The 62,967-nt window shown below is 47.0% G+C and overlaps 1 protein-coding gene across 1 annotated transcript; it reads left to right on the top strand.

Moving 5' to 3' along the window:
* Window positions 1–22,527: 22,527 nt before the first annotated feature.
* LOC148044267 (retinal guanylyl cyclase 2-like) lies at window positions 22,528–50,622 on the top strand. The gene is made up of 18 exons (XM_087722027.1): window positions 22,528–23,224; window positions 26,653–26,954; window positions 27,518–27,884; window positions 30,337–30,421; window positions 32,832–32,928; window positions 33,349–33,480; window positions 34,547–34,627; window positions 35,694–35,870; window positions 37,026–37,182; window positions 37,820–37,969; window positions 41,566–41,714; window positions 42,663–42,826; window positions 44,727–44,919; window positions 47,836–48,010; window positions 48,127–48,225; window positions 48,745–48,839; window positions 49,402–49,487; window positions 50,529–50,622. The coding sequence occupies exons 1-18, from the start codon at window positions 22,528–22,530 to the stop codon at window positions 50,620–50,622; spliced, it is 3,300 nt and encodes a 1,099-aa protein (XP_087578153.1).
* Window positions 50,623–62,967: the final 12,345 nt, after the last annotated feature.

Consider the following 62,967-nt stretch of genomic DNA (forward strand, 5'->3'; position numbering starts at 1 on the left):
TAGAGGTGGGTTCTTACCGGTTCGCACCAGTTCGGTAGAACCGGTTTGTCAAATCTACCGAACCGGTTAGAAGAGGTTCCACCAGTGGACCCGGAAAGCAGGCCACACCTACAGAAGAGGTTCCAAATTTTTTTGAAACCCACCCACTGGTTTCAAGCCACATTCATACAACATATATAAACTTGGCAACCAAATTTACCTGTTTTACAGATCTGCAGTTTACCTGAAATCAGGTGCTAACCATCCAGGTTGAATTAGCCCCCCCAACACCCACCCCCCCACACACAACGACAAAGCCATACCAAAACAAGCATGGTGTGCATTGCACCCACAGGAGAACCGAGTTAAGTAAGCATCTTGTTCTTTTTCCAGTTCTACGATCCTGAACGGCCTTTTAACAAGGGAGGGAAACTGGACATCGATAAATTTCTGGAACTGTCCGAAGCCAGGACATTCCAGAGTGTCACATTTGCGAAAGGAAGAAAGATAAGGCTGGGCAGTCAGCTGAATACTTGGGAGGAAAAAGCAACAGACATTTTGAGCCTGCCCAGATTTTAAAAAAATACCAAAAAACGTGGGAAAAAGAAGGGTTTAGAATGTATGAACTGTTGTTTTAAAATGTTTTTAGTATTTTAATTGAAACGACAGTTGCCCCTGAAGGACAGCTTAGACAGTCCATCCTTAACCCTGGGGGGCGAAAATTTACGCCCCTCAGAGAGGGTCCGCAATTTGGGGGTCCTCCTAGATACGCAGCTGAAACTGGAACACCATCTATCAGCTGTGATCCGGGGGGGGCTTTGCCCAGGTTCGTCTGGTGCACCAATTGCGGCCCTATTTGGATCAGGAGGCACATCAAACGGTTACTCACACCCTTGTCACCTCAAGGCTGGATTATTGCAACGCGCTCTACATGGGGCTACCCTTGAAAAGCGTTCGGAGACTGCAGTTAGTCCAGAATGCGGCCGCGCGAGTGATATTGGGTGCACCGAGGTACAGCCATGTTACACCTGTCCTCCGCGAGCTGCACTGGCTACCAATTGGTCTCCGGACGCAATTCAAGGTGTTGGTTATTACCTTTAAAGCCCTACATGGCTTAGGGCCAGCGTACCTTTGAGCCCACCTACTGCCACATACCTCCCAGCGGCCAGTAACATCCCACAGATTGGGCCTCCTTCGGATGCCGTCAGCCAGGCAGTGTTGGCTGGCGGGCACCCGGAGGAGAGCCTTCTCTGTGGCTGCTCCGACTCTTTGGAATCAGCTACCCCCGGAGATCCGGACCATACCCACTCTCATGGCCTTCAGGAAAGCTGTAAAAACCTGGCTGTTCCGGCAGGCCTGGGGCTGTTGACCTCACTGTTGAGGTCCAGCCCCGATTAGAATGAATGAATGTGGTGTTGCGATTTTAAACCGTTTTTTTTTCTCATTATGTGTTCGTTATGTGTCTTTCCCCCCTCTCTTTTTTGTAAGCCACCCAGAGTCCTTCGGGATTGGGCGGCATATAAATTAAATAATAAATAAATAAATAAATAAACAAATAAATAAATGTTATGTTATGTTATGTTATGTTATGTTATGTTATGTTATGTTATGTTATGTTATGTTATGTTATGTTATGTTATGTTATGTGTTCTGGCCCTCTTCCGTCCGGTAATGAACGCAGACATAGGCTTAGCTGTTTGCCACTCTTTATTCACAGCAATTATAATCCTGTTGGCACGAATCACTGGCAAGAAGTTGGCAGCGACCCAGACTCCAACAGACACAGGAACACAAGGCAGACCAGACAAGGAGTTCTCCAGATTATTACGAACGGTTGTGTCCTGCAAAAGGACTCCTCCCAAAGTCTCTTCTTATATATACTCTCTTGGGAGGGGCCAAGCCACAACCACCTGGGAATTGATTATCTCTTATGAGTCTGTCTCCGTAACTGCTGCCTCTGTTTCTCCGGCCTCCGTTGCCTGGCGTCAGGGACAAACTCCCTTTGATTTTGCCCACTGCTCCATGCCTCAGGCGCCTCCTGGTGGCCAACCAGCCTTTCTGGTCCCTGCTCGGAGTCTGAACCCTATAATATAATTCACCTTTGCTCCCTGTCAGAGTCTATCTCGGCAGAGCAGTGACCTGACAGTGCCTAGCTGCACCTGTTGAGTTTCTGGCTGTCAGATCAAAACTGTTCCGACCTAGGCTTCCCCAAAAGAGCCGAGGTGGCGCAGTGGTTAGGGTGCAGTACTGCAGGCCACTTCAGCTGACTGCTAACTGCAGTTCGGTGGTTCAAATCTCACCGGCTCAAGGTTGACTCAGCCTTCCATCCTTCCGAGGTGGGTAAAATGAGGACCCGGATTGTTGTTGGGGGCAATATGCTGACTCTGTAAACCACTTAGAGAGGGCTGAAAGCCCTATGAAGCAGTATCTAAGTCTAACTGCTATTGCTATTGCTATAAAAAGCACGAAGCAGATTCCTGGTCCCGACAAAACCTCTTTTATTAGACGAATGTGAATTCTTCTCATTCACATTCAGCAAGGCCTGGAAAACAGTATTTCAAAGGAATATTTATGACTACAGACCTTATCTAGCTTGGAAAGCGGCCATGTAAATATTGTCCCAATGAGGTGCTGTGCAAGGAAAGGCTGGGCACAGAGTCTCTGAGATTCATGGACAGATCTTCACACTCCTGGAACGAATCTAACGACCGAACGAATTGTTTTCTGCAAAAGCCCCCTCCCCTTTCGCTCCTCTTTTATTTCCTATGGGAGGGGCCATTCACCGTCCACCTGTGGCCTTACTCCCAAGTCGACCCTGATTTCTTAGCTGTTCTTTTCTTCTGGCAGTTCTGCACATGCGCACACTGGGAACAGGCTCCAGCTGTTCCTCTGCCTCACTGATGTCTGGCTCCGAAGGCAGCTGATAACTGCCAGACGGCCTCGGCCCCCTCTCTGCCTCCGACGCAGAGCCCTCGTCAGAGCCTTCCCCAGACTCCAGGACTGGCCTAGGTTCCTCCCCAACCTCCTCACTGTCCGAATCTGCCGCCAGCTCCCCTGGCCGCTGGCGGGCCACAATAGAAACCGAAGAGCTTCCAATTCCAATCCCTTCCTTACTATCTTTGACCAGCCCAAACCGTGAGAGCCGAAAGTAACTTAATACCACCCTGTGCTACCGAAACCTTTATTTTTTTTGTCCTGGAAATTTGAGTGCCCCGTTCTCACCTTTTCCTCAGTGGTTACTTCCTTCTCTCCGCTGAGAAAAAGGCAGTAAAAGGAGTTCAGTTTCCGAAACAGGAGAGAAAGATCCAGATTTTTGTTTCTCCACCTTGCGTAATCGGGCAACAATACACGTTCCTGGCAATGGCCGCATTTTCTCCGGCTTTAAGCTCTTGCGCGCTGAGTCACGCCGAGCAAATTCCCACGGCAAAAAAAGACATCGGTTCTTCCTCCCCGTTTTATGACAGCTCATCGCTGCTATTTGATATTCCTCGTTCCGGATCTCTGCAACCACCACGCCCGTGAGTACCTCTCATTGGTAAACAGGGTTAGTCCTCGACGTACGACCACCGCGGAGGCCCAGAGTTATGCCGCCAAGCGAGACAGGCGTTAAGCGAGTTTCGTTCCGCTCTGCGAACTTTCTTCCCGTTGTTGTTAAGGGAATCGCTGCAGTTGATAAGTTCGCAACACGGTTGGTTGTTAAGTGAATCTGACTTCTTCGTTGACTTTGCTTGTCCAAAGGTCGCAAAATGTGACCCCTGGAATGCTGCAACCGTCATAAATACGAGTCACTTGCCAAGCGGCTGAATTTTGATCACATGATCACAGGGAGGTTGCAACGGTGGTTAAGTGTGAAAAACGGGCATCCGTTCCTTTTTTCAGTGCCATCTGAACAGTCACTAAACGAATTGTTGTAAGTCGGGAACTAGCGGCATTGCTAACTGGCCAATGATCTCAGCTGTTATAAGGGAGGGAGGGAGGAAGGAAAGAAGGAAGGAGTGAACTGGGGCGACACAGTGGTTAGAATGCAATATTGCAGACAAACTCTGCCCACTGCCAGCAGTTCAATCTTGATGGGCTCAAGGTTGACTCAGCCTTCCGTCCGTCCGAGGTGGGTAAAATGAGGACCCAGATTGTTGTGGGCAAAAGGCTGACTCTGTAAACCACTTAGAGAGGGCTTGAAAGCACCATGAAGCGGTATATAAGTCTAAGTGCTTTTAGGAAGGAAGGAAGGAGGGAGAGAGGGAGGAAAGAAGGAAGGAAGGAAGGAAGGAAGGAAGGAAGGAAGGAAGGAAGGAAGGAAGGAAGGAAGGAAGGAAGGAAGGAGCGAACGAGCCATGGTGGAACAGTGCTTAGAATGCAGTATTGTAAGCTGACTCTGCTCACTGCCAGCAGTTCAATCCTTAAGGGCTCAAGGTTGACCCATCCTTCCATCCTTCTGAGGTGGGCAAAATGATGGCCCAGATTGTTGGGGGCAAGAGGCTAACTCTGTAATAGCAATAGCAATAGCAGTAGACTTATATACCGCTTCATAGGGCTTTCAGCCCTCTCTAAGCGGTTTACAGAGAGTCAGCATATTGCCCCCAACAATCTGGGTCCTCATTTTACCCACCTCGGAAGGATGGAAGGCTGAGTCAACCCTGAGCCGGTGGGATTTGAACCGCTGAACTGCTGATCTAGCAGTAGCTTGCAGTGCTGCATTTAACCACTCCGCTACCTTGGCTCTAAGTGGTAAACCACTTAGAGAGGGCTGGAAAGCACTGGGAAGTGGTATATAAGTCTAAGTACTATTAGGAAGGAAGGCAGGAGAGAGGAAGGAAGGAAGGAAGGAAGGAAGGAAGGAAGGAAGGAAGGAAGGAAGGAAGGAAGGAAGGAAGGAAGGAAGGAAGGAAGGAAGGAGCAAGCCATGGTGGCACAGTGCTTAGAATGCAATATTGCAGACAAACTCTGCCCACTGCCAGCAGTTCAATCCTGATGGGCTCAAAGTTGTCTCAGCCTTCCGTCCTTCCGAGGTGGGTAAAACGAGGATCCAGATGGTTGGAGGCGGGGGGGGGGAAGGCTGACTCTGTAAACCGCTTAGAGATGAGACATACATGGCCGAAGGATTTGGAGAGAAAGCAGAAGAAACATCTAACCAACATCTGGAATCGGGAGTGGCAGCACATTCTGTCCACATGTCTTAATGATGCTGAACGGCCCCATTCCTCCGGCCTCAAAACAGATAACATCACTGTAAGCAATAACGATAAACATTCATTTTAAAATAAAATAAAATGAAATGAAAGCCAAAGGGGAAAAAAAAATGAATCTTGTAGGATCCAATTTGGCAGGATTACCGGGGACCAAAGATTGATTCTTCTGGGTTTGGGGGCTCAAAAAGGAACGCGGTGGCTCAGTAGCTAAGATGCTGAGCTTGTCGATCGGAAAGGTCGGCAGTTTGGCAGTTCGAATCCCCAGCGCCGCGTAACGGAGGGAGCCTCCCGTGACTTGTCTCAGCTTCTGCCAACCTAGCAGTTCGAAAGCGCGTAAAAAATGCAAGTGGAAAAATAGGAACCACTTTTGGTGGGAAAGGAACAACGTTCCTTGCGTCTTGGGTGTTGAGTCGTGCCGGCCACGTGACCACGGAGACGTCTTCGGACAGCGCTGGCTCTTCGGCTTTGAAACAGAGATGAGCACTGCCCCCTAGAGTCGGGAATGACTAGCACATATGTGGGAGGGGAATCTTTACCTTTACCTGGAGCCCAACCTCAAGGAACTTCTCGCTGTCTCTCCAGAATATGTGCACTGGGCAGTAAGTATAGTGCAGTAATTCACAGAATAACAGAATTGGAAGGGACCTTGGAGGTCTTCTAGTCCATCCCCTTCCTTGCTCAAGCAGGAGACTCTATACAGGCAGTTCCTCAACTTACAATCGAGCCCAACGTTTATGTTGCTAAGTGAGACATCTGTTAAGTGAGTTTTGCCCCACTTTACGACTTTCCTCGCTGTTTAGTGGATGGTTGCAGTTGTTAAGTTACTCACACGGTCGTTAAGTGAATCTGGCTACTACTCCCTTGACTTTGCTTGTTAAAAGGTTGCAAAAAAAAAACCCCTTGACTCCAAGACATTTCAACCGTCGTAAATGTAAGTCACTTGTCAAGCCTGCAAATGTAAATCACATAGCAATAGCAATAGCAATAGCGGTTCGACTTATATACTGCTTCATAGGGCTTTCAGCCCTCTCTAAGCGGTTTACAGAATCAGCATATTGCCCCCAACAACAATCCGGGTCCTCACGGGAATGCTGCCACCGTCGTAAATGTGAAAAAGGGTCATAAGTCGTGTGTTTCAGTGCCGTTGTAACTTTGAATCAGTGGCGGGGTTCCGGTTGCAACATGGCCCGGCGTCCACTACATGAATTTGTGGAGCAAGCGCATGGGTCCTTACCTCTTGTGCCACCTCCGTGTGCCTCTGCAACGCTCCAGCTGCTCGGCGGAGCATCGCGCAAGTGTCGCGCGCTCCACGCACGTGCGCAGAAGCACCGAAGAGCTCAAATACAGGTAAGGAGCTCGGGCGGGCGGGTAGGCCCTCCGGAGCAGCATACCGGAACGGTGCCCCGGTGCGCCAGGCACGCACCGGTACACTCGTACCGGGATGAACCGCCTGCAACCCACCACTGCTCCGAATGGTGCCTAAATGAATTTTTTCAAGTTGAGAACTACCTGTGCAATTTGAGATAAGTGGCTGCCAATCTCTTCTTAAAAACTCCCCGTTTCGGAGCGTTCACAGCTTCATGGTATCGGACCTGGGTATTTGAGAGACCGCCTACTGCCAATTACCTCCACTAGACCGATTAGATCCCACAGATTAGGCCTCCTCCGAATTCCATCCGCCGGCCAGTGTCGACTGGCGACTACCTGGAGGAGGGCCTTCTCGGTGGCCGCTCCGACCCTCTGGAACGAACTCCCCGTGGAGCAGTGGTGGGTTTCAAAAAAATTTTGAACCTACTCTGTGCGTGTGGCCTCCTTTGTGGGAGTGACTTGCTGGCCATGTGACCTGGTGGGAGTGGCTTGCTGGCCATGTGTTCTCTCTCTCTCTCTCTCTCTCTCTCTCTCTCTCTCTCTTTCCTTCCTTTTGTCTCTCTGTCCCTTTTTCCTTTTTTTCTTCCATCTCTCTCTCACTTTTTCTTTCTTTCTTTTTTATTTCTTTCTTCCTTTCTTTCTCTCTCTCTCTGTGAGTTTGTCTGTCTGTCTGTCTGTCTGTCTGTGTGTGTGTGTGTATGTGTGTGTGTGTGTGTGTGTGGTGGGTTTCAAAATTTTTTGGGACCTCTTCTGTAGGTGTGTGGCCTGCTTTCTGGGTCCACTGGTGGAACCTCTTCTAACCGGTTCAGTAGATTTGACGAACCAGTTCTACCGAACTGGTGCGAACTGGTAGGAACCCACCTCTGCCGTGGAGGTTCGTACCCTCACCACCCTCCAGGCCTTCCGCAAAGCCCTTAAAACCTGGCTGTTCCGACAGGCCTGGGGGCTAAAGATTCGCTGCCCCTATCTCGAATGGTATGATTGTTGTGCTTTTTAACTACGTATAGTTTTGTGTTCTTGTTAAACTGTTTGTATCCCCCCCCCTTCCCTTTTTGAGTTGTGAGCCGCCCTGAGTCCCCTTAGGGAAAAGGGCGGCATACAAATGAAATAAAACTCAAACTTCTGTTGGCAAGCTGTGCCACTGGTTAATTGTTCGGACTGCCAGGAAATTTCTCCCGAGTTCCAGGGTCGTTTCTCTCCTTGATGAGTTTCCACCCGTTGCTTCTTGTCCTGCCCTCAGGGTGGGATGAAGCTTTGGTCCCCCCAGGGAACCAGCTCAAATTGGATCCCGGCAACCTCACCCTGGGGTCAGGTATAATTTACTTTTCCCGTTTGCCGAAATAAATCTCAGGTTAGCAGCTCAGGTAACAGGAGAACTTTGGCGAGGAGAAGTGGCGAAGGGAAGGGGATTCTTCTAAGCCGGGGAGCTTAGCTGCAGCGGAGAGCATTGTTCCACTTCTGGCATGTTAAGTCTTTCCAGCTGCAACTGGATCGTCCCGCTGGCTGCCGCCGCCACCACCACAAAGAAGGGAGTTACCTAAGAGGGGTGGGGAGGGATGGAGTAAGATTACCCTTAAACCCTGGCTCCTTTCCCTTCTCCCCCCCCCCACCTCTCTCTCTCTCTCTCCCCCTGTCCCACGGGGCCTATTTTAAGAGGTTTGCAGCTGGAATTTCCAGGAATCGGCCCCTTGACTCACGAAGAAGTTTTGTAATGTGGAAACTGCCTTTAAACCCTATAAAAGATGTTTGTGTGTGTGTGTGTGCGCGCGTGCGCGCAGACTGGCCATAGCCACACACCCTGGAAAAGTTCCTGAACCTCTAGGCGTTGTTGAGCCCGGGTTCAACTGGGTTAAAGAGCTGCAAGTCAGCATCTCCTCCAAATTGCATGCCTGAATTCCTGTTATTTTGAATTAAACTCTGTGGGTCAATTTCCTCTTTCTTTTTTCTTTTCTTTTCTTTCTTCTTTCTGTTTTACTTTTCCTTCTTTTTTCTTCCTTTCTCTCTCTCTCTTCTTTTTCTTTCTCTTTTTCTCTACCTCTGTCTTTTCCTTGCTCTCTTTCTATCTCTTTCTCTCTTTCCCTAACACTTTCTTTCTATCCTTCTTTCTTTCTTTCTTTCTTTCTTTCTTTCTTTCTTTCTCTTTTCTTTCTCATTCTCTCACTCTTTTTCTTTCTCTTTTTCTCTACCTCTGTCTTTTCCTTACTCTCTTTCTATCTCTTTCTCTCTTTCCCTAACACTCTTTCTTTCTTTCTTTCTTTCTCTTTTCTTTCTCATTCTCTCTCGCTCTTTTTCTTTCTCTTTTTCTCTATCTCCCTTTGCTTCCCTCTCTTTCTCCCTCTTACTTTCTTTCTCTCTTTCCCTAACTTTTCTTTCTTTCTTTTCTTTTTGTTTTTCTTTCTTTTCTTCGCTCCATCTGTCCTTCCTTCCACTTTCTTGCTCTTCTTCTTCTTTTTCTGTCTTTCCCTTGCTCTTTCTCTCTTTTACTTTCTTTCTCTCTTTCCCTAATCCTCCTTCCTTCCTTTCCTTTCTTTTGCTCTTTCTTCTCTTTCTGTTTTTCTTTCCTTTCTTCTTTTCACCTGTCCTTCCTTCCATTTTCCCTCTCTCTTCTTTTTCTTTCCTTTTTCTCTCTGTCTTTCCCTTGCTCTCTTTCTCTCTCTTTCTTACTTTATTTTTCTTTGAGAGACTTGAGAGACCACCTGCTGCCAATTACCTCCCACAGACCCGTTAGATCTCACAGGGTTGGCCTCCTCCGGGTTCCGTCTACCAGCCAATGCCATCTGGCTACCACCCGGGGGAGGGCCTTCTCTGTGGCAGCTCCGGCCCTTTGGAATGAACTCCCCGCGGAGATTCGGACCCTCACCCCTCTCCAGGCCTTCCAGAAAGCCGTCAAAACCTGTGCCGGCAGGCCTGGGGTTGATGAGTTCCCCTCCCCTCTCGACTTGTATGGCTGTATGACTCTTGTGTATTTTAATTACGCGTATTGTGTTTGTATCCCCTTTTCCCCTTTTGAGTTGTTCGCCGCCCTGAGTCCCTCCCGGAGAAGGGCGGCATACAAATAAACTAAATCTTAATCTTAATCTTAATCTTAATCTTAATCTTAATCTTAATCTTAATCTTAATCTTAATCTTAATCTTAATCTTAATCTTAATCTTAATCTTAATCTTAATCTTAATCTTAATCTTAATCTTAATCTTAATCTTAATCTTTCCCTAACACTTTTCCTCCCTCCCTCCCTCCCTCCCTCTCTTCTCCTCTCTCCCTCTCTCTCCCTCCCTCTCTCTCCCTCCCTCCCTCCCTCCCTCTCTCTCTCTCCATGTTATGGGAAGCATCACATACCTACATGGCTTTATAGGGTGTATACAGCTTGCCCAAATCCTGCCAAGGAGACCTTATTTACCACTTCTCTTCACTCTCTTTTTCAGCTTATCAGAAGCAACCCACTTGGTCCCTGAGATGACAGAGTAACTCAGCACCCAACCGCTGTATCTGTGTCACATGCAAAAAGAAAGGAAAACTAGCATTATGGAAATTTAATTACAGCCAAGAGGCACTAAACTGCTCCCCCCCCACCTTGGATTTCCTCCTATTCCACTGGGGGGTGGGGGGTCAGCCTGTAAGCCTCCTTTAAGGGGCTTCGTTTAGTCTGGCAGTAAAGGAAACCCCTGGGATGCTGGCTTGGATAAGCCAGAGATTCTCTGTTTGTTTGTTTTGCAACCCACGAAAAAGAGACGGTGCGGAGAGAGAGAGAGCGGCTGTTAAGTGAGAAGCAGAATTGGATTCTGAGCCAGCCGAGAAGACAAAAACTGGACTTGCACTCTTTCCTTCTTTGGCAAGAGTTGTAAAACGGTCAAAAGTTATCCGGCAAAGACATTGGTATAGGAGTACTCATCTCAAGCTCCCTGTAACAGCGTTACCAAAAAGGCATTGTGAATTGTTAACCTGATTTTGCGAAGCTTCTTCTCTGCTAACATTGTACAGCTAACTAGAGCATACAAAACCTTTGCCAGACCAATCCTCCAATACAGCTCGTCTGCCTGGAATCCGCATTGCATATCGGACATTAATACTGATGAAAGACATGTCCTTCTGGGTTCGGCTCCAAGTGGGGGAAAAGACACTGGAGACATGGAGGCTGCTTGGAAAGATGGTTTATTGGTGGACAGGACCACGTGGCTTGAGCCCTGAACAGAAAAGGTGATCACATGCTTCAATGTTGGTGGAGAAGAAGAGAAGGGCTGAGGGAGGGGCTTGCTAGGCTTTTTATACCCTGTTTAGTCCCACCTCTCTGTTTCCTGTTCCTGTGTAAGAAATGTATTCTGATTGGTTGTCAGACTCCCATGGGCCCATGCAGGGACAACTCTCTAGGCTGCGTTTTGAATCCAGGTTTGGTTGAGTTCTCAGATGCCATCTGGGGAGTTGGGTAAAGTGCCAATATTACCATGCCTTAATCCCATCCCCTTGGAGCTGAAGGGGAGAACTCTTTATTATGTAAAGCAGTGGTAGTCAACCTGGTCCCTACCGCCCACTAGTGGGCGTTCCAGATTTCCTGGTGGGCGGTAGGGGTTTGCTATAACTCTGCCTTATAAATTTTATAAAGTAAAGTTACTTTCCTACTTTATAAATCACCATTGCGGTGGAACCGGTGGGCGGTTAGAAAATTTTACCACTAACAGAGATACAAAAGTGGGCGGTAGGTATAAAATGGTTGACTACCACCGCTTTACATAATAAAGAGTTCTCCCCTTCAGCTCCAGGGGGATGGGATTAAGGCATGATAATATTGGCACTTTACCCAACTCCCCACATGATGTAAAGTGGACTAGCTTGGCCTTCTTAATGGCCCATTAACAAAGTGGGGATGGGCAGGAAGCTACAGGGAGCTATTCTGTCTTTTAAAGCGTGTTTCTTCCTTTTCATATCCAGAGAAATATTCTGCTTTTTCAATATTTCCTAAGGATATTTCATTTATTTATTTATTTATCAGCACAAACATAACAAATGTAACAAAAAGGCAACAGTAAAAAATATTGGGTTTCTGTCTGGATGGTCTCTTGTGACGAGCCGAAGGACAGAGAGTGGAAGTAGTGATCTTCCTCCCATATTTGGGCATACCAGGGGTTGTGACTTTAAATATATATATATGTGTATATATATATATATATATGTATGTATGTATGTATGTATGTATGTATATGTATATGTATATGTATATGTATATGTATATGTATATGTATATGTATATGTATATGTATATGTATATGTATATGTATATGTATATGTATATGTATATGTATATGTATATGTATATATGTATATATGTATATATGTATATATGTATATATGTATATATATATATATATGTGTGTGTATATATATATATATATATATATATATATATATATATATATATATATATATACACACACACACACACACACACACAACACACACACACAAACACACACACACACACACACACACACACACACACACACACACACACATATATAAACTTTGGTTAATTTTTATTCAATGCTAGTTTAGAGGGGAAAAAAACTCCACAAACAAAGAAATCTATTTCTTGTTCTGGCTTTTGTTTTCTCGCCACTTATAAATTCTATTCCATCTTGTATAGAAATCCGATTCTTCTCTTTCTTTTAACTCCATGGTCATTTTGTCCATCTCTGCACAATTGAGTATCTTTCCAATTATTTATTTCATCTGGGAATGTGTTGATCTGTTTCCAGTTTTTGTGCGAAAGCAATCCTGGCTGCAGAGCGTATGTGTAGTATTATGTATTGAGATTGTTTGTCTGTTTTATTTGTGCTCACTTCCTGTGTTCCTGTCAAGTAGAAGTTTATACTTATACCTGTTTATTTTGTGCATGTTCGACAAACTCAATAAAATAAAGAAATAAATTTTGTGGGGGGGGGAAGAAGGGAGGAGAACGAATCCTGATCCAACCCACTTAACTCGTCTTTGAACGTGTCCGGACAGAAGGGAAATAAATATCCAAAATCGGGAGCCACTATAATTTAGTGTTGGGTTTGAAGGATTTTTCTTTCAGCTTTCTTGACTCTTGACCAGGGTTATCAACTGCTCGATGGGAAGCCTGGCTTTTGGAAGATTTCAAAGGTCAACCAAGGTCACCATCCATCAATCCAGAGGCTTATAAAAGGGGCACCCAGGATGTCAACAGGGGAATCAGCGACTATTTAAGGCTGGGATTCTCTTTGAAGTTAGGGAGGGGAAATCTGGAATGGGCTTCCTGGCAGGAAAAAACCAATATTTGTGAATGTGGCTTTCCCCCCACCCCCAAAGAAACTACGGCTTCTGTCTTCCAAGCCTGCAACCTCTCATTAATGGAATAACAGAGTTGGAAGGGGCCTTGGAGGTCTTCTAGTCCAGCGGTCACCAACTGGTGGTCCGTGAGAATTTTTTGGTGGTCCGCAGAAAAATTATTTGCATTTTTTAATATTGCACTAAGTCAGGGATCCTCAAACTACGGCCCCTGGGAAGGATACGTGCAATGAACGCTTGTGTTGCTGCAGAGAGTCCCCCCCTTCGGGGTATTTTTGTGGGGGGCTGGAGGGGGGGCAGAAATTCTGACTTGGGCTCTGCTTCAGCCTCCTGGTGGGGGGCTTTGGGTGAAGGCTGGAGGGAAGAGCCGCTGGTGGCGAAGAGCCGGAGGGCCTCGTTCCAGTGGGACTGCATCATGGCCTGGAACTGGCTGACCTTCTCAGCCCGCTGAGCCTCCAGACGCCGGGACCTGGCCTTGCACTCCCGCTTGGAAAGCCTATGCTCCTAGTCCTCAGTGAGGAGCTTCTGCTGAGCCTCCTTCTCGCTCAGATCCAATTTGAACTGAGCTGTTTTGCCATCCCTTTCTCCTGGTGGCTGCTTAGCTCCAGCAACTGCTTCCTGTTGGGGCCATAAGAGCCGAGGTGGCGCAGTGGTTAGGGTGCAGTACTGCAGGCCACTTCAGCTGACTGCTATCTGCAGTTCGGCGGTTCAAATCTCACCGGCTCAAGGTTGACTCAGCCTTCCATCCTTCCGAGGTGGGTGAAATGAGGACCCAGACTGTGGGGGCGATATGCTGACTCTGTAAAGCGCTTAGAGGGGGCTGAAAGCCCTATGAAGCGGTATATAAGTCGAACTGCTATTGCTATTGCTATAAGGAGCCTGGGTGGGCAGGCGAGGGAGGGGCTGGGAGGGGCAAGTAGAGGCTAGTGAGGCGCCCCTCGACATGAATGACATTGAGTTGGTCACGCCCACCTAGTCACATGACCACCTAGCCACGCCCACCCAGCCGGTCATTAGGCAGATCATATTAGGAGTCCGTGGGATTTAAAATTATGAATTTAGCGGTCCCGGAGGTCTGAAAGGTTGGTGACCTCTGCTCTAGTCCAACCCCCTGCGTAGGCAGGAAACCCTATACCGTTTCAGACAAATGGCTCTCCAACATCTTCTTAAAGACTTCCAGTGTTGGGGCATTCACAACCTCTGGAGGCAACTTCTGTTCCACTGATTAATTGTTCTCACTGTCAGGAAATTTCTCCTCCGTTCTAAGTTGCTTCTCTCCTTGATTAGTTTCCACCCATTGCTTCTTGTTCTGCTTTCTCAGGTGCCTTGGAGAATAGTTTGACTCCCTCTTCTTTGTGGCAACCCCTGAGATATTGGAAGACTGCTATCATGTCTCCCCTAGTCCATACAATACAATACAATACAATACAATACAATACAATACAATACAATACAATACAATACAATACAATACAATACAATACAATACAATACAATACAATACAATAGCAGAGTTAGAAGGGACCTTGGAGGCCTTCTAGTCCAACCCCCTGCCTAGGCAGGAAACCCTATACCGTTTCAGACAAATGGCTATCCAACATCTTCTTAAAGACTTCCAGTGTTGGGACATTCACAACTTCTGGAGGCAACTTCTGTTCCACTGATTAATTGTTCTCACTGTCAGGAAATTTCTCCTTAGTTCTAAGTTGCTTCTCTCCTTGATTAATTTCCACCCATTGCTTCTTGTCCTGCCCTCAGGTGCCTTGGAGAATAGCTTGGCTCCCTCTTCTTTGGGGCAACCCCTGAGATATTGGAAGGCTGCTTTCATGTCTCCCCTGGTCCTTCTTTTCATTAAATTAGACATACCCAATTCCTGCAACCGTTCTTCAAACGTTTTAGCCTCCTGCTCCCTTCTTGCTTTGATTTTTACTTCTGTTGCAACAGCAGAAGAATTAAGGAACCTAGACATTTTCATGAAAAGATCTCCAACAGGCTCATATTTTCCTCTCCCTGTATTGTTTGCAGACCCAATCAGACCGCCGTTAAGCGAAACGGGCTTCCTTTGCTTGTCGGAAAGGACACAAATGCAGATTGGACGAACCTAGGGAGGCGGCAAGCAGCAGATGAGAAAAAGAGAAGAGAAACACGGCCAGCCCGTTAAGTAAATATGAGAGACAGCCTGCTTCCCCCTCCTTTCTCCTCTGGTTCACAACTCTAAAGTGCAAACACTCCATGAAATAATTCCCACTAAAATTAAAGTACTTTTCCTGCTGTGCCTGTTTGTTGAGAAGAATTCCCTTATCTTTTTTGTAAAAATTAAGCCAAAATATTATTCTAGGGATAGAGCGCCCTCTGGTGGCCTTAATCAGAAGTAAAATAGGGCAGAGAAATGATTCATAGTACACAATACAATATAATACAATAGCAGAGTTGGAAGGGACCTTGGAGGTCTTCTAGTCCAACCCCCTGCCTAGGCAGGAAACCCTATACCGTTTCAGACAAATGGCTATCCAACTTCTTCTTAAAGACTTCCAGTGTTGGAGCATTCACAACTTCTGGAGGCAACTTCTGTTCCACTGGTTAATTGTTCTAACTGTCAGGAAATTTCACCTCAGTTCTAAGTTGCTTCTCTCCTTGATTAGTTTCCACCTATTGCTGCTTGTTCTACCCTCAGGTGACTTGGAGAATAGTTTGACTCCCTCTTCTTTGTGGCAACTCCTGAGATACTGGAAGACTGCTATCATGTCTCCCCTAGTCCTTACAATACAATACAATACAATACAATACAATACAATACAATACAATACAATACAATACAATACAATACAATACAATACAATACAATACAATACAATACAATACAATACAATACAATACAATACAATAGCAGAGTTGGAAGGGATCTTGGAGGCCTTCTAGTCCAACCCCCTGCCTAGGCAGGAAACCCTATACCGTTTCAGACAAATGGCTATCCAACATCTTCTTAAAGACTTCCAGTGTTGGGGCATTCACAACTTCTGGAGGCAACTTCTGTTCCACTGATTAACTGTTCTAACTGTCAGGAAATTTCTCCTCAGTTCTAAGTTCCTTCTCTCCTTGATTAGTTTCCACCCATTGCTTCTCGTTCTGCCCTCAGGTGCCTTGGAAAATAGTTTGACTCCCCGTTCTTTGGGGCAACCCCATAGATATTGGAAGATTACTATCCTGTCTCCCCTCGTCCTTCTTTTCATTAAACTAGATATACCAGTTCCAATAATTTTGGAAATTCCTGGCCTCGGTTGTAGATGACAGAAATGGGAGCTTTAGGTGTCAACATCACGGGCATCTGGCCTGTGGAGTGCTTAGATCTGGGCCACGGGGCCCGCCTGGAAATAGCAACGGACTTGGCCACAGTGCCTCTGCTAGAGAAAACGGTGTGTGGGAAGCTGTGTGAGCCCCCAGCCACCCACGCTCCGTTTTCAGCCTGAACGGCCTCCTGCAGCACCCCGACAGCCAAAACGGGGCACAAGGGGTCTCAGAGAGGGGCACAGAGGGGCCACACATATCCCCATTTTGGCCTGGACAACCTCCTGTGTCACCCTGCCGGCCGAAATTGGCCAAAGGGGCAACACAGGGGGACCACGGAAGGGTCACATGTCCCCCGTTTTCAACCTGGATGGCCTCCTGCAGCATCCTGCCAGCCAAAATGGTGCACAGGGGGCCACAGGGGGGGGGTACGGAGGGGCTACACATTCCCCCATTTTGGACCTGGACAGCCTCCTGTGGCACCCTAAGAGCCGAGGTGGTGCAGTGGTTAAATGCAGCACTGCAGGCTACTTCAGCTGACTGCAGTTCTGCAGTTCGGTGGTTCAAATCTCACCGGCTCAGGGTTGACTCAGCCTTCCATCCTTCCGAGGTGGGTAAAATGAGGACCCGGATTGTTGTTGGGGGCAATATGCTGACTCTGTAAACCGCTTAGAGAGGGCTGAAAGCCCTATGAAGCGGTATATAAGTCTAACTGCTATTGCTATTGCTACCATGCTCACCAAAACAAGGCACAGGGGGCCTCAGGGGGGGGCCACACACCCCCCCACTTTGGCCAGCAGGGTGTGGCAGGAGGCTGTCCAGGCCAAAATCAGGGACACATGCCCCACCCTCCTGCTCCCTGGTTTGGCTTGCAGAGTGCTGCAGGAGGGGTCCGTCAAGTGGTGGGTTCCTACCAGTTCGGCCCGGCAGCAACCCAGGCTGGCCACGCCCCCAAACCAGTTCTTCGGTTGGCGCCGCCACCTTCTTTTCGAGTTCTCCGCATACACAGAACAATGTTAACTACACTGCGCATGCGCGCACGCACGGAAAACGCGCATGAGCGAACCGGCAGTAGTGCCGGCCGGAATCCAGCCCTGCGTCTTTCCCATCTTCCTCCCTCCCCCCGCTCTCCGGCTGCCCCACGGAGGACAATGTCTTCGGCCCTCAAAGAAATCCAGTTTGACACCCCTGCTTTAGAGGGGCCCTGTTCTGACCCCACTCTGTACGGTGACACAAGATTACTGCTAGACAATTTATTCACAGTAAATTAACACACCGACAAGACTTTGGCAGCAACCCAGACTTCCACAGATAAGAAATACACACAAAAAGCTTCTCCAGCTTTAGTATAATAGTTGAGTCCTGCAAACAGCCTCCTCCCAAAGTCTCTTCTTATATACTCTCTTGGGAGGAGCCTAATCACAACCACCTGGGCCCAATTATCTCCTTTGTCTCTGTTATTGCTGCCGCCGTTTATCCGCCTGTCTTTGCCGGCCGGTCAGCCAGGACCAATTCCCTCTGCACCTCGCACTGCTCAAGCGTCTGACGTCATCACCACTGCTCCAGGGCCTGACATCAGGAACACACTCCCTTTGGCTTTCACCGCTGCTCCATGCCTCAGGCGCCTCCTGGTGGCCAACCAGCCTCTCTGCGCCCTGCTCGGAGTCGGAACCCTGTCCAGGGTCCTCCACATCTTCCAGAGCCGACTCCTAGGGCCCCTCGCTATCAGAGTCTGTTTGCATCTCCAACAGCTCCTGCTGGGCTACAACAGGCCCCAAAACCCAATTTGCTAACTGACCATCTGGTTAGCATTTTCTGCTAATGAGTCCCTGCGTAGCAGATGCTAAACATGTAAGAAAATGCAAACTTTTATGAATATTCCCCTTGGCTCTGATTTGCTGGTTTCTACGCTCAGCAATTTTTTTCCCCCCCGGTGGATGATCGAAGCAGGAGGAACAAGCTCTGACTTGTTCTTTCCCTCACAAATTAATGCCTTAGTCAAGTTGCTCCCCTTGTCATTTGCAACAGAGGGGAAAAAAAATTAGAAAGCAAAGCTTCGCATCTTTCTTTCGAAACCCCGCCTAGAAATTCTGGATTTATTTGGAGAGTTTTTCCAGGCAGAGACAGTATGAGAAGCCCAGGTAGAGGTTTTACTGCAGACCAGGGGAGGGGGGGTGGGTTGTTGCGGGCATCACTGCCGGTTCGGTGTGGGCAAAAAAATTTGCGCGTGCATGCTGTCTTTGCTCGTATTTGCAAATAAAAAGGCCTGTGCATGGGCAAAAACTAAAAAAACTGGAAACAAAATGAATGTTGGCAATAGAAATTGACCTTCGCATGCGCAGAACTGAAAAACAAGATGGCGCAGCAGTAAGAGAACCGGTTTGGGGGCGTGGCAGTCCCAGCGATCCGGTTCCAGCGACCCAGGCCGCCAAGTTATTAGGAGCCGAGGTGGCGCAGTGGTTAAATGCAGCACTGCAGGCTACTTCAGCTGACTGCAGTTCTGTAGTTCGGCTGTTCAAATCTCACCGGCTCAGGGTTGACTCAGCCTTCCATCCTTCCGAGGTGGGTGAAATGAGGACCCGGATTGTTGTTGGGGGCGATATGCTGACTCTGTAAACCGCTTAGAAGGGGCTGAAAGCCCTATGAAGCGGTATATAAGTCTAACTGCTATTATCTATTCGGCCAAACCGGGCCGAACCGGGCTGAACCCACCTCTGGACCAGGGGTATCAAACTCAAGGCCCGTGGGCCAGATTCGGCCCACGGTGTGCTCCGATCCGGCCCACACAGCTATCCTGGAATTGGTAAGGGGCCAGCCCACATTGCTTTGGCCCATGTGCGCGGGAGGCGGTGGGAAAAAGTGTGCACAGGTCCAGCCCACGCCATCCCGGCAAGTGTGCTTGCACACAGAAGGAGGCGTACGGACACGTGCAAGCTGGGATGGGGTGGGCCGGGTCCGTGCATGTGTACGCCCGCCATCTCCTATGCACACAAGTGCCTGACAGGATGGGGTGGGCCAGAGGTGGGTTCCTACCAGTTCGCACCTATTCAGTAGAACCGGTTTGTCAAATCTACCGAACCGGTTAGAAGAGGTTCCACCAGGGGACCCGGAAAGCAGGCCACACCTACAGAAGAGGTTCCAAAATTTTTGAAACCCACCACTGGTCCTTGGATATGATTATTCTACACTATCAGGCTCCTATTTATAAAACTCAGTGCCTCTGTGAAAGGTAAGGATGACTCCTGCGTTTGTGGTGCAATCAGAACATTGCGTGTGTTGAAGTTGTTTTAACGCAAACCAAAGATGCCTTTTAAAAAACAAGTTGACATCCTATTCTTATGCATGCCAGCGCTGCGTGTGAGGTCATTTAAGGTGGTTCTGACAAGTGTCGTCGGCATCCTCATATCCGGTCACATGGGTGGCAAGCCACTCCCATCCGGTCACATGGGTGGAAAGCCACTCCCACAAAGGAGGCCACACCCACAGAGTAGGTTCAAACAATTTTTGAAACCCACCACTGGGGTGGGCCAGGCGAAGCGATGTGTGTGCCCACATCTTCCTGCGCACATGTGCGCTTGCCAGGATGGGATGGACCGGGCCGAAGGGATGCAGGCTGGCCCCTTACCATTTCCAGGATGGCCGCACAAACCAGATCCAACCACATCGTGGGCTGGAGGCGGCCCGCGGGCCTTGGCGTTGCCACCCCTACTGTAGAGATTACTAACCAACTCACAGGACTGTTGTTATGAGGAAGACAAAGGAGGAGGACGTGTTGAATAGGTCAATCACCATGGGTGTTTGTAAAAATAATCAAAAAGCCAGGAGACAAATAAATAAATAAACTCAGGAGTTAAATCTACTTTATTTTGCTATCGGTTCGGTACCAATATGAGCGCGTTCCCTCGCTTCGCTCACCCGCGCCATCTCCGTGCATGAGCAGGATCTTCCGCGCATGCGCAGAGCATCAAAATGAGGTCTGGGTGAATGGGCGGAGCCTGCTACCAAGCGCACCTGGCAAGCGAGTAAGCCAACAGCGAGGTAAGCGAACAGCAAGGAGGGGCGGGGAATCCGCTGCACCACACAATTTAGATTAGCTAGAAAGCAGGAAATCCTGCTTTCTAGCTAATCTAAATCGTGCGGGGCAGCTGATTGTCAGAAAAACATTTTTTTACTACTGGTTTGGGTGAAGAGCTGGTACCTTTGCTATCAGTCCGCCCAACCGGTAGCATCTTTTTACTACTGGTTTGGATGAACAGCTGGTACCTTTGCTAGCAGTTTGCCCAACCGGTAGCATTTTTTTTCTACTGGTTTGGGTGAACAGCTGGTATTTTTGCTACCAGTTCGCCCGAACCGGTAGCAAACTGGTAGTGTTTCACCCCTGAATAAACTGCACCCGTCTGTCTAGTCTGCTGTGTCCTTTTTTAAGAAGTGGGATAAAAATGGAAAAACAAGGAGGACTAAACAAAACTCCTGCATCCCATAATATTACTGCCAAAATAATCCATGCTCTTCCAATGAAGCATTAATGGTAAATCTCAAGGGGGGAAATCTCCTTGGTACCAAATCTTCCATCTACTTCATATCGCCAATCATTGTTGCAGAAAAGTGCCCGTTTTTCAGAGAGGAAGAGAGAGAGAGAAAGAGGAAGAGAAAAGAGAAGGACATAGAAAGAGAGAAAAGGAGATAGACAGACAGAGAGAAAGAGGAAGAGCAAAAAGGAGAGAGAGAGAGAGAGAAAAGGAGAGAGGGGGAGAGAAAAAAGGACATAGAAAGAGAGAAAAGGAGAGGGAGAGAGACAGACAGACAAAGAGGAAGAGAAAAGAGAAGGAGAGAGAGAGAGAGAAAAGGAGAGGGGGGGAGAGAAAAGAGGACATAGAAAGAGAGAAAAGGAGAGAGAGACAGACAGACAGACAGAAAGAAAGAGGAAGAGAAAAGAGAAGGACATAGTAAGAGAGAAAAGGAGACAGACAGACAGAGAGAAAGAGGAAGAGAAAAAAGAAGGAGAGAGAGAGAGAGAGAAGAAGAAAGAGGGGGAAGAGAGAAGAGGACATAGAAAGAGAGAAAAGGAGAGAGACAGACAGACACAGACAGACAGACAGAGAGAAAGAGGAAGAGAAAAGAGAAGGACATAGAAAGAGAGAAAAGGAGAGAGAGAGAGAAAGAGAGAGAGAGAGAGAGAGGTGACTTGCAAAGTCATTTTTCTAGAATTATTTTCTTTCAATTCTTTCCTTTTTTCAAAAAGAAAAAAGAGGGTGTCCATAAAACAGACGCGGCCTGAAGATTGTGGTTTTTCTGCGTCGTGGTATCCCTAACTTTGGACAAAGCCCCTCAAGAGTTTGGTAAGTGGTGAGAGAGGAGGAGAGAATGAAAGGAAGACGGGGGAAAGAAGAAAGAGGCAAGGAGAGGAGGATGGAAGGGAGAGAAAGAGAAGGAGAGAGGGTAGAAAGGGGGAGAGAAAGAGTAGGAGTAGGAGAGAGGTAAGGGAAGAAGGAAGGGGAAGGAGAGGAGGAAGGAAGGAAGGAGAGAAGGGAGGGAGGGAGAAAAGAAAGGGGAAATAAGGTGGTGTTAAAACAGGCGCAAGGGATGGTGAGAATGAGAGAGAGGGGGGAGGGAGAGGGGAAAGAAAATGTTTTATAGTGAGAATGAGAGAGAGAGAGAGAATGACAGAGGGAGATAATGAGAGAGAGAGAATGTTTTATAGTGAGAATGAAACAGAAAGAGAATGAGAGAGAGAATGAGAGGGAGATGAGAGAGAGAGAGAATGAGAGGGAGAGAGAGGATGAGAGATAGAGAGGATGAGAGAAAATGAGAGAGAATGAGAGAGGGAGAGAATGAGAGGGAGAGAGAGAATGAGAGAGGGAGAGAATAGAAAGAGAATGATATAGAGAGAAGATTTTTAGTGAGAATGAGAGAGAGAATGAGAGAGAGAAAATGAGAGAGGGAGAGAATAAGAAGAGAATGAGAGATAGAGAATGTTTTATAGCGAGAATGAGAGAGAGAGACTGAGAGAATGAGAGTTAGAGAATGAGACAGAGAGAATGAGAGAGAGAGAGAGAATGAGAGAATGAGAGTTAGAGAATGAGACAGAGAGAATGAGAGAGAGAGAGAATGAGAGAATGAGACAGAGAGAATGAGACAGAGAGAATGAGAGAGAGAGAGAGAGAGAATGAGAGAATGAGAGTTAGAGAATGAGAGAGAGAGAATGCGAGAGAGAGACTGAGAGAGAGAGAAAAATGGTCAGAATTCCCTTTTCCCCATACTATTGTAACTTTGAATGGTCATTAAACGTCGTAAGTCGAGACATCCAACGTGAATCTCTCAGTCCTGCCTTTTAACCTCTTCTCCCCTTCAACAGGTTGCCCATCCTTACCGACGATTGTCTTGGCCTCCTGAGCTGGGAAGTCAATGACCGGGAAACTTGTCTTCTCCTCGTATGCCACATGGTCCTCTTGGATCTTCTTGGACCTTCACAGGGGTGTCATCTTAGGGATAGTCCTCCTGACGCTTTCTCCGGCCCATTGCCCGGCCCTTACAGTCGCTCTGGTGGGACCTTGGTCCTCTGATCCCTTCTTCACCAACGCCCTGCCTGAAGTTGCCGCTCAACTAGCGATGGAGAGGATCAAGAAGGATCCTTCCCTCGTCGCGGTCCATCCACTGGATTACGTATTGTTGGAGGAAGATCTCCAGACTTGGGAAGCAATGGCTAGATCGGTTGACTCCTCCAAGAACCGGTCCGCATTCATAGGACCGTTGAATCCTAGCTATTGTGAGGCTTCCTCGTTGCTAGCCCAAGGTTGGAAGAAACCCATGTTATCTTGGGCCTGTCTTCACGACGACCTGGATAAGCCAATGAACCAACCGTGGTTTATCAGAATGTTGCCTTCTGCGGCTACTGTCCTCCTCAACGTGTTGAGATATTTCAAGTGGGCTCATGTCGGCATCGTCTCTTCCAAGGGGGACTTTTGGGTGGACACAGCCCAGAAGCTGGCCAGCGTCCTCAGAAGCCACGGGCTACCCATGACTCTCGTTACAACCACCGGGACGGAAACGGGAGAAGTAGAAGAGGCTTGGGCCAAGATAGAAGGTGCCGGAAGCATCAAAGGTAAGCGGGGGAAGTCATCTGGATGGGAAGCTAGCAAAAGGGAGACGGAGCAGGTATATTTCTATATTGGCTGGAGGTGAGGAAGCTGGATATAAGTAATAAATGATTCTGTTACAAACATTAATGATAATAATAACAATGATGAAATGATAAAACTTATAGTTAATGACATATATATATGTACTGGCTTAATAGAGCCGAGATGGCGCAGTGGTTAGGGTGCAGTACTGCAGGCCACTTCAGCTGACTGTTATCTGCAGTTCAGCGGTTCAAATCTCACCGGCTCAAGGTTGACTCAGCCTTCCATCCTTCCAAGGTGGGTGAAATGAGGACCCAGACTGTGGGGGCGATATGCTGACTCTGTAAACCGCTTAGAGAGGGCTAAAAGCCCTATGAAGCGGTATATAAGTCTAACTGCTATTGCTATTGCTATATAAGGAACTTGGATAGAAATTGCAAATAATGATTTGGGGGGAAAAAAGTTTAGAAATTTAAATAATAGCAGTTATAGCAATAGCAGTTAGACTTATATACCGCTTCATAGGGCTTTCAGCCCTCTCTAAGCGGTTTACAGAGTCAGCATATTGCCCCCAACAACAATCCGGGTTCTCATTTTACCCACCTCAGAAGGATGGAAGGCTGAGTCAACCCTGAGCCGGTGAGATTTGAACAGCCGAACTTCAGAACTGCAGTCAGCTGAAGTAGCCTGCAGTGCTGCATTTAACCACTGCGCCACCTCGGCTCAATATTTTATTTTATATTTTATAATCAATTTTTATTTTGAATATGTTATAAAGGTATAATGTTATTGGATATACGAAAGTAGATAACAAAAAAAATTAACTAAGCTTTATCATTAGTAAGTAGTAATTTAGTAATTTATAGATGGTTATGTTAAAAAAATGATTGACAAGGGCGATACATATATGTTGGTTTGATGAGAAGAAAATAGATATAACAGTAAAGGATTTTTTTGTTAACCCTTATTAATTATAACAACTAACAATGGAATGATAAGGATAAGGGATACAGTTAATGATATATACAGGTACTATCATAATAAAAGGAACGTGGACACAAATTGTGAACAGTGATTCGAGGGGAGAAAAGGGCTCAGATATTTTGTCAACTAATTTTTGTTTAGAATGTGTTATAAAGGTTTAAGGCTATTGGATGACTTTGTAATAATTAATGAAATGGCATTAGGTGGCTGTGTTTTTTTTTAAACTATGGATTACTCTTGGCAAAAGGACATTAAAACAATTTCAGCTAAATGAGAACTAGGATATGTTGAAAGGAAGACTCATTAAGAACTTTGATATTCGATATGAGTGTAAGTAAGGACTCTGGAAGAGATGCACGAAAGCTAATTGTGTAACCAATTGACACGCTTTCTACAAGATGTAATGTAAGAGGATCGTTTTTGTGTGTTGTTTGTTTAGTAAAAATAAAAAAAATGTTTATTAAAAAAAAAAAAAAGGGGAGACGGAGCAGATCCCACCAACATCTCAACGTCTTGGGAAACCTTTTAAGATTCCACGGAGGCAACTACTGGGAGCTGTGGGGTCCTCGGTGCTCTCTGAGCCTGGTGGTTTTCTTGCGGACGTTTCATTACCCAACTAGGTAACTTCATCAGTGCTACGTAGAAGGGAAGAGGGTTTGCTCTCTGCTTATATACGGCTGGCTAGACCTGTCAGTGTTGGTGGAAGTGATCTCGGGGGTTCCTTGGTCAGGCTGGGGGTTGATTGTTGAGTTGTTTGTCTGAGTTGGTGGTTCCTTGATTGAGGAATTGTTTATTCCTTGATCGTTGGTCTAATGTTGTCCTTCCTTCCCCTCCTATTTCCTTCCTTCTTTCCTCTTCCTTCCTCCCTTCCCCTTCCTATTTCCCACTCATGTTTCCTTCCTTCCCTCCTATTTCCTTCTTTCTTTCCTCTTCCTTCCTTCCTTCCCCCTCCTATTTCCCTCCTCCCCCTCATGTTTCCTTCCTTCCCTCCTATTTCCTTCCTTCTTTCCTCTTCCTTCCTTCCCCTTCCTATTTCCCTCCTCCCACTCATGTTTCCTTCCTTCCCCTCCTGTTTCCTTCCTTCTTTCCTCTTCCTTCCTTCCTTCCCCTTCCTATTTCCCTCCTCCCACTCATGTTTCCTTCCTTCCCACTCCTGTTTCCTCCCCCTCTTCTTTCTTTCTTTCTTTCTTTCTTTCTTTCTTTCTTTCTTTCTTTCTTTCTGTGTCTTTTATTTCTTTCTTCTTTCTTTCTTTTTGTTTCTTCCCTCCCTCCCTCCTTTCTTTCTTTCTTTGTCCTTCCTTCCTTCTTTCTCTTTCTTTCCTTCTTTCCTCTTTCTTCCTCTGCTTTTACCCTTTCTCCCTTTCCCACCTCATCCTCCCTCCTTTCTTCTTCCCCCTCTTTCCCTCCTCCTCCCTTCTTCTCCTCCTTCTTACCCTCTCTCCTACTCTTGATTCCCCTTCCTTACTTCCTCTGCTTTACCCTTTCTTCTTTTCCCTCCTCATCCTTCCTCCTTTCTTCCTCCCCTCTCTTTCCCCCTCTCCTCCTCTCTTCTCCTCCTTCTTCCCCTCTGTCCCATTCTTTATTCCCCTCCCTTACTTCCTCTGCTTTTATCCTTTCTTCCTTTCCCTTCTCCTCCTTCCTCCCTTCCATTGTTGGCCTTGCTTATTTACTTTCTCTGATGGGTTTTCAGGGTGGCGTTTCAGCAATCCCAACTTTACATTTTCAAACAAATGATTTTCTCTATATACTGTTATCAAATAGATAATCAAGAATGTAAGGGAACTATGATTTATTGGGGAAAAAATAATACTAATCGTAATTGAACATATACTGTACAATGAAAGAGAGGTATTTAGTTATACTAGATGGAAAATCTCTGATGATAAATGTTATTCAAGAATATGGATGTTAAAACACCTGTAACCAAACGACATGCTGTATGTGATGATGCTTTTTTCTTCGTTTATTTTTGTTTTGTTGTTGTCTGTATGTGTTGTCTGTATAATAAAAATAAAAATTTATATTAAAAAAATACCTCTGGTTTAATAGTAGCAATAGCAATAGCAGTTAGACTTATATACCGCTTCATAGGGCTTCCAGCCCTCTCTAAGCGGTTTACAGAGTCAGCATATCGCCCCCAACAACAATCCGGCTCCTCATTTCCCCCACCTCGGAAGGATGGAAGGCTGAGTCAACCCTGAGCCGGTGAGATTGGAACCGCTGAACTGCAGATAGCAGTCAGCTGAAGTGGCCTGCAGTACTGCACCCTAACCACTGCGCCACCTCGGCTCTAAATGAAATTCTATGGGCTGATGTATCATTTTCTCTAACCTTTTTCTGTGTTTTAACCCAATAGCTTTATGCACCTCTCTTCCTTTCCTGTGTAAGCCGAAAGTTTTAACCCCTTCCTTTCCTCCTCCCCCAGTCCTTCTCCTCTGCATGGCCTCCGCTCTCGTCGGAGGGGAAGACCAAGCGACCTTCTTAAGCAAAGCTCAGGAACTCGGGCTGGCAGACGGCAGGTATGTCTTCCTGCCCTACGACACGCTCTTCTACAGCCTCCCCGGCGGGAACCATTCCTACTTCCTCCTGGGAAACGACGGAGCCTTCCGGAAGGCTTACGACGCGGTGCTGACAATCACCTTGCAGCCTGGAGAATGGACGTTCTATGAAGCTCTCCGAGCAGCCAAAGGAAAAGGCGAAATAAAAGCGGAGTTGGAACCCGAACAGGTCAGTCTCGATTAAAGGTAGTCCTCAACACCTGAGAGACCGCCTCCTGCCCACTTACCTCCCAACGACCAACAAGATCGCACAGGTTGGGCCTCCTCCGGGTGCCGTCAACCGGATAATGCTGGCTGGCGGCCCCCCAGGGGAGGGCCTTCTCTGTTGCTGCGCCGGCCCTGTGGAACGATCTACCCGTAGAGATCCGGACCCTCACCACTCTCCCGGCCTTCCGTAAAGCCGTTAAGACCTGGCGGTTCCGGCAGGCCTGGGGCTGTTGATTGATATCCAGCCCCGCTTAGATGGAATGGATGATGTGGACTTTTAATTGTATTTTTTATTCTTAAATTTTAAATGTTTCTTTTGTCTGGTTGTGAGCCGCCCAGAGTCCCAATGGGAGTGTGTGGCATACAAATTTTATTAAACTCAAAACTCGACTTATGACCACCAACCGAGCCCCACTCGGTTGGAGAAAGGTGCGTTGGTATTTGCCACCTTGAGTGATTTGCATAAATAATAAAGGTGCGATATGGACAAATGAAATAAATACTTAAAAACCTCTTGTTCTGCAGGTCACACCACTCTTCGGGACCATCTACGATGCCATCTACCTGCTGGCAAAAATCCTAGCCAAGGTAGCCCGCCCCCCAAATTCTGAACCTTCGGGAACCACCATAAATCACCACGTCAGAAATCTGGACTTTGCCGGCTTCAGCCACAGGATCCAAGTCGACAGCCAAGGACAGCCGCTGGCCCGATACGTAATTCTGGACACGGACGGCAAAGGAAGTCACCTGTACCCCACTTACCTGCTGGAGGCATCTTTGGGCAGGATGCAGCCCCTGGGGAGGGCAATCCATTTCCCAGGGGGGAGATCCCCCCCGGTCGATTCAGCCTGCTGGTTTGAACCCGGCGTCCTTTGTGAAAGAGATGACGCGTGTTAGTATCTCACCCCACGGGAAGAACAAACCATTCGCCCAATGATCACCCTGCAAATATTTCCCAGAGCTTTGAGTGGTGTGGTGGCCTAGAGGTGGGGGCTCTTGCCTCGCAATCAGAAGGCTGTGAGTTCAATCCTAGGTAGAGGCAGATATTTCTCTCTTTGGGCCACACTGAGAATATATCTGCTGAACAAAACTCCACCTTGGCAACAGGATGGGCGTCCGGCCACTCAAACACTCAGCTCCATTCAGTTGCTAGACTTCATCCCGCGAGGGATTATGCGATCGTTAAAAAGGAGATAGTGAAATATGCCAAGAGCTTTCTCTGGCTCGTTTTCCTGTTTAGGGACGGCCATTCCCAATTTCCCGGAGTTCCGGGAATTGTCACTTCCATACAATAGCAATAGCAGTTAGACTTATATACCGCTTCATAGGGCTTTCAGCCCTCTCTAAGCGGTTTACAGAGTCAGCATATCGCCCCCAACAACAATCTGGGTCCTCATTTTACCCACCTCGGAAGGATAGAAGGCTGAGTCAACCTTGAGCCGGTGAGATTTGAACCGCTGAACTGCAGATGAACTGGACGTTCTCCTCAATGGAACAATGGTTTATAATTGTGATGGTGAACCTATGACACGCGAGCCACAGGTGGCACGCAAAGCCCTCTCTGCAGACACGCGAGCCGTCACCCAGTTCAGCTCCACTGCGCATGGGCATGTGCCTCCCACCAGCCAGCTGGTTTTGGGGTCTCTGCCCCACATGTGGGGGGCAGGTCGCACGCGCAAGGGGACAGCGGGTGTGTGTATGTGCTTGCGTGGGAGAGCATGGCAGGGGGGAACACGCACATGAGGGGGGCACGGCGGGGGGCACGCATTGCATTATGGGTGCACACGCACTTTCAGCACGCAAAGACAAAATGGTTAGCCGTCACTGGTTTAAAACACCCTGAAAGGTGGTTACTAACCAACCAACCAACTATGAATGCAATTCCTTGAGGGCTCCTTGGTGCTCTCTGAGCTTGGTGGTTTTCTTGCCGATGTTTCATGACCCAGCTAAGTGATGCCGTCCACGATAGGAAAAAGGAGGAGCAGGAGAAGGAGGAGGAAGAATAATAATGTGGGACTGTTGGTATTTGCTAGGCCTGTTTGTTTTCTTGCAGATGTTTGATTACCCAACTAGGTAACTTCATCAGTGATAGAAAGTAGGAGGGTTGTGGAGAGGAAGAGGAGGAGGAGGAAGACTGTGGGAATCTTGGTGGTCTCTGAGCTTGGTGGTTTTCTTGCAGACATTTCATTACCAAACTAGGTAACATCATCAGTGCTAGAAGGAAGAGGAGGAGGAGGAGGAGGAGGAGGAGGAGGAGGAGGAGGAGGAGGAGGAGGAGGAGGAGGAGGAGGAGGAGGAGGAGGAGGAGGAGGAGGAGGAAAAAAACTGTGGGGTCCTTGTTGCTCTCTGAGCTTGGCTGTTTTCTTGCAGACATTTCATTACACAATTAGGTAACATCATCAGTACTAGAAGAGAGTGTGGAGTGGAGGAGGAGGAGGAAGAGGAGGAGGAGGAGGAGGGGAGGAGGAGAAGAGTGAGGAGGAGGAGAAGAGGGAGGAGGAGGAGGAAGAAGAAGAAGAAGAAGAGGAGAAGGAGGAGGAGGAAGGGAGGAGAAGAGGGAGGAGCATGAGGAAGAGGAGGAGGAGGAAGAAGAAGAAGAAGAGGAGAAGGAGGAGGAGGAAGGGAGGAGAAGAGGGAGGAGCAGGAGGAAGAGGAGGAGGAGGAAGAAGAAGAAGAGGAGGAGAAGGAGGAGGAGGAAGGGAGAGAAGAGGGAGGAGCAGGAGGAAGAGGAGGAGGAAGAAGAAGAAGAAGAAGAAGAAGAGGAGGAGGAGGAGGAGGAGGAAGAGGAGGAAGACTGTGGGAATCTTGGTGGTCTCTGAGCTTGGTGGTTTTCTTGTAGACATTTCATTACACAACTAAGTAACACCATCAGTGCTAGAAGAGTGTGTGGAGTGGAGGAGGAGGAGGAGGAGGAGGAGGAGGAGGAGGAGGAGGAGGGAGGAAGAGGAAGAAGAAGAAGAGGAGGAGGGGGGAGAAGAAGAAGAAGAAGAAGAGGAGGAGGACGGGGGGGAGAAGAAGAAGAAGAAGAAGAGGAGGAGGAGGAGGAGGAGGAGGAGGAGGACAGTGTTAGAAGGCAGTGGGAGAACATAAAGGGAGAGCAAACCCCTCTTCCTCTTCCTCATAAACCCCACTCCCTTCTAGACTGATGTTATTCCCTAGTCGGGTTATGAAACGCCTGCAGGAAAACAAGCAATCTCAGAGAACACCAAGGACCCCACATTTTAACCCCTGAGTTGCAAATATTCTCCCTTACAAATGGTTGTACGTGTTGACGACTATCTGTCCTCGCACTCAACTCGGTCAACTCTAAACCATGGCTGTTTGATCTCTGTTTCTTTGGTCAGATCCAGGATTCCAGATCGCGATTCTACTCCTGTCACCGCCCACCTTTCTGCTTCTCTTTGGCCTCTACCTGACGTGCCTCATCAGGTCAGCATTTTTCAACCCCATTGTAACTTTGAACGGTAGGAGTGGTGCGGCGGCCTAGAGGCGGAGCTCTCGCCTCGCAATCAGTGGGCTGTGAGTTCGAATCTAGGTAGGGGCAGGCATTTCTCTTTCTGGGCACCCTGAGAATATATATCAGTGTGTTATATTTATATCAGTGATTTTGATGTTTAAAAAATAGTGAATAAAAATATTTTTTTTAAAAAAAGAGAGAATATATCTGCTGAACAAAACTCCGCTCTGGCGACAGGTGAGGGCATCCGGCCAGTAAACCCTCTGCTTTCTCCATTCAATTGCCCAGACACCACCCCACTTATGGGGTCGTGAAAAGATGATGGTGATGATTGTAACTTTGAACGGCCACTAAATGAATGATTGTCAGTCAAGAACTATACGCTAGTTATATTTTATAATAATGCAAGCGATCAATTCAAAAGTTAAGATGGGAAGCACGGCGGTGGGGTTGAAACTTCGCCTGCTTGAAAGGCGCTTAAAAAGCAGGTGGAGCTTCGGCCGAGTTGCTGGGGCCGCCATCTTGACTCTTTTGACCTCACCCTGCAGACAGAGCCATCTTCACCATAGCGCAATCCATCTCAACCGACCCTCAACCAGGAAGCCACTCCAGGTTTTACTCACGGCCGGACCGTAGCATCCTCTATCTATCTATCTATCTATCTATCTATCTATCTATCTATCTATCTATCTATCTATCTATCTATCTATCTATCTATCTATCATCTATCATCTATCATCTATCATCTATCATCTATCATCTATCATCTATCATCTATCATCTATCATCTATCATCTATCTATCATCTATCATCTATCTATCTATCATCTATCTATCTATCTATCATCTATCTATCTATCTATCTATCTATCATCTATCTATCTATCTATCTATCTATCTATCTATCTATCATCTATCTATCTATCTATCTATCTATCTATCATCTATCTATCTATCTATCATCTATCTATCTATCTATCTATCTATCTATCTATCTATCTATCTATCTATCTATCTATCATCTACCTACCTACCTACCTACCTACCTATCTAACCTACCTACCTACCTACCTACCTACCTACCTACCTACCTACCTACCTACCTCTCTCTCTCTCTCTCTCTCTCTCTCTCCCTCCCTCCCTCCCTCCCTCCCTCCCTCTCTCTCTCTCTCTCTCTCTCTCTCAAGAGCCTTTCTGGGTGGCCCAATTAGCTAATGATTCCAGGAAATAAATTGTGCTAAGTAAAGAAATTTTAAAGGGCAATTATTGCAAGCCAAATGCTTCGGATTCCTCTGACAATTCGAGCCGGGAGAGAGAATTTACTGGCTTCCGGCCTCACCTCTGAAAAATAATAATAATAATAATGCAAAATTATTAACAGGGCCAAGGAAAATGCAGTGCAGCTGGACTATAAGAGGTTGTCATTCTCTCATTCTCTCTCTCTCATTATCTCCGTCTCTCATTATCTCTTTCTGTTTCATTCTCACTATAAAACATTCTCTTTCATTACCTCCCTCTCTCATTCTCTCTCTCTCATTTTCTAATTCTCATTCTCTCATTCTCTCTCTCTCCTTCTCGCTATAAAACATTATCTAGCTCCCATTCTCTTTCTTATTCTCTCTCTCTCATTCTCACTAAAAAAATCTTCTCTCTATACCATTCTCTTTCTATTCTCTCATTCTCTCTCTCATTCTCATTCTCTCCCTCTCTCATTCTCTCTCATTTTCTCTCATCCTCTCTCTCTCTCATTCTCTTTCTGTGTGTGTGTGTGTGTGTGTGTGTGTTCCACAGAACTCTGGAATGCCTTGAGCATTTCAACCAATCTTGGCACACAAATGACTTACTCTCTGAAAACAAATACTGTACGGGGTAAGACACAGTGGTGGGTTGCAAATATTTTTGCTATCAGTTAGGGTGCGCTCCCACGCACGCTTGCACATGCGCAGAAGTGTCTGGGCAGGTGGGTGAGGCCTCCCACCGCCACTACTACTGGTTCAGCCGAACCAGGCCAAACTGGAAGCAACACACCACTGGTAAAACACCTCTAACACCCCTCAGGGTATGCGTTCTGTTAAGATATAGCCTTTTGTGCCTTAAAATGGCTTCTACTGTACTGCCGTAAAATTGCTTTTACTGTACAGCGCAGTGGTGTTGCCATGGCAACGGCTTCACAGTACTCCGCAAGGGAGCTCCCTCTGGTAAGGGGGAAAATCCCAACATTAGAAATTACATTTTATCCGGACACTTCCACACACACACCCATAAATAAATACCCAAGGATCACCGGGTTATCGGCTAGTAAAAAAAATAAAAATACACCTTTATATGGCCATGGGTGGGGACCCAAGATTTATGCATATATTTTTTAAATCTCTTTTCCAGAAACAGTAACCCCAACCGCCGATTCGCGAAAGGATCCCAGAGGCTCTTTCTGACTTTAGACGATTTAACTTTTGTGAACACCAAAATCAGTAGAATGGTAAATGTCTCCGTCACTTAAGTCCCGGTTATCCTGTTGGGAGAAACGTCCTTCTGGGTTCAGTTCCAAGTGGGGGGAAAGACACTGGAAACATGGAGGCTGCTTGGAAAGATGGCTTAATGGTGGTGTTAGGTAAGCTCCCCGTTGGGAGAGCGAGTGCGTTCAGAGAAGCGTTGTGAGAGTTGTGTTGGAGAACACACAAACCAGCATACAGAGACACTGTGGTTTAAATAGGCTTTTACTTTCGTGGAAATAGAGGTTCATCAAACAGTCCGCGTCATACACGGATAAGACAGTAAGTCATCAACGTCTTCCAGTTAAGGGATAATCCAAATACCACAGTCCAGTATCATATAATCAGTTCAGTACTCAAAGTTTGCTAGCAGTTGCAAAACTTACAATAGCTGCTTGCCTCCGCAGAGGTTAACTCTGGACAACCTCAGCGAATCGAGGAGCTGCTCCGAAGTCCACAGCCTGAGATCCGTGACTCACTCGTTGTCGGTGAAAAGCACGACTCTAACCTACGAAACCTTGAACGTGGCTGTGTACGAGGTAAGGGGGGACCTTGATAAAAATATGACCAAGGAGTATTTTTGTTCTGACCGAGGCTTCCCAAGACCATGAAGCAAACTAGGGAGGGGCCAGTCTGGGGTGTTTTCTCAAGTTATTTTCTTTGTCTGGGCTCAATCCCCGTTTCTTTTGGTAGCATCCAAGTGACAGGAATTATGAATGTGTCTTATAAACTATCATAGTGTCCCCAACCATCCAGAGATCACAATTCAAGTGACCCATGTATTTACAACTGGTTACAATGTCCCGGGATCGTGGGACTTCCCAGGGATCTTCTGACAAGCAAAGTCGATTGGCAGAACCAGACGTGTTTCACAAAGTGACACAACTCACGTAATGGCCTCAGTGAAAGTGGTTATAAAATAAGGCGACACTCCCTTAGTGATTTAACGAAGGATGATTGCTTCATAAAGGATGTTCTGGTCCCATTTGTGGCCGTAAGTCGAGGACTACCCATAGTTATGTGTTCTGACCCCCCCCCCCCACTCCTCGGCCCACACCAAAGCACTCCGAGCCAAAGATACTTTACGGAATTTATTCACAGACACAGACAGGTCCTTGGCAGCAATCCAGCACAGATAAGCCTTGGCAGCAATCCAGCCTGCCAAGCTCACAATACTGTTCTCCAACATTAGTTAATGCGTTGACTTCTGCAAAAGGCATTCCTTTTATAGTCTGGAGAGGAGCCTAATGACCACCAGCTGAGTGCAATTACCTCCTGTAACTGCGTAATTGTTCTTTACGCCTATAAGCTCTCCGGTGCCGGGCATCCAGGAACAACTCCCTTGTCTCCTCCCCACTGCTGACGTCCGGATCACTCTCCCTTGTCTCCTCCCCACTGGTCCAACGCTCAGGCGCCTCCTGGTGGCCAACCAGCCTCTCTGCGCCCTGCTCAGAGTCAGAACCCTGTCCAGGGTCCTCCACATCCTCCAAAGCCGACTCACAGGGCCCCTCGCTGTCGGAGTCTGGTGGCAGCTCCAACGGCTCCTGCTGGGCCACAACTGTTATGTGAACTTTGGTTTTAAAAAATCTTGCTCTGCTTGGACAGGGAGACTGGGTATGGCTGAAAAAACTCCAGACTGCAGTGAATACTGAATGGAAGCAACGTACAGCCCATGTGCTTACCAAGGTACGTAGATAGTGTTGTGGCCTGCCAGCAGCCAGGGAAGCTGGCAGCAGATTCGGACAGTGAGGAGATTGGGGAGGAAGATGGGCCAGTCCTGGAGTCTGGGGAAGGCTCTGATGAGGGCTCTGTGTCATTTCATTTCATTTCATTTTCCTTTATTTGTATGCCGCCCTTTTCCCTGGGGGGACTCAGGGCGGCTCACAATTCAAAAAGGGAGGGGGGGAAAGACAAACAGTATTCCAATATGGAAACAATACAACATATTAAAAGAGAGCACAACAGTCACACAATTCGGGTGGGGTTGGAATCTTAACCCCAGGCCAGCCGGGACAGCCAGATCTTCAAAGCGGCGCGGAAGGATTGGAGGGTGGTGAGGGTCCGAATCTCCACGGGGAGTTCGTTCCAGAGGGTCGGAGCAGCCACCGAGAAGGCTCTCCTCCGGGTAGTTGCCAGTTTGCACTGGCTAGTAGATGGAATTCGGAGGAGGCCTAATCGATGCGATCGTATCGGTCTAGTGGAGGCAGAGAGAGGGCCAAGGCCTTCTGACAGTTATCAGCTGCCTTCAGAGTTGGAGATCAGTGGGGCAGAAGAACAGCTGGAGCCTGTTCCAAGTGGGTGCATGCGCAGAGCTGCCAGGAGAAGGAAACAGCTAAGGAACAATGGCCGACTCAGGAGTAAAGGCACAGGTGGACGGTGAATGGCCCCTCCCATGGGGAATAAATAGGAGCGAAAGGGGAGTGGAGTTTGCAGGAGTTCCATTCATGAGGGTGAAGATCCGTTCCTGACTTCTTGCCAAGGAATTGCTGTTACAGCGTGGCATTTAGAAGATATCGGCCTGGCAGCTCTCCAAGCCTGATAAAGGTCTGTAGTTGTGAAATCTTTGAAAGGCTGGCAGCCGGGACTTTGCTGGAGAGGAATTCCCTTTAACCGAAATAAAAGGGGTCTTATCGGGATGAGGAGTCGGCTTCATGACCTTGGGAAGCCTGGGTCAGAACACTTAAGGAGAGTCCAAATTGTCTCCTTAACCTGGTGTTTCTCCTCATTCTCCTCCTTTTCGATTTCTCTGCAGATGAGGGAGTTACGCCATGAAAACGTGAACCCGTTTCTAGGACTTTTATCCGACACGGGCCTCTCTGCGGTTGTGATGGACTTCTGCTCCAGGGGAAGTCTCCAGGACTTGCTACAAAACATGGACATAAAGCTGGACTGGATGTTTAAATCATCCCTTTTGTTGGATTTAATTAAAGTAAGTCTCCCTCTAATTTCTTGATTTGCTGTCGCCGCAAGGTTCTACATTTAGGCAAGGAAAACGAAATGCACAGGTACAGTATAGGTGGTACCTGGCCAGAGGTGGGTTCCTACCAGTTCACACCTATTCGGTAGAACCGGTTCGTCAAATCTACCGAACCGGTTATAGAAGAGGTTCCACCAGTGGACCCGGAAAGCAGGCCACTCCTACAGAAGAGCTTCCAAACTTTTTTGAAACCCACCACTGGTCCTTGGATATGATTATTCTACACTATCATGCTCCTATTTATAAAACTCAGTGCCTCTGTGAAAGGTAAGGATGACTACTGCGTTTGTGGTGCAATCAGAACATTGCGTGCGTTGAAGTTGTTTTAACGCACACCAAAGATGCCTTTTAAAAAACAAGTGTACATCCTATTCTTATGCATGCCAGTGCAGTGTGTGAGGGAATTTAAGGTGGTTCTGACAAGTGTCGTCGGCATCTTCATATCCGGTCACATGGGTGGCAAGCCACTCCCATCCGGTCACATGGGCGGCAAGCCACTCCCACAAAGGAGGCCACACCCACAGAGTAGGTCCGAACAATTTTTGAAACCCACCACTGTACCTGGCTCAATAGTAGTAACTGTGAGAGGGACCTTGGAATCCTAGTGGAGAACCATTGAAATAGGAGCCAGCCGTGTGCAGCAGCTGCCAAAAAAGCCAACACAGTTCTAGGCTGCAGCAACAGAGGGAGAGAATCAAGATCATGTGAAGGGTTAACACCACTTTATAATCCCTTGGTAAGGCCACACTTGGAATACGGCATCCAGTTTTGGTTGCCACGATGTAGAAAAGATGTGGAGACTCTGGAAAGAGTGCAGAGAAGAGCAACCCATTCATCCCACCTTTGCTATTTCCCCCCTTTTTTGGGGTGGGGTAACTTCCCCCTTGTCTCCTTTTGGTATATAAGTGTGAATCCCAGTATAATTATCTAAGTATTTATCGTTTTCAATCTCTTTTTCTTCTTGTTCTTCCTTCAATCCTTTTTCTTTCTCCTTTTCTCCTTCTCCTTGTTCTAGATGTTCTTCTGAAGGTTAGTTCATTTTTTTTCTTCCGCGTTTCTTCTATTGGCCAAAGAGGAAAATGCCCAAAACTTTTTTTTCTTTTCCAGGGCATGAAATACTTACACAACCAGGACATTATCCACGGGCGCCTGAAATCTCGCAACTGTGTGGTCGATGGACGCTTTGTGTTGAAAATCACTGACTATGGCTCCGGTGAGCTAATCACAGCCCAGGGCATCTCCCAGAATCAGGCCTCTGCAGAAGGTATCTCTCTTTTTCTCTTTCTGTCTATTTACTGGGAGTCCTCGACTTACGAACATAATTGAGCCTCAAATTTCTTTTTTTTCCTCAATCTATTTTTTTTATTTTTAAACATAAAAATTAAAAAAAAACACCAATATTTTAAAATAGCAATAGCAGTTAGACTTATATACCGCTTCATAGGGCTTTCAGCCCTCTCTAAGTGGTTTACAGAGTCAGCATATTGCCCCCAACAACAATCCGGGTCCTCATTTTACCCACCTCGGAAGGATGGAAGGCTGAGTCAACCTTGAGCCGGTGAGATTTGAACTGCTGAACTGCAGATAGCAGTCAGTTGAAGTGGCCTGCAGTACTGCACCCTAACCACTGCGCCACCTCGGCTCAAGGAAAAGGATCTCATCCATTACATACAGCATGTCTTTTGGTTACAAGTGTTTTTGCATCCATATTCTCAAATAACATTTACAATCGCAGATTTTTTCATCTAGTATAACTAAACACCTCACTTTCATTGTACGATGTATCTACAATTACAGTTAGTATTATTTTTTCCCAATAAACCTAATTCCCTTACATTCTTGATTGTCTGTTTAATAACAGTATACCTTTATATAACGACAGATCCCAATCTTTTTTCCAGAATTGCTCTGGACAGCTCCTGAATTACTGAGAGAGCCCGAAGTGAACCCCAAAGGGACCTTGCAAGGCGATGTGTTTAGTTTTGCCATTATTCTGCAAGAGGTTATTCTCCGAGGGCCTCCCTATTGCATGATGGAACTGACAGCTGAAGGTGAGCTACTGTCAGTCCTGCCCCAACTCAGACGTTTAGAAAAGAGAGACTCTCGACTCCGTTTGATTGAAGTGATAGGTTCTTTTGCTAAAGTTGGCTGTATTGTCTTTTTGATATGTAGTGCTACCCCTCTTTTACTTTGACAGGCAAGTGTCATGTATAAATTTCCATTTTTTGTGTTGTTTTTCAATGTGCACTTCTTGTAGACATATTATATCTAATTTTAATTTCTCTAATTTATTAAATGTCCTTTTCTTTTTCATTGCCGAATTTAGTCCATTTATGTTTACTGAAATCATTTTTATCCCTTCCTCCATGTCTTACTTATTTGTGGGTTTAGTTGATGTAGTTGTTCTTATCTCCCTTCGTTCTTTCACCTCCTTTGCTCTGCCCATTCTCTTAACGCTCTCTCTTCCTGCTCTTTACTTAGCTCTCTTAATTCTTTCTCTTTCTCTTCTTGATGCTTAATTCCTCTTTCCTCTCTCAATTACCCTTCCTCTTGTAATCCAAAGTATTGTTCATAAAATAACTCTGCTTTATCTATCGTGTTCAATCTGTGTTTTTGCTCCTGCCAATTCACTAATATCCCTTCTGGGGTTAGCCATCTGAAATTCACTCCTTTTTTAATCAAATATTTGGTCAGGAATTGATACTCTATTCTTAGGTCTCTGTTATGACCCCCCCCCCGCCGTACGGTGAGTCACGCCGACACAAGATTACTGCTAGACAATTTATTCACAGTAAATTAACACACCGACAAGACTTTGGCAGCAACCCAGACTTCCACAGATAAGAAATACACACAAAAAGCTTCTCCAGCTTTAATATAATAGTTGAGTCCTGCAAACAGCCTCCTCCCAAAGTCTCTTCTTATATACTCTCTTGGGAGGAGCCTAATCACAACCACCTGGGCCCAATTATCTCCTTTGTCTCTGTAATTGCTGCCGCCGTTTATCCGCCCGTCTCTGCCGGCCAGCCAGGGCCAATTCCCTCTGCACCTCGCACTGCTCAAGGGCCTGACGTCTTCACCACTGCTCCAGAGCCTGACATCAGGAACACACTCCCTTTGGCTTTCACCACTGCTCCATGCCTCAGGCGCCTCCTGGTGGCCAACTAGCCTCTCTGGTCCTTGCTCGGAGTCTGAACCCTGTCCAGGGTCCTCCACATCTTCCAGAGCCGACTCATAGGGCCCCTTGCTGTCGGAGTCTGTTTGCAGCTCCAACAGCTCCTGCTGGGCCACAACAGGACTCTAACCTTTCTTGGTACTTGCTTCAACACCAATATCTCTCTAGATTTATAGGTTCTTTTGCTAAAGTTAAGTGGTTGCAGCGAAAGCAAAGCCGTGGCCTCCCCCATCAGTGTCCAATGGGATGCCTTTTGGATGTTTTGGGAAAGGCTAAGATTTTCATTGCAGTTTTCCATTCGGATACCCAGCCAGGTGTCCTTGGAGGCTGGTTCATTCTGGTTTAGCACATCTGCTTCTCGTCAACATGTCACCCCTCCTGCCGTTTGTCTCCTGATTCCCAAGCCCACATGTTACTACTACCCAGTGGTGAAATTCAATTTTTTTTACTACCGGTTCTGTGAGCGTGGCTTGGTTGGCATGGTGTGGCTTGGTGGGCATGGCAGTGGAAGGATACTGCAAAATCTCCATTCCCACCTACTCTGGAGCCAGCCGGAGGTGGCATTTGCCGGTTCTCCGAACTACGCAAATTTTCTGCTACTGGTTCTCCAGAACCTGCTGGATTTCACCCTTGCTACTACCCCAAATTCCTTCCCCCCTCCCTTGCAATTCATGGCAGGACACCAGCGAAGTGAAGAAGCTGAAGATGGCAGACCTGGCAGCTATCTTGCTGTTTTGAAAAGTTTTTTTTAGCAGCTCCTAAAGTCCTCTCTTAACATCACGTCCTCGACTTACGGCCACCATCAAGCCCCCAAAATTTTCATTCATTCAAGCAAGACAGTTGTTAAAGTGAGTTTTGCCTGATTTTACAACCTTTCTTGCCACGGTCGTTAAGGAAATCAGTGCAGCTGTTAAGCGAATCATTCAGTCATTAAGCGAATCTGGTTCCCACACACACACACTTGACTTTGCTTGTCGGAAGGTTACAAATGGTGATCCCATGACCCCAGGATACGGCGACTATTGTGAACACCTGCCGGTTGCCACATGTCTGAATTTTGATCACATGACCATGGGGATGCTGCAATGCTTGTACATGACTTTTTTCAGAAGCATTGTGACTTTGAACGGTCAGTAAACAAATGGTTATAAGTCAAGGACTACTTGGAGCTGCCTGTAATTCAGAGCTTCAGCACCAAGGACAGCATCATAACGGTCTCTTGAAGCTTTGTGTCTTCTAAGGAAGGGTTTCCCAACCTTGGAAACTTTAAGACTGGTGGACTTCAAGTCCCAGAATTCCTCAGCCAACCATGCTGAGAGGGCCTGATGGTAGGACTGGCCCTGAAGCTTCCTTAAAACAGGCCTCTCCATCCTTGGCAACTTTAAGACTTCTGGACTTCAACTCCCAGAATTCCTCAGCCAGCCATGCCACTTGGCAGCTTTAAGAGTGGTGGACTTCAACTCCCAGAATTCCTCAGCCAGCCATGCCACTTGGCAGCTTTAAGACTGGTGGACTTCAACTCCCAGAATTCCTCAGCCAGCCATGCCACTTGGCAGCTTTAAAACTGGTGGACTTCAACTCCCAGAATTCCTCAGCCAGGCATGCGGAGGGCCTAATGGAAGGCCTGGCCCTTCCTTAGAATAAGGCTCTCCATCCTTGGCAACTTTAAGACTTCTGGACTTCAACTCCCAGAATTCCTCTGCCAGCCATGCCACTTGGCAGCTTTAAGAGTGGTGGACTTCAACTCCCAGGATTCCTCAGCTAGGCATGCTGAGGGCCTAATGGAAGGCCTGGCCCTTCCTTAGAATAAGGCTCTCCATCCTTGGCAACTTTAAGACTTCTGGACTTGAAGTCCCAGAATTCCTCAGCCAGTCATGCCACTTGACAGCTTTAAGACTTCTGGACTTGAAGTCCCAGAATTCCTCAGCCAACCATGCTGAGAAGGCCTGATGGTAGGACTGGCCCTCAAGCTTCCTTAGAACAGTCCTCTCTCCATCCTTGGCAACATTAAGACCTTCTGGACTTCAACTCCCAGAATTCCTCTGCCAGCCATGCCACTTGGCGGCTTTAAGACTTCTGGACTTCAACTCCCAGAATTCCTCAGCCAGGCATGCTGAGGGCCTAATGGAAGGCCTGGCCCTTCCTTAGAATAAGGCTCTCCATCCTTGGCAACTTTAAGACTTCTGGACTTCAAGTCCCAGAATTCCTCAGCCAGCCATGGCCCTGAGGCTTCCTTAGAACTGGGCTCCCCAACATTGGCAATTTTAAGACTTCTGGACTTCATTTCCCAGAATTCATCTCTTCGACAACTGTGTTTTCACATGCCTTTAAGTTGTACATTGAATTAACCCGTTTTCTGTGTCTGAGAAATAACGCAAAGCTATATCGCCTGTCCTCTTGGGAAGAGAAGAGTTATTAGCGCGTGAACCTCTGATGAAAACAATCCTTTTTGGGGATTTTTCTTTGGCCCAGAGATTATAAGCAAACTGAAGGACCCCCAGATGTTGTTTCGGCCAAGTGTCCCGCTGGAAAATACCCCTTTGGAATATATCCAGCTGATGAAGCAGAGCTGGAGTGAAGGGCCCAGTCGAAGGCCGACGTTTGACAAGATCGTTGAACAGGTTAATATATTTATTATATGGAGTTATTTATTATATCGAGAGACGGTTTGGCCCAGTGGTTAAGGCACCAGGCTGGAAAGCAGGAGACGGTGAGTTCTAGTCCCGCCGTAGGCATGGAAGCTAGCTGGGTGACTGGGCCAATCACCAGGAGACAGTGAGTTCTAGTCCCACCTTAGGCATGAAAGCCAGCTGGGTGACTTGGGCCAATCACCAGGAGACTGGGAGTTCTAGTCCCACCTTAGGCATGAAAACTAGCTGGGTGACTTTGGGCCAATCACCAGGAGACGGTGAGTTCTAATCCTACCTTAGGCATGAAAACTAGTTGGGTGACTTTGGGCCAATCACCAGGAGACTGGGAGTTCTAGTCTTACCTTAGGCATGAAAACTAGCGGGTGGCTTTGGGCCAATCACCAGGAGACAGTGAGTTCTAGTCCCGCCTTAGGCATGAAAGGCAGCTGGGTGACTTTGGCCAATCACCAGGAGACAGTGAGTTCTAGTCCCACCTTAGGCATGAAAGGCAGCTGGGTGACTGGGCCAATCACCAGGAGACTGGGAGTTCTAGTCCTACCTTAGGCATGAAAGCTAGCTGGGTGACTTTGGGCCAATCACCAGGAGACAGTGAGTTCTAGTCCCACCTTAGGCATGAAAGGCAGCTGGGTGACTGGGCCAATCACCAGGAGACTGGGAGTTCTAATCCCACCTTAGGCATGAAAGTTAGCTGGGTCACTTTGGGCCAATCACTAAAGAGACAGTGAGTTCTAGTCCTGCCTTAGCCATGAAAACATGGCTGGCTGGGGAATTCTGGGCATTGAAGTCCATGGGTCTTAAAGCTGCCAAGGTTGGAGACCTCTGGTCTAAGTGGATTTTGCATTGAGAGAGAGGAGGGCTTTTCTTTCTAATCAATGCACCCCAAAATCCATCCCCAATTCCTTTCTTTTTCTCCCCAAGTTCAAAACCTTCAACAAGGGGAAACGGACGAACATCGTGGACTCCATGTTGAGGATGTTAGAGAACTATTCCAGCAATCTAGAAGAGTTGATCAGAGAGAGAACGGAAGAATTGGAGGTGGAGAAAGAGAAGATGGACAGACTCTTGTCTCAAATGCTTCCGTTGTAAGTGCAAAGCATTCAGCCTAGTCCCTCAGGTGGTCCTCGACGTATGATGACCATCGGGACCAGGATTTTCTTGGTCAAGCATTTTAAGTGAGTCTTGCCTGATTTTTGCAACCTGTTTTGCTATGGTGGTTATTAAGTAATTCATAAATAATTAGGCCCCCACAGTCCGTCCAGCCCTTTGATGCTGGGACTGGTTTTAAGTCACTTTTTTCAGTGCTGTTGTAACTTCACTAAACAAATTATTGTAAGTCAAGGATTCCCTTTATTGTGTTATGCCCTCCAGATTCTATCTCGATCTCCATCTCCGTCTCCATCTCCATCTCTATTTCTATTTCTATTCTATATTCTTGTGAAATTCCCGTGGGTCGACCATGAGGCCAATGTTGAGAAAAGACAGGAGACGAACTTTCTCGAGATGGAGCGCCCCAGATTGGGGGTCTGGTAGCCCCTTTTCATTCCATTTCGCATGCCGTTCCATTCCGTTCTGTTCTATTCTATTTCTACTATTCTATTTCTATATTCTATTCTATTCTATTCTATTCTATTCTTCTATTCCTATTCTTGTTCTGTTCTGTTCTATTTTCTCTTCTCTTCTCTTTTATTTCTATTTCTACTATTCTATTTCTATATTCTATTCTATTCTATTTCTATTTCTTTCTATTCTATATTCTATTCTATTTCTATTTCTCTTGTATATTCTGTTCAGTTTAGTTCAGTACAGTTCTGTTCTCTTTTATTTCTATTTCTACTATTCTATTTCTATATTCTATTCCATTCTATTATTCTATTCTATTTCTATTTCTTTCTATTCTATATTCTATTCTATTTCTATTTCTCTTCTATATTCTGTTCAATTCAGTTCAGTTCTGTTCTTCTCTATTCTCTTTTATTTCTATTTCTACTATTCTATTTCTATATTCTATTCTATTCCATTCTAGTATTCTATTCTATTTCTATTTCTTTCTATTCTATATTCTATTCTTTCTGTTCAGTTCTGTTCTGTTCTCTTCTCCTTTATTTCTATTTCTACTATTCTATTTCTATATTCTATTCCATTCTATTATTCTATTCTATTTCTATTTCTTTCTATTCTATATTCTATTCTTTCTGTTCAGTTCTGTTCTGTTCTCTTCTCTTTTATTTCTATTTCTACTATTCTATTTCTATATTCTATTCCATTCCATTATTCTATTCTATTTCTTTCTATTCTATATTCTATTCTTTCTGTTCAGTTCAGTTCTGTTCTCTTCTCTTTTATTTCTATTTCTACTATTCTATTTCTATATTCTATTCCATTCCATTATTCTATTCTATTTCTTTCTATTCTATATTCTATTCTATTTCTATTTCTCTTCTATATTCTGTTCAATTCGGTTCAGTTCCGTTCTTCTCTATTCTCTTTTATTTCTATTTCTACTATTCTATTTCTATATTCTATTCCATTCTATTATTCTATTCTATTTCTATTTCTTTCTATTCTATATTCTATTCTATTTCTGTTCAGTTCTGTTCTCTTTTCTTTTATTTCTATTTCTACTATTCTATTTCTATATTCTATTTCCTTCTATTATTCTATTCTATTTCTATTTCTTTCTGTTCTATATTCTATTCTATTCTATTTCTATTTCTCTTCTATATTCAGTTCTGTTCTCTTCTATTCTCTGTTCTGTTCTATATCCTGTAGAATAGAAGGAATTCCGGGAGTTGAAGCCCACAAGTCATAAAACCCCGGGAACTCTCTGAGTTGGCTTTCACCAGATCTGTGCCAATATGGCATTTCCAATAAAGCTGAGGAATCCGCTTGCCTCGGAGTTTTGCTGGCTATGGATCTATTACTCGGAACCCTGACAAGAGCCATTGTTCCCCCACCCCCACCCCTGTCCTCGTGCCATTTCAGGCCCGTGGCCGAAACGCTGATCAGGGGAGCCTCCGTGGAGCCAGAATACTTCGAAGAGGTCACCATCTACTTCAGCGACATTATCGGCTTCACCACCATGTCCGCCCTCTGCGAGCCTATTGAGATTGTGGGCCTTCTAAATGACCTCTACACTCTCTTTGACGCCATCATCGGCCATCATGATGTTTACAAGGTAGGCCCTCATCCTCCACTTTTCCTCAAGAGCCACGTGCGATTGTCTTCTTTGGATTTTCACTTTTTCCATCCAGCTAACAACCTTGAGATTTGCTGGTATCTCCCCACCCCCACCCCCGCTGAGCCCAGGTTGAATCCTGCTTAGATGTTGTAGACGAGGACCAAACCACATCAAAAGACAGAACAGGACAGAATAACTGAGCTGGAAGGGGTCCTGGAGGTCTTCTAGTCCAACCCTCCTACTCAAGCACGAAACCCTATATGGCTAACTGTTCTGACCGCCCCACCCCCCCTTCATACACCAAAGCACTCCGAGACAAAGATACTTCAAGGATTTATTAACACAGAGACTAGACCTTGGCAGCAATCCAGCACAGACTGACCTTGGCAGCAATCCAGCCTGCCAAGCTAGCCACGATAGCTTCTCCAGCTCTTAGTAAATACGTTGACTCCTGTGACGACCGTGTGGAAAGCCATTCCTTTTATAGTCTTGAGAGGAGCCTAATTACCACCAGCTGAGTTCAATTATCTCCTGTAACTGCGTAACTGTTCCTTACGCCTATTAGCTCTTCATTGTCGGGCATCCAGGAACAACTCCCTTGGCTCCTCCCCACTGCTCCAATGCATGACGTCAGGATCACTCTCCCTTGTCTCCTCCCCAGTGGTCCAAGGCTCAGGCGCCTCCTGGTGGCCAACCAGCCTCTCTGCGCCCTGCTCGGAGTCGGAACCCTGTCCAGGGTCCTCCACATCCTCCAGAGCCGACTCATAGGGCCCCTCGCTGTCGGAGTCTGGTGGCAGCTCCAATGGCTCCAGCTAACCTTGTTTTCCTCGGGTGCCAAAAGCGTGCGTGCACGTGTCCACACCCATAATGCAATGCTCCCCCATGTGCTCCACCCCATCCGCAAGCTCCAACAAGCAACTGGGTGTCACAAGGCCGGTGGATTGCGCAAGCGTGCGCAGCGTGTGCGCACAAACAGGATGCGCGGCCCTGTGAGCAGCGTACCGGTAGCGACTGTAAGAGCATGCAATAGCAATAGCAATAGCAGTAGACTTATATACCGCTTCATAGGCCTTTCAGGCCTCTCTAAACGGTTTACAGAGAGTCAGCATATTGCTCCCAACAACAATCTGGGTCCTCATTTTACCCACCTCGGAAGGATGGAAGGCTGAGTCAACCCTGAGCCGGTGAGATTTGAACCGCTGACCTGCTGATCTAGCAGTAGCCTGCAGTGCTGCATTTAACCACTGTGCCACCTTGCCACCACTGGCCTGCAGAGACGGCCCCATAGTTCCACCCTCACGGTCCTATATCATTTCAGAGAAACAGTTGTCCAATGTCTTCTTCAAAACCTCTGATGTTGGCGCACCTACAACAAAAATGGAGCCAGCCTATTTTTATTTTATTTTTATCTTCTTTTTTTGGGTAAAAATATGGTGGATTATGCAAAATATTCTCAAAAAGAGGATAAAGCTTACTCCTCAGTTATTCTTGCTAGGTATAATCACAGACTGTACAGTTATAGAGACTAATTTGATTCTGAATTTAATAACGGCAGCAAGATTGTTGGTGGCGCAGTACTGGGAGAAGGAAGAATTGCCTACAATCCAAGAATGGACGTTAAAAGTAACAAACTTAGCAGAGATGGCTAAAATATCAGCGTATCTCAAGGATTATTCAGATGAGAAATACAGGCTGGAGTGGAGAAGATGGACTGGTTATATTCAAAATAAATACGGGACTAAGAAACTCCAGATAGCTTATGAATGAATGAGCAAGGAATGTCACAATTTATCTAAAGTTAGCCTTACAGAAGGGGAGTTAAAATACAAGCGAGGGATGACGCAAAAGTTAGTTAGTTTATTTGGGGTGTTAGGGGGGAGGGGGGAGGGGGGATATATAGTATGTGTTAGATTTTAAAGTAATAATAACAATAATAGCAATAGCAGTTAGACTTTTATACCGCTTCATAGGGCTTTCAGCCCTCTCTAAGCGGTTTACAGAGTCAGCATATCGCCCCCAACAACAATCCGGGTCCTCATTTTACCCACCTCGGAAGGATGGAAGGCTGAGTCAACCCTGAGCCGGTGAGATTTGAACCGCTGAACTGCTGATCTAGCAGTCAGCCTGCAGTGCTGCATTTAACCACCGCGCCACCTTGGCTCATAAGTAACGTGACTGCACTTGTATACTGTTGCTCTTTAATTTCACTGTAAAAATAGGACAAGTTGAATATATTAATAGATTGTAGAAATACACCGAAGGGAGGAGTAGAGGGATAGAAGAAAGAGGGGTAGAGAGGGTGGGAGAGAGGATGGGAGGGAGGGTGAGAAGGAAGGGAAGGAGTGGATTGGGAGAGAGGAGTGGTAGAGGGAGAGGGGAAGTAGGGTAGAGGGGAATGATGGAGGGAAGAAGGGAAGTTGGAGGGGGGTGAAAGAAAGGATGTATGGAGGGTCGAAGTGGTACATTGGGTTTGTATTTTTGGGGGTATTGTTGACAAGAGGAATGGCTGTGTTTATTGTTTAATGTTATATGGCCCCGGTTATGCACAGTATATATGTGACTGTACAAAATGAAAATGGAAAATAAAAACACATTTACAACTGGGAAAAAAAAAGTTAGTTAGTTTATTTTAGTATATGATTGCTAAATGTTTATACCCTGAATTTACTCTGGGAGATTGTAGGGGGTGGGTGGGAGGGGATGTGGGGTTGGGGGGAGGGGATGTGGGGTTGGGGGGAGGGGACGAGGGAGGGAAGGTATATAATTGTAAAACTCTTTAAAACTTTTAATTTAAAAAAAAAATGGAGCCAGCCTGATGCTCAACCACAGGAAATATCACCCAGCATCAATCTCGGTGCCTCACTTCCGGCTCATATTTTCCCTTAGAAACGCAAATGATGTTTTCATTTCTAGGTGGAGACCATCGGTGATGCTTATATGGTGGCATCGGGGCTCCCCAAACGCAACGGCCACAGGCACGCGGCTGAGATCGCCAACATGGCTCTGGATATCCTCAGCTCAGTGGGAGCTTTCAGAGTGAAACATATCCCGGATTTGCCGGTTAAGATACGGATGGGACTGCATTCAGGTATCAAGGTGTATCTCTTCCCATCTCCCAGTTGCAATTTTTCTAGCATCTGGTAGCAAAACCCAGATCCATCTGAAGTATTATTATTATTATTTTTAATCCTTTTATTTCCCTAGGACCCTGTGCTGCAGGAGTGGTAGGCCTCACCATGCCCAGGTACTGTCTGTTTGGAGACACGGTGAATACGGCTTCCCGAATAGAGTCGACCGGATTGCGTAAGGATTGGGTGTTGTGTCAAGGAAATGTTGGCATGGAGTTGCAGGCGAGGTCCTTGATCCAAAATTTGTCTGTGGGTGGGTGGGGGCCGACCAGTTTGGACCAGTTTGGTAGTGGTTTGGCGGCCTGGGTCACCGGAACTGTGAGTGACCCAGGCCTGACAGGAAACGGGATTAGTTAATTCTGCTTTCCTCCTTCTATTTCTCTCTTCTTTTTAAACATATGGAGTGGTGGGATTCAGACGGTTCGGTACGGTTTGGGCGAACCGATTGTTAAATTGCTGGCTGGCCTCGCCCCTTCCTGTCTTGGCCCTTCCAGGAGTCTCCACACTCCCCGTTTTTGCTCCCAGAGGGATGCAGGAGGTCGAGTGCTGCCTGCCACGCCTGCCCATCCGGTCATTAGGGTAGAGAACCGGTTGTTAAATTATTTGAATCCCACCCACCATGTACAAGACTCGTGGAAGGGATGGTTTTTGCCTTTTCTTTCTTGGTTAAAAAAAAACCAACCAAAATTTTCAGCCTACAGGATTCACATCAGCCAAAATACCATGCGGATCCTTCACAATCTCAAGGAAGGTTACAAAATGAACTTCAGAGGGAAGACAGAACTGAAGGTAAGAAGGCCGGACGCCCTGCAATCAGTGGTGGGATTCAATTTTTTTTTTTACTACTGGTTCTGTGGGCGTGGCTTGGTGGGCGTGGCATGGCTTGGTGGGCGTGGCAGGGGAAGGATACTGCAAAATCCCCATTTCTTCCTGATCAGTTGTTCGCATTGTTGTTTTTGTCCTTTTCTTTTGAGTGGTGAAGGATTTTGGGGAATGGGTTTTTTTTTGGAAATGGATTTATAAGCCATGGTGGTGCAGTGGCTAGAATGCAGGCTGCTTCTGCTGACTTTCAGCTGCAAGCAGTTTCGGCAGTTCGAATCTCACCAGGCTCAAGGTTGACTCAGCCTTCCGTCCTTCTAAGTTGGGTAAAATGAGGACCTAGATTGTTGGGGGCAAGAGGCTGACTCTGTAAACTGCCTAGAGAGGGCTGTAAAAGCACTATGAAGCGGCATATAAGTCTAAAGGCTATTGCTATAAAACATAAGTGATTTTAAAATAATAATAATAAAAAGCTACTATTCTTTTTTAAAATACCTATACTATTGGATTTACACACCCCTTTTTTAAACAGGGCAAAGGACTGGAAGACACCTACTGGTTAGTAGGCAAAAAAGGATTCACAAAAACCCTTCCTCATCCTCCAGAAATAAAAGCTGGGTAAATATTACTGTGGTGAGCAATCAGCCAGATGTTCAGACTGGATTTGGCATTTTTATCGACCTATCGAGTCCTTCCCAAGAACCTGGGACAGGCAGTTGCTGTTTGAAGGTCTTTAAAGGTATCGTTGCAAGTAAAAGAAGGAAGGAAAGAGAATGATAGAGGAGGAAAGAGGAGGGAAGGAGGAAAGAGGAAGATAGGAGAAAAGAGAAGGGAAGGGAAAGGAAGAGGACAGGAGGGAGGGAGGGAGGCAGTGTGGGATGGATGGATGGAGGAAGGGGGAGGAAAGGGGGAGGAGGGAGGGAGGAGAGTGAAAGGGGATGGGGAAGAGAATGGAAGGGAAGAGCAACTAAGGAGGAAGGAAGAGAGAGAGAGAGAAAAGAGAAAGAAAGAAAAGAAAAAGAAGAATGTGAAAGGGAGTTGAGGATAGAAGGAAAGGGAAGAGGAAGGGAGGAAGGAAGGAAGAAGAATGGGAAAGGGAGGGGAGGGGAGAAGAGAAGGGAAGAGCAACTAAGGAAGGAAGGAAGAGAGAGAGAGAGAGAAAAGAGAAAGAAAGAAAAGAAAGAAAGAAAAGAAAAAGAAAGAAGAATGAGAAAGGGTGTGGAGGATAAAAGGAAAGGGAAGAGGAAGGGAGGGAGGAAGTAAGAAGAATGGGAAAGGGAGGGGAGGGGAGAAGGGAAGAGCAATTAAGGAAGGAAGGAAGGAAGGAAGAAAAAGAAAGTAAGAAAAAAGGAAGAGAAAAGGAAGAATGAGAAAGGGAAGGGAGGGGAAGAGGAAAGGAGGGAGGGAGAGTGGAAGGAAGGAAGGAAGGAAGGAAGGAAGGAAGGAAGGAAGGAAAGGGGAAAGGGAGGAGAGGGAAGGAGAGAAGTAAAGGGAAGGAAAGAGGGAGGGAGGGAGGAAGGGACAGAAGGTGTTGTAAATCAAGGACTAGCTGTAGTAGAGGGTCCTCTGACATCTTCCTCACCGTGCTCCCATTCTTTGAGGTTCTCACGGGCCTCCTCACCTGAATTTTGTCCTCCAATTGCTCCTCCTTCTTCACAGCCAACCCTGGCAAGAGATAATCACCCGAGAAATTAAGGCTGCCATGAAGATCTCCAAGCGGAAGTTCATGGACCAGCACAGCCGAGAGCTGTAAAATGGGTACAGAGAGGAGGAAGACTTGCTCAACCTCCAAACCCTTCCTCCCTTTTCTGAGAAACCGGCCTTAAAAGCGTTTGACCGCAATGAAATATCAATTGAAAGCATTCGACGGTGTCGTGTGGGATTCTTGAATTATGCCCTGGTGGTGGTCAGTATGTGGCTTTTGTGGGTTGAGGGATTGCGAGGGAAACTGGGAAGGGAAGAAAAGAGAGAGAGGACCTAAACCAATGATGCCCTTCACAGAATAATAGAGTCGGAAGAAGGGACCCCGGAGGTCATCTAGTCCAACCCCCTTGGTCAGGAAGAATACAAGGAATCCATTTTTGGGAAACAGAATTTTAATACAAGACTGAAGATCGACAAGACAGACCCAGCTAGTCCTCGGCTTATGACCACAATTGGGATCAGAATTTATGTTGCTAAGTAAAGTGGTCGTTAAATGACTCGCACCATTTTTTTTAGCCATTTGTAACCTTCCGAACTGGCTTCCGATGAGCAAAGTCAATGGGAGAAGCCGGCTCCCCTTAAAGACCACACAATTAGCTGAACAACTGGAGTGATTGGCTTCACCACCATAGCAAAAGAAATAGTTCTAAAATCATGCCTCACTTAACAACCACTTAGCAATGGAAAGTTCGGGCTCAATGGTGGTCATAAGTTGAGGACCCACAGCCATTTGTTTTGTGAACATTCAAAGTTACAGCAGAGCTGAAAAAAGTAACTCGTGAGCGTTTCCCACAATTACAACGGTTTCAGCATCCCCGTGGATCCAAATTCAGACACTTGGCAATTGACTCATATTTATGACAGTTGCAGTGTCCCGGGGTCATGTGATAAGAGCCGAGGTGGCGCAGTGGTTAAATGCAGCACTGCAGGCTACTTCAGCTGACTGCAGTTCTGCAGTTCGGCTGTTCAAATCTCACCGGCTCAGGGTTGACTCAGCCTTCCATCCTTCCGAGGTGGGTAAAATGAGGACCCGGATTGTTGTTGGGGGCGATATGCTGACTCTGTAAACCGCTTAGAGAGGGCTGAAAGCCCTATGAAGCGGTAGATAAGTCGAACTGCTATTGCTAACTGCTATTGCTAGGTTGATTCGGTTAACAACTGTGGCAAGGAAGGTCGTAAAAATGGGAGGAAAATTCACTTAACAACCTCTCATTTAGCAATAGAAATTTTGGGTAGCATTCAGCCGGTTCGGACTGGTCCGCCCACCCTACGTAGCCTTGTTTTCGATGCCGCGCGCATGCGTGCACGTCGCATGCGTGAGCAAAGGGCATGTGTGGAAGGCTGCACACACGTGCAGAAGGCCCGCGCGTGCACAGTTGTGAACCGGTGGTAAACCTAAGGGAATCCCACCGCCGGTGGCCGTATGTCGAGGACTATCTGTCTTGGGGGATTCGTTCCCAATTAATTTTGCTTCCCAAATGAAGGCATCACCATCTCTGACCAGTAGGGGGCAGGCTGGATGCATCGGACAAGGACCCAATTTGCATGTCACTTGTGAACCATGTGGGATGGATCACCTGCTGTCAATCATTCCCTGGCCAAACATTTTCTCCCTTAAACTTTTTTTTTAATTGAAAATATTTGAAAAAAAAGGCTTTTACAAATATTTACCTCCCCCCCCACCCTTCCCTCCCGAACCCAACCCCCCCCCAACTTCCCCCCCCCCAACTTCCCAGAACAAATACAGGGTATAAATCTTTAACGAAGATGTTCTAAAATAAACTTTTAAAAAAGTTAGTATCATCTTCCATTTGTGTTTTAGCTCCTCTTTTGTTAGGCTAGCTCTAAACAGATTATATCATTCCTCGCTTTTTCAGTCATAAACTATCTGGAGTTTCTTAGCCCCGTATTAATTTTGAATATAGTCAATCCATCTTCTCCACTCCAGTTTATATCTCTCATTTTGAGTGGTCCTTGAGATATGCTGATATTTTAGCCATCTCTGCTAGGTTTGTGACTTTTAATGTCCATTCTTGAGCCAAGGTGGCGCGGTGGTTAAATGCAGCACTGCAGGCTGACTGCTAGATCAGCAGTTCAGCGGTTCAAATCTCACCGGCTCAGGGTTGACTCAGCCTTCCATCCTTCCGAGGTGGGTAAAATGAGGACCCGGATTGTTGTTGGGGGCAATATGCTGACTCTGTAAACCGCTTAGAGACGGCTGAAAGCCCTATGAAGCGGTACATAAGTCTAACTGCTATTGCTATTGACTGATATCTGGAGTTCAGCGGTTCAAATCTCACCGGCTCAGGGTTGACTCAGCCTTCCATCCTTCCTAGGTGGGTGAAATGAGGACCCAGATTGTTGTTGGGGGCAATATGCTGACTCTGTAAACCGCTTAGAGAGGGCTGAAAGCCCTATGAAGCGGTACATAAGTCTAACTGCTATTGCTATTGACTGATATCTGGAGTTCAGCGGTTCAAATCTCACCGGCTCAGGGTTGACTCAGCCTTCCATCCTTCCGAGGTGGGTGAAATGAGGACCCAGATTGTTGGGGGCAATATGCTGACTCTGTAAACCGCTTAGAGAGGGCTGAAAGCCCTATGAAGCGGTATATAAGTCTACTGTTATTGCTATTGTTATTGCTATTGCTAGTAGGCAAATCTTCCTTCTTCCAGTATTGCGCCACCAGCAGTCTTGCTGCGGTTATTAAATGCAAAATCAAGTTAGTCTCTATAACTGTACAATCAGTAGTTATGCCTAACAGGAATAACTGAGGGGTAAACTTTATCCTTTTTTAAAGAACATTTTGCATAATCCACCATATTTTTACCCCTTAAACTTTCCTAAACTCATCCTCCCGGACAGTATCGGCTTTCTCTTCCTCGCTCTTAGGCAATCCTTCCTCTCCGTTTGCACGCTGAGTAACAGACGAAGGCTCCTTGTTAAAAACCCGACTTTGGAATTCTTGGCATTTCTTAGGGATGAGCATTCCTTCCCCCCCCCTCAAAAGCTGTAAAACATCTGGAACCGCTGGACAGAAATCTCTCTGTGGGAAGCCTGGCAGCCTTGCTCACAGCCGGCCAACTCAAACCGGCTTCAGCGAGTTTCCAAGGGATTGTAAGACGCACTCAAGATGGATTTCCCTCTTCGGGGAGTCCTCGACTGACAACTGCCTCATTTAGTGGCGGTTCGGGGTCACGACGTCGCACTGAAAAAAAAGGGCAGTTTTTCACACGTTCGTTGCCGCGTCCCCGTGGTCACGTGATCGGAATTCAGACCCTTGGCAACTGACATGTACTTGTGACAGTTGCGTGTTTACCTTTCGCAACCTTCTACCAAGCCGAGTCAATGGGGAAGCCAGATTCACTTAACAACGGTGTTGCAATCGCCAGGAGACAGTGAGTTCTAGTTTCGAGCTAGGCAGGAAAGCTAGCTGGGTGACTTTGGGCCAATCACCAGGAGACGGTGAGTTCTAGTCCTGCCTTAGGCATGAAAGCCAGCTGGGTGACTTTGGGCCAATCATTAGGAGACTGGCAGTTCTAGTCCCGCCTTAGGCATGAAAGCTGGTTGGGTGACTTTGGGCCAATCACCAGGAGTCTGTGAGTTCTAGTTCCGCCTGAGACATGAAAACCAGCTGGGTGCCTTTGGGCCAATCACCAGGACACAGGGAGCTCTAGTTTTGCCCTAGGCATGAAAGCTAGCTGGGTGACTTTGGGCCAATCACCAGGAGACAGGGAGTTCTAGTATTACCTTAGGCACGAAAGCCAGCTGGGTGACTTTGGGCCAGTCACCAGGAGACAGGGAGTTCTAGTTTTGCCTTAGGCATGAAAGCTGGCTGGATGACTTTGGGCCAATCACCAGGAGACAATGAATTCTAGTTCCACCTTAGGCATGAAAGCCAGCTGGGTGCCTTTGGGCCAATCACCAGGAGACGGAGAGTTCTAGTCCCGCCGTAGGCATGAAACCCGGCTGGGTGACTTTGGGCCAATCATTAGGAGACGGTGAGTTCATGCCTTTGGCCTGAAAGCCAGCTGCGTGAGTTCTAGTCTCACTTTACACTGAAATTCCCAAGTGCCACCATTAAATCCCAGCTCCACCCTTTGGCCCTCTGGAATTTACTTTGCTAATTCATCGGTTTGGGGTTCAAATGGCTTGCAAGCTATTCAGCGGTGAGGAGGAATGAGGAAGGATGGAGGGAGAAAGAAGGAATTTAATTTTCATTTCAAGCTTTTAGGGCCCCAGCCAAAAGAAGCTCTCAGTTAGTTTACAGTGTTATCAAAACAACAGTTATTCACGTCCTCCGACTTCTAAAATATTGAACGACGCAAGGAAGAGGAGGAGAAAAAAGCAGAATCTTACTGCTTTCCCAATGTTTGAATGACTCACCTGGAATGGAAGTGATTTGCTTCTGGTTGGGTTTTAAGACTTGGCCGGGTGACAAATTTGGTGACCGAAACCCCTTCAGAGATGCCCAAATATGGCCAGGAAGTTGACAGAGTCCACAGAAGGACAGTTTGGGGGGTTCAAGAAGATCTTCTCTTTCACTTGAGCCATTGATTCCCCCCCAAAATATCTAGATTGCATCAAAATTAACCTGGAGATGGTGGGTACAGGTGTTCTCAACTTACGACCACAATTGGAATCAGAGCTTCTGTCGTTAAGAGGTGCACTCACTAAGCAAGTCATATTTGCTGCTGCGATTAAGTGAATTACAGGTAGCCCTCGACGTATGGCCACCTTTGAGCCCAAAACTTTTGTTGCTCAGCGAGGCAGTTGTTAAATGAGTTTTGCCCCATCTTACGAGTTTTCTCACCCCATTCGTTAGCGACGGGGTTGGGAAGCGGATCTGGATTTCCCGTTGACTTCGCTTGTCGGAAGGTCACAAAAACGGGATCCCGCAGAGGCGGCCTTCACATAATTGAACAACCGGTTTGCCTAGTGCAGAACTGGAAATGTGAGCGATGGCGTGTGCGGCTTCGAACACGCGGCGATTTTATGCACCCATTTTCCAGCACGCCTTCTCGGGCAGCCGTGGTAGAGCGTGCGAAGCGTGGAAATCAGCTGGGTGTCCGGGTTCCAAATAGTATCCAAAATTAAATCAGGGTCCGAGGCAAAGGATTCCTCAAAGTTCCAATTGATGAAGAGAGCCACGTTGGCACATCTGGGAAAACCCGAATCTGAAAGCTTCCCGGTTTCCCCCACCCATTGAAACTTCAAGATCTTGCCCCCCACAGCCACAAGTCCATCACATGGTCCAATCTTCCAATGCCACGCTGGCAGCTTCCGCCCATCTAATTCCGGTCAGGTCCAGAGGTAAAAAGACAAAAGATGACCTTGGTTTTCTAGAAAGAATGTTGTTATGGCTACATGTCATCTAATTGCATACAGTCCCATTTTCCCACAATAGAAAATGTATAGTAGAATAATAGAAAGTGTGGCAGGCCGAAGATCCAAAATAAAAGATGGCTGCAAACCTGACACTGGGCTTATATGACCCCGGGACACTGCGGCCGTCATAAATACAAGTCAGTTGCCAAATGCCTGAATTTTGATCCCATGACCATGGGGATGCTGCACTGGTCGTAAGTGTGGGAAATGGCCATAACTGACTTTTTCCCATGCCGTTGTAATGTTGAATGGTCCCTAAACAAACTGTTGTAAGTCGAGGGCTATCTGTGCGTGGTTGTTAAGTGAATCGGGCTTCCCCTGTTGACTTTGCTTGTCGGAAGCGGACTGGGACGTTCGTTAATAAATGGGACCCTGAAACTGTCGACAATACATGCCAGTTGACAAGGGAACTTGAATAATGATGATGTGATTCGCTTAATAAGTGCTGTGATTCACTTAACAACCACGGCAAAAATATATTGTAAAATTGGGCACGTCTCACCTCGCAACTGCCTTGCTTAACAGGAAATTCTGGTCTTAGTTGTCGCTGTAAGTTGAGAACTCCTGCCTTGGGAAGGGGGTTAGTCTAGAAGACCTCCAAGGTGCCTTCCAACCTTCAGGTTCTATGATTGCATCTTTCCATTTGGCGATATTCAAATGTCCTTTTTTACGTTTCCCTAAGAGAATTGGTCCCACGTGCCAATTTTTGCATCATTCTTCTATCCATTAAATCCATCCATGCTTCCGAAAAGAATCCAATTGTTTAGGCTTTGGGAGTTGTGTTTATTTTCGGCCATGCGTGGAAGGCTTAAGTGTGCATTTTTAACAACAAGTTTTCTAAACAGCTAGAACACAGCTGCCGTTCTCCTCCACTTCTGAATTTCCAAATCCCATTTCTAAAATTCCGTTGTCTTGTCTTCATACATTCATGTACATCATCCAACTGAATAACCGTTTCCATGGAATCACACATTCATTCAGAGTGTTGCGACATCCCCCCCCCAAAAAAGTGATCCGTTACCTTTGCCAAATTCTGACACATAACTCGCTCATTTGCACCCTTTGCAACCTGGATGAAGAATTCATATATTTGGAGCCTTTTCCAGTGGCATCGATATAGGAATAAAAACTCTTCTGTATGTATGGTTGAACTGGGTGAAGTGACAGAAAAGATAGGATTTATGGCCAGTACAGGAAACAGTTCACATTTCCCTGTGTGTTGTGTGTGTGAGAGAGAGAAACAGTGAGAAAAGAGGAGAGAGAAAAGGGAAGGAAAGAGGAAGAGAAGGAGAAAGGAAGAGGAGAGAGGAAGAATGAAAAAATAAAGAGAAGGGGAGAGAAAGAAGGAAAAAGGGAGAGGAGAGAATAAGAGGGCAGAAAAAGAGGAGAAAGAAAAGAGTGAAAAAGATGACAGAGAAGGAGAGACAGAGAGAAAGGGGGGGAGAGAGAAAAGAACAAAGAGGAAAAAGAGGGGAGAGAGAAAGAAAGAAAAGAGAAGAAGAGAGAAAAAAGAGAGAAACGAGGACATAGAGAGAAAAGGAGAGAGAGAGAAGAAAAGGATAGAGAAAAAGAGGAAAAGAGAAAAGAGAGAGACAGAAAGAGAAAGAGGAAGAGAAAAGAGAAGGACGTAGAAAGAGAGAAAAGGAGGGAGAGAAAGAGGGAGAGAGAGAGAGAGAGAGAGAGAGAAGAGATTGGTGTAGAAAACCAGAGACGGTGAGTTCTAATCCTGCCCTATCAATGAAAGCCAGCTGGGTGACTTTGGGCCAGTCCTCTCTCAGCCCAACCCACCTCACAAGGTTGTCGTTGTGCGCGAAACAGGAGGGGAAAACTGTTGGATATGCTCCCTGCCTCAAGTCATTTGCAAAAATAAAGTTTCAAAGTTTCAAAAATAAATAAAGGCGGGAAATGAACCAATGAAAATAAAAACAAAGAAATCAAATAAAACCGGAGGCAGGAAGCATCTGAGATGAAAGCAGTGGTGGAAGGGGAGTGTGTGTGTTTGTTGTGCAGGATTTACACAGGAAGGTGTAACGTTCTGCCAGGAAAGGAAATAGAATCAGAATAGAGCTGGAAGGGACCTTGGAGGTCTTCTAGTCCAGCCCCCTGCTCCAGCAGGAGAACCAAGACCTGTGATAGGGGAACCTATGCCACGCAGGTGGTACGTGGAGCCATTTGTTAGCCAATCACCAGGAGACGGTGAGTTCTAGTCCTGCCTTAGGCATGAAAGACAGCTGGGGGACCTTGGGCCAATCACCAGGAGACGGTGAGTTCTAGTCCCGCCTTAGGCAGGAAAGGCAGCTGGGTGACTCTGGGCCAATCACCAGGCGACGGTGAGTTCTAGTCCCGCCTTAGGCAGGAAAGCGAACTGGGTGACTTTGGGCCAATCACCAGGAGACAGTGAGTTCTAGTCCCGCCTTAGGCATGAAAGGCAGCTGGGGGACTTTGGGCCAATCACCAGGAGACGGTGAGTTCTAGTCCCGCCTTAGGCATGAAAGGCAGCTGGGTGACTTTGGGCCAATCACCAGGAGACGGTGAGTTCTAGTCCCGCCTTAGGCATGAAAGGCAGTTGGGTCACTTTGGGCCAATCACCAGGAGACGGTGAGTTCTAGTCCCGCCTTAGGCCTGAAAGGCAGCTGGGGGACTTTGGGCCAATCACCAGGAGACTGTGAGTTCTAGTCCCACCTTAGGCATGAAAGGCAGCTGGGTCACTTTGGGCCAATCACCAGGAGACGGTGAGTTCTAGTCCCGCTTTAGGCATGAAAACCAGCTGGGGGACTTTGGGCCAATCACCAGGAGACTGTGAGTTCTAGTTCCACCTTAGGCATGAAAGGCAGCTGGGTCACTTTGGGCCAATCACCAGGAGACAGTGAGTTCTAGTCCCGCCTTAGGCATGAAAGGCAGCTGGGAGACTTTGGGCCAATCACCAGGAGACTGTGAGTTCTAATTCCACCTTAGGCATGAAAGGCAGCTGGGTCACTTTGGGCCAATCACCAGGAGACGGTGAGTTCTAGTCCCGCCTTAGGCCTGAAAGGCAGCTGGGTGACTTTGGGCCAATCACCAGGAGACGGTGAGTTCTAGTCCCGCCTTAGGCATGAAAGCCAGCTGTGTGACTCTGGGCCAATCGCCAGGAGACGGTGAATTCTAGTCCTTCCTTGGCATGAAAGCCAGCTGGGGGACTATGGGCCAGTCCCCCCTCTCTCAGCCCAACCTACCTGGCAAGGCTGTTGTGGACAAAATAAGAAGATGGGTTGGGCTACATTTGCCACCTCGAGTTATTTGCAAAAATAATAAAAGGCTGGATACCAACTGAATAAAGAAATAATAAAGACCCCATTGAAATAACCCCTTGGAGACGTCCGGGTGAGGTTTGACGATTCCCAGACGGATCGACCGGTTAAACCTACAGTAGGAAAGATCATTTCAGGATCCCCTTTTGAACTGGTTCAGCCTCTCTTCTTCCCATCCTTCCAGCTTAAAAATATTCCCAGCCTCCGCTCAACTCTCAGGCCGGATGAAAAATAATCGCATGATGTTTCTTGTCTCCAAGCTGGAGTTCATAAAGTTGTCTTAGGACAAGTGACTAATATCAAAACATTTTGGCAAAAGCAGTCCAAGGAAGGCCAGTTGGCAAAAAAAATGGAGAAATGGGAAACGGTGTCGTCAGCCATAGGAGCTGGGATCACAATAAAACCTTCCGTTTTATGGTGGGTTATGCAAAATATCTTTAAAAGAAGGATAAAGTTTACTCCTCAGTTATTCTTACTAGGTATATGTACTGATTTTACAGTGGTAGAGACTAACTTGATTTTGCACCTAATAACGGCAGCAAGACTTGTTGGTGGCGCAATACTGGAAGAAGGAAGACTTGCCTTCAACTCAAGAATGGACATTGAAAGTCACAAACTTAGCCGAGATGGCTAAAATATCGGCATATCTTAAGGATCACTCAAATGAGATATATAAACGAGACTGGAAAAAATGGATTGACTATAATATACAAAATAAATACGGGACCAAGAAATTCCAGTTAGCCTATGCTTAAGATCAGAAATGATTTAAATTGTTTAAAGTTAGTTCGGCAAGAAGAAGCTAAGGTCAATGTAGAAGGTCATTAATTTCTTTATTTCTTTTTTCTCAATAGATTTTAGACTGTGTTTGTTAGAAATCCATACCGTGTAGGGGTTCTGGGAAGTCGGGGGGGGGAAGGAGGAGGGGGGTTGGGGGGGAGGATGGAGGGAGGGAGGGGTATATATTAGGCTAGACAAGAATTTGGTGGTAAACTAGAATTATTTTGACACGCAAAAAATTGTACTTCGATGTCTCACTGATTGAGGAATGATGAAATGTTTGTTTTAAAAGATATAAAAAGACCTTCTGTTGTCAGCCAAGTTGGAAAGCCATTTTAATCCCCCCACACACACATCTGGATGGCCTCTGGGGTGGTGGGGGGGCGTGATCTCAATCACGGCCACCTGAGATGGATTTCCTGGGCAAACCGAGGTTATAGGCAGGAGGCCAAGTGTGACATCAAAGAGGTTTTCTTTGGCTTACACGTACAGATGAACAGAGTTGGAAGGGACCTTGGAGGTCATCTAGTCCAAACCCCACCCATGCAGGAGACCTTACACCATTTCTGACCAATGATAATCCAGTCTCTTCTTGAAAGCCTCCAGGGATGAAGCTCCCACAACTTCCGAAGGCAACTTCTGTTCCTTGACTTGATGGTTCTCACTATCAGAAAATTCCTCCTTGTTTCTAGGTTGAATCTCTCCTTGTTTAGTTTCCATCCATTGTTCCTTGTCTGGCCTTCGGGTGTTTTGGAAAATAGCTTGACCCCCTCCTCTCTGAGGCAGCCCATCAAGTATTGGAAGGCTTCTATCCTGTCTCCCCTGGTCCTTCTCTTCCCTAGACTAGCCATGCCCAGTTCCTGCAACCGTTCATCGTTATGTTTTAGCCTCCAGTCCCCTCATCATTTCAGATTAACCGCGTTGGAAGGGGCCTTGGAGGTCTTCTAGTCCAACCCCCCGTCCAAGCAGGAGACCCTGAGCCATTTCTCACAAGTGGCAGTCCAGTATCTTCTTGAAAGCCTCCATGGATGAAGCTCCCACAACTTCTGAAGGCAACTTCTGTTCCATGGGTTGATGGTTCTCACTGTCAAGAAAATTTCTCTTTATTTCCAGGTTGAATCTCTCCTTGCTCAGTTTCCATCCGTTATTCCTTCTCTGGCCTTCGGGGGCTTTGGAAAATAGATGATTCCCTCTTCTTTAGGGCAGCCCCTCAAATATTGGAAGATGCTCTCCTGCCTCCCCTGGTCCTTCCCTTCATTAGACTATGCCAATTTTGATCACATGACTCTGGGGAATGCTGCAGTGGTCATAAGTGTGGAAAACGGTCACGTCACTTTTAGTGCCTCTGTAACTTCCAACGGTCGCTAAATGAACTGTTGTATGCCAAGGACTATTAGTCTCTCTGTCTCTCCCTCTGTGTGTGTGTGAGAGAGAGAGAGAGGGAGAGGGAGGGAGGGAGAGAGAGGGGGAGGGAGAGAGAGAGGGAGGGAGAGGGGGGGAAGGGAGGGAGGGAGAGAGAGGGGGGAGGGAGAGGGAGGGAGGGAGAGAGGGAAAGAGAGGGAGGGAGAGAGAGAGGGAGGGAGAGAAGGAGAGAGAGGGGGAAGGGAGGGAGGGAGAAAGAGGAGGGAGGGAGAGAGGGAGGGAGGGAGAGGGACAGAGAGAGGGAAAGAGAGGGAGGGAGAGAGGGAAGGAGAGAGGGAGAGAGGGGAGGGAGGGAGAGAGGGAGGAAGAGAGGGATGGAGAGAGGGAGGGAGAGGGAGGGAGAGGGAGAGAGGGAGGGATGGTGAGAGGGTTGGAGGGAGAGAGGGAGAGAGAGGGAGGTAGAGACAGAGTGAGGTAGAGAAGGAGAGAGAGGGGGAAGGGAGGGAGGGAGAGAGGAAGGGAGGGGGAGAGGGGAGGGAGAGAGGGACGGAGAGAGGGAGAGAGAGAGGAGGGAGGGAGGGGGAGAGGGCGGGAGGGAGAGAGAGGGACAGAGAGAGGGAGAGAGAGGGAGGGAGAGAGGGAGGGAGAGAGGGAGGGAGAGAGGGAAGGAGAGAGGGAGAGATGGAGGGAGGGGAGGGAGAGAGGGAGGGAGGGGAGGGACAGAGGGAGAGAGGGGAGGGAGGGAGAGAGGGGAGGGGTGGGCGGGAGAGAGGAAGGAGGGAGAGAGGGGGGAAGGGAGGGAGGGAGGGAGAGAGGTGAGGGAGGGAGAGAGGGAGGGAAGAGATGGATGGAGAGAGGGGAGAGAGAGGGAGGAGAGGGAGGGAGGGAGGAGAGGGTGGGAGGGTGAGAGGGTTGGAGGAGAGAGGGGAAAGAGAGGGAGGGAGAGAGAGAGGGAGAGGGAGAGAGGGGGGAGGGAGAGGGACAGAGAGAGGGAAGAGAGGGAGGGAGAGAGGGAAGGAGAGAGGGAGAGAGGGGAGGGAGGGAGAAGAGGAAGGAGGAGGAGGGAGGGAGGGAGAGGGAGGGAGGGCGGGAGGGAGAGAGAGGGACAGAGAGAGGGAGAGAGAGGGAGGGAGAGAGGGAGGGAGAGAGGGAGAGAGAGGGAGAGAGAGGGAGGGAGAGAGGGAGAGAGAAAGAGACGGATGGAGGGAGAGAGAGAGAGAGAGAGAGAGAAAACAAAGAATTAACCAGTGGAACAGCTTGCCACCATGGTGGGTGCTCCATCACTGGAGGTTTTTAAGAAGAGACTGGTCCTCAACTTACAACGGGTCATTTAGTAACCCTTCAAAGTTACAACAGCACTGGAAAAAAAGCACCTCAGGATCGTTTCTCACATTTACAACCTGTCCCAACGTCATGTGATCCCCTTTTGCGACCTTCCCATGAGCAAAATCCGCGGGGAAGCCAAATCCCCTTCCCCGTGTTACTAACTGATCAACTGCAGCGATTCACTTAACAACCAAGGGCAAGAAACGTCATAAAAGGGGCAAAATTTCGATTTTGGGTTTTTTTCCCCGATT

This window comes from Thamnophis sirtalis, unplaced genomic scaffold (assembly GCF_051295495.1).
Source record: "Thamnophis sirtalis isolate CommonGarterSnake01/CBP01778 unplaced genomic scaffold, rThaSir2_p1.2 scaffold_8, whole genome shotgun sequence".
Classification (NCBI taxonomy): domain Eukaryota; kingdom Metazoa; phylum Chordata; class Lepidosauria; order Squamata; family Natricidae; genus Thamnophis; species Thamnophis sirtalis.

Bases quoted from the DNA above. Each gene is read 5' to 3' on its own strand.
- LOC148044267 (XM_087722027.1), top strand. From the start codon at position 22,528: ATGACCGGGAAACTTGTCTTCTCCTCGTATGCCACATGGTCCTCTTGG. The intron at 33,481-34,546 runs GTAAGGGGGGAC...CTGCTTGGACAG, and splicing joins TGAACGTGGCTGTGTACGAG to GGAGACTGGGTATGGCTGAA. The intron at 48,840-49,401 runs GTAAGAAGGCCG...TTTTTTAAACAG, and splicing joins GAGGGAAGACAGAACTGAAG to GGCAAAGGACTGGAAGACAC.